This window comes from Carassius auratus, unplaced genomic scaffold, assembly GCF_003368295.1.
Source record: "Carassius auratus strain Wakin unplaced genomic scaffold, ASM336829v1 scaf_tig00025783, whole genome shotgun sequence".
Lineage (NCBI taxonomy): Eukaryota > Metazoa > Chordata > Actinopteri > Cypriniformes > Cyprinidae > Carassius > Carassius auratus.
This window is the reverse complement of record NW_020525457.1, coordinates 415,430-487,518: the sequence shown is the minus strand read 5'-3', so window position 1 is coordinate 487,518 and position 72,089 is coordinate 415,430. Positions and strand designations below refer to the sequence as shown.

The 72,089-nt window shown below is 38.3% G+C and overlaps 3 long non-coding RNA genes across 4 annotated transcripts; all 3 read right to left on the bottom strand.

Annotated features, from left to right (window-relative positions):
• Positions 1 to 16,477: 16,477 nt before the first annotated feature.
• Positions 16,478 to 22,076, bottom strand: LOC113078480 (uncharacterized). Its single transcript, XR_003281530.1, has 4 exons — positions 21,887 to 22,076; positions 17,807 to 18,220; positions 16,974 to 17,155; positions 16,478 to 16,817 (listed from the first exon to the last, which is right to left on the bottom strand). It is a non-coding gene; the product is annotated as an uncharacterized LOC113078480 (long non-coding RNA).
• Positions 22,077 to 39,109: 17,033 nt separating this feature from the next.
• Positions 39,110 to 42,705, bottom strand: LOC113078479 (uncharacterized). Its single transcript, XR_003281529.1, has 3 exons — positions 42,542 to 42,705; positions 40,789 to 40,954; positions 39,110 to 40,636 (listed from the first exon to the last, which is right to left on the bottom strand). It is a non-coding gene; the product is annotated as an uncharacterized LOC113078479 (long non-coding RNA).
• A 3,012-nt stretch (positions 42,706 to 45,717) lies between these two features.
• On the bottom strand, positions 45,718 to 47,999 carry LOC113078487 (uncharacterized). Of its 2 annotated transcripts, XR_003281537.1 has the most exons (4): positions 47,912 to 47,999; positions 47,548 to 47,635; positions 47,262 to 47,453; positions 45,718 to 47,054 (listed from the first exon to the last, which is right to left on the bottom strand). It is a non-coding gene; the product is annotated as an uncharacterized LOC113078487 (long non-coding RNA). The 2 variants fall into 2 exon arrangements; XR_003281536.1 differs by having other exon boundaries at positions 47,262 to 47,635.
• Positions 48,000 to 72,089: the final 24,090 nt, after the last annotated feature.

The following is a 72,089-nucleotide window of genomic DNA, read 5'->3' as shown; positions in this document are numbered from 1 at the left end:
AAAAGAGACTCCAGCAGAACTGTCAAAATAACAGATTTCTACATCAGTTCTACACAGTTTGAACTCTATTCACTACTGTATTTATTTCACCTGGTCTGTGAGGATCTCTGTTTGAATCATCAGAATGGATCTCAGCAGGTCTGTCTGAATCAGAAACTAGAACTTAAAACACAAACATCTTATATTATTTCATGCAGATCACATATAGTGGATAAATGTTAATGTTCAGGATCAGTTTTAGTGGTGCACCGATCAAGAGGCAGATACTGGTCACGATGTCTTAACAACACATTTTTACTTAGACATACCATTCAGTGGGTTTTTACATGTGTGTAGATAACATTAGAGCTGTAGATACTATGTTGTTACATTCTAAGTACTCTTCTAGTTACTATGTAAGTACACAGTTATTCGGGACACTTAATATAAAGTGTGACCCAGTGTTTTATTGTAAAGATCATAAACACAGTTTGGTCTGTCTTTATGAAAGCTGTTCAGTCTGGAATATGAGAATAGTGCTGGTCTGAAAGACTGAGAGCACACACGACAAAGTAATCACGGAATCGTTTGATCTCTTCCTTCTCTTCCAGTTCTGTTCAAGTTTAGACTTGATCACTGATCAGAGGATTTCGGTCGATGTAAATCGATGGCTGATCGACCGGTGTCCCCTGAATTTCAGATAGACTTAACCGAGCAAACAAAACTGAGCTGCTGATGAAACACACGTGCTGCTTTATGATATAGATCAGAAACACTCACAGTTGGGTCTTTCTTCGTTAAAGCTGCTCCGTCTGACTCGACTCTTGCTCTGCATCTCTCCCGGATCAGTAGATTGACTCTCGTCCTCTTTGCTGCTCATTTTGTGATTCCTGCAGTTTGTTATGCTCCACAGATGTTCTGCCATTAATTCTGCAGGCTACAGTTATATGACACAGCTCTTGTTATTTTATTACCAGAAAACCTAAGGACCCTGATGCTCATCTCAGTTATGTTGATGACCCAATAAAGTTCTCAAACCTGTCTTGGAGTACCCCCAGCCCTGCACATTGTATGCCCCCCTCATCTATCACACCTGATTCAACTCATCAGCTCATCAGTGGAGACTGCAAGACCTGAAGTGGTGCAGATACAGGGAGACATACAAAACGTTTAGTGCAGGGGTTTGAGATCCACTGGCACAGAAGGATCTGGATTATCACCTCGTCCGAGCCGAGGTAGCTGGTGACAGTTCTTCTGAGTTCCTGGATTAATATGATTCTCCCTCAACTAACACATCGTCTCCTAAGCTTCCATGTTAGAAGAGAAGAAAAGGCAAACACGCTCTAAAAACTGTTTCCTTGAAGGAGCCAGAGGATACTCCTTACACTGCACAACATCTCTGGTTTACAAAGAAATGTTCATTTATCTACAAAAATAAATAAATAAAATCCTGTTGCACTATCACACTTGACAACGTGTTTCTTGAATCACAAAAGCTTGAATGACATCATATTACTATCTTTTGCAATTTTAATGTTTTATTTTTTAAATTTTTGAATTTGATTAGTTTTTTTATAAATCAGTATTATAGTTCATAATTTCTGATATTTATAGTATGTGTATGAATTCTGGTATTTTTACCATTAAGTGACATATCAACCATTTGTTAGAGGTTGATATTAACAAAAAATGATGGGATGTGTTGAAAAAAAAAAATACATTGAGTGTGGTAACTAGCAACATAAGCAAACAAGAAATGCAAACATTTTTTTTAAATCCCTTTTTCTTGGTAGGGCAGTTAAAGGGTTAAAAACGCAGCGTTTTCACCCAGTCAGGCTAAACTCTCAAACATCTGAAGACAGAATAAAAACCACCAGAGGGCACCACTTTCCCATCTCCCGGACTCTTTCACCTTCACTCTACACACCTGGTTCACTCCGCACACACTCACACACACCTGGTGCACATTGTCACGGACTATATTATTTATATCCATTTGAACCCAGACCGTGTTTCTTCCACGGCGTTGTCTCTACTGTTGCATCTGAAACAGACATATATTTCATAATCATACTTTACATCATGTGCTGAAATACTGAATCACAGATATTATGGAAACACATATCTGAGCTCTGACTGTATAAACTAATAATGTATAGTGACATCTAATGAATGTGTAAATTCAAGTTTACGTTATTTTTAATACATATGCAACACATCACTTCCAGCCCCACCAAACCTTCAAACCCTCAAGACTTTCATCTGAGATTGCATCCGGGCGCTCATTCAACTGCCAAGGCAATGCAAGTACCGTACATTTAACTTAATGAAACAGAGGTTTATGTGTTCACTCAGGTGGTTAATTTACTCATTTTAATAGCTTCATTCCCTTTTTCATTTGTTCAGTCTCATTTGCTTTCCCCCATGTATGAGTGATTGTATGCATGTTTTTTTTTAGATTAGTTAGTTTTAGTGTTTAGGTGATAAAACGTTTGTGCACAAATAACACGAGTCTATGGTTCTGTCATTGCTTGTAAATCAATGTCCTTTTAATGATTTCTGATCTTGTCACATGCTCTAATTCATTAGTACTATAATGAAGTTATTTTCTGTGGCCATGAAAATAACTTTGCTTAGATTTGATATAAATGATATTGATAAAATTGCTATAAATAATTTTCATTCATTGTAATTATTTATATACATTTCCCTCTTGGATTAATTTGATACACTGCACAAGAGGCAGCATATAAACACTAAATTAAACCGGACCCAAGACCGACCCCTGAGGGACACCCTGACACAAAGGCAAAGTCTTAGATCTATTAGAACCCAGGTAAACAAATTGGGAGTGATCTGAATGGAAATAATTAAACCAGTTCAACACAGTTCCAGACAGACCAATCCATTTACTGTATGTAATCTTTCCAGTAACATGCTGTGACATATATCGAAAGCAGCACTAAGATCTAACAGAACCAAAGTGCCAAGCCCCAGAATCAGCTAAAACAAGGAGGTTAATCAAAATCCTAACTAGAGCAGTCTCTTTACTGTGTCCAGATCTAAACCCAGATCGAAATGTATCAAGTAGGCTGTTCATATTAAGAGAGTTAGGAGTTGGCCAACAACCACACCCTCAAAGACTGTTGCCAAGATTGGTAAATTGGTCTCAATTTCACAGTATTATAAGAAAGATTGAAAATATGTTTAATATGTTTGTCTTCAGCCAGGTGTGACCCTTGATCACCAAACCTTACCAACAAAAGGTATTTTATGTGTGTATAACTGATTTGAATATCAGTATATAAGGAAAGTGACAAAACACTACTTTGTGATTCTGTAGCCAGAAAGCCACATCAACACTCTCCATACTATGTGTTTTCCTGAAGTCTAGATTTATCTTTGATGTCTTGTATTGACTCTTTGAATATTTGGTTTATTCTGATCTCTTTTGAAATCAATGTTCAAGTATATTAATAATGTGTAGTGGTATTTCTGCAAATCTGTGTTCAGGACAGATCATACTGCAGCACCAGTGGATGAACTTTGGGAAACACCATTAAGGGCTTCAGATTTCTGACTGTTGCTGACTAACACAATGTAGCTCTCGTGGTTATAGAGACAATACACTTTTTGTTATGAGCATGCAGGGTGTGGCTCACTTAGAGGTATTATAACCACCCTGCAGTAAGTTCGGAACTGATGAGTTTGTGTCGTGTGTTCACTATCAGCCGAGTGTGATTCCTGTGCCATATCTGGTCCCTAATGAACGAATAATTGAATAATTTCAAGAATACTCAAATATCTAAATTAATAAACAATCGATATCTGTGAGCAGTTTTTAATTCGAAATATTGCCTAAATTTAATGATCTCGTGCAATTGGTGTCAGATTAAAATCAGAGCTAGACTAAAATTTTAACTAAATCCTGATATATTCACTGAATCCTCATTAAACCTTCGACCAGGCCGCTGGATTCGGGTTTTTTTGGCTGTCAGGTGGATTCTGTCAGGTGGAACTGTTAGGGCAGATTTTCCTGAGATGTGTGTGAATCTGAGTAATGGCTTATACAAGGAAAGGAGTGTGATGAACCACACCCAGGCCAAACAGTTATATATTCCCTGCAGGTCTGTTTGCAACCGGGTGTTTTTATGTTTGAAGCCTTAGATGACACACCCTGTGTGTGTGTGTGTGTGTGTGTGTGTGTGTGTGGGTGTGTGTGGGTCATTCCAGATAAAGGAGTGGCAGAAGCGCAACTAGATCTTCACTGCAAACTTCAAATTAGAGACAGTCTGATGATGATGATGGTATATCTTATATGAAGATGATTATGAAGCATAAAGTGACTCTGATCATGTGTTATATGAGTGTAAAATATCGATCAACTGATTTGATATGTATTTCATTAGTGGAGCTGTAATAATCAGAACAGAAAGCAGCTGAACGATGACGCTCATAATTCAGTTATTTATCTGACTCCATTGACTGTTATTATCCTTTAACTTTTTATTCTTTAAAGGTCAAATATTTCTAAGAAGTGATAGAGAAACGCAGGATTAAAGACGAGTATTTAGATTACGAAAGTTATATTCACTTTATCTTCCAACACTATCAATGCTAAAAGCAAAGATCATCAGAGCATTTAAAACAGGCAAACCTTTTTATTAAGATAGAAGTTTAAATATACAGACTCCAGGAGAGAATAAACCTTAATGCGATTTTTAGAAAAGAAAAAAGAAAGCATTTTCATCTTTAAGTTTCCACCAATAACACAAACTCTCCAACTGCAGGAATTAAGATCAGACAAGTTACACATCTGCTGTTGAAACCTTTCCGGATCCAGAAATCACATGAAGAATCAACTATTTTGTGAGTGGCCTTGGGCAGGGCTCATATGGGGTTTGGCTGTGGGGTGTATCTGTGAGTTGTTTGCAGGAGAAAACATTTCTATGCAGGCAGAGACGTGTCAAATCTTGTGTTGCACAGCCTCTGTCAGGGATCAACGGTTATGTTTCTTCCTGATAGTATGAACTTTGTTGAAAATAGAATGTCAATCAATCAATCAATCAATCAATCACCTTTATTTATATAGCGCTTTAAACTAAATATATTGCGTCAAAGCACTGAACAACATTCATTTGGAAAACAGTGTGTCAATGTAAGCATTAAAACAAACTGACATTAAACCAAAAGTCCCTAAAATCTTAAGACAAATGCATGAAGATAAAGAGAAGACAGAAGCACATCAACATTTTCATCTCAGTGCATGTTTCAGCAATATTTCATAGATTATACATTACTTTTAATGAAGTTCACACAATTCTAATCAGTTTCAGCTGTCAGATGAGACCAAAAAATATACTTAATATAAATTCTAAATACACTTTATGAAAATATACTTAAAGTGAAAGTTCAGTGTAATTTGTGGTGTATTAATTTGAATATGTACACACACACACACACACACACACGCACACAAACACACACACACACTAAATTACAAAATGTAAAAAATTTATTGTGAAAATAAGTAAAAGCATGATAATATTGTTTTAAATATATATTTAATGATAGTAAAATTCATTAAATTAATTGTAATACAGAGCATATATTATTACCACACAAAAAAAAAAAAAATTATAAAAATATATATATACATCTCCAGCGTAAATTGCTGGGTGTGTGCTCCCTGTGCATTGTGAAACATGAGATGCACACACTGAAACCAAAAGGCCCTGAATCTGAAGCCAAATGTATGGTGATCTAGAGGGAGAAGCACATTAATATCTGCTCCTCAAAGCATGTTTGAGCAATAGTTCCTATTCTACATTAGAATAATTAAGAAGTCTTTTTAAGCTATTCAGTACTCGTGGGCTCAACAGGCAGTTTTCCAGTCACGTCCAAAGCCCAAATCTTATTTTGAGCTTAGATTTGAATGACATGAGGGTGTGTAAATGATGACAGAATTATGAGTTTTGAGTGAACTATCACTTTAAGAGAGAAGAAAAGATGTGCTTTAAAGTAATGCTGCACTCTGATAACTTTACAAAAATACTTTAAAAATTTAGAAAATCATCTTTCTGATGATTAAGGTTTACTTTATCCAGCTCATAGGGAGCAGCTGGGGTTAGGTGTCTTGCTCAAGGACACTTCAACACTTGGAGCCGGGGATCGAACCACCAACCTTCCGGTTTGTGAACAACCTACATGAACCACTGAGCCACTGCCGTCCCGCCAGGTCTTTGCAGGGGATCTGTCTGTAGTGCCCCTCTATTGACTGTTGTGGTCATCTCTAGGTGCCGAACCACCATCTGGTCTGGATACAGACTGGAACTGGTTAGTTAACATTCAGTTTAAAAAATGGTGCCCAATCTTAAAGGAAAAACAAGGAGGATAGTCACAGCCTGCTGTTTACACGCCGTGTTCCAAAAGCACCACTTATCAGAGAGTAAAACCAGTAAAACAACTACACATAAACCACAGCAAGGGTGTGTCTAGAGCATTCCATCTTTATAAGAGAACATTTGCAAAAAAACATTGCATAATCTAGTGTACACTATCAAGTAATGCAGACCTGCAAATTAACTAAATAAAATAAACTAAAAATGCTTATTTACAATAAGTACATATCTCAAATAAGTATTAAATCATAAAATAAATAACTAGAGAAGGCTGACTATAATCAGCTTGCTTCCATTTAGTGGGATAAGTCTACTCTTCCCCTAAATTAAAAAAAGCTCTTCTGGTTTTCAGTGCTGAAAGGACAAATCTTGAGCGTGCATATGCAATATCTGAGCGAGAGACCATTCAGAGAACACCGACTGTTTAAAAGTCCAGTTTTGTGAAGCAAATCCGCTTCTGAGTGAAGAGATTCGTGCACTCGCATTACATGCATCAACATTTTCATTGAGATTATGCTATAGAAACCGCCCACTGCCAGATGCATTGAGAAAAAAACATAAAAAAAGCCCCACCCACCGTTGCACAGAATAAAAAGTAAGAGCACACCTGTGTAAGAGCACACCTGTGTCAGCTTGCGGTGCAGATGGAGCTCTCTTCATCCGCTGAGGATCAGGACAGCAGGATTCACTCTGGATCTTTATTTCTTCAAGACCTTTTCTTAATCGAGATTCAGGGCGGTTTTAGAAACATTCTGGATCATTCTGCATTCCTCCTATTCTACACTGTAAAAAATCCAACTCACAAAAAGTAAAACGAATGATTATGTTTTAGTTAACTGGACAATTAAATTAAATTGGACCAACCTAGAATGGATTGTAAATTAAATTTGTAAATGCAAGCTAAACAAGCATACAAGTTGGGTTGGAGGTTGGAGCATGCAACACACTGTAACCACCAGGAAAGTGGTGCATGTTCACCCTAACTGTGGTGGATACGGTGAATAAGCTAAAGCCCCCAAAAGTCAGCGTATTCCTTTAACTTTAACTTATATTGCTCGTTTTGTAACATGTTTTGTGTTAACAATTTAAAATGTTTAACATAGAACATTTAAAGTATTTAGGACCAGTTTAAACAGATAACACTTTGAATGTTTTTTTTTTTTTTTGCCTACTCATTTAATTACTTATTTTAAGCACATTTTATTAGCTAATATCTTTGCTGTTAACCTTTGATGATCCAGTTCAACCATACTAACAAGCAATTAGTATGCTTATTAGTATTAGATTTTCTGAAGAGTGTTGAACCTTCTTCTCCTCTCTTTACAGATGTGAATTTACTTTTCCTTCAGACTGAGGTTTATTCATTACACGTCTCACACACTTTAACGCCCTTTGAAAGGAACAGTTGTTTCAAACTGAAATTAATGACGGAATATCGGTGATGTCCACTTCGAAGGGCACTTATGTTGGAATAGAACAAACGTGATGTGTAGAGCAGGGCATGAGGACTGGGATTGGGAAACCCTGACTTAGATGACTGTAATTAAACTGTAATTCAAATTGTGATTCAACAGATTGAAATGGAGTATAGAAAGGAAAAAACACATACAGAAAACTGCCATCAGAAACCACTGAGAAAAGAGAAAAGCAGACAGAGACTTGTTAGATGTGACAGTATGGAGAGAAAAAGACCATCGTGTAAGTGTTTGTTCACATTCAGAATTTCTGCAGACACAGATGAATGAAACGGATCTGTGATTGTTTAACTGACATGAATTATTGATCAAGAACATAAACTTATAAATTCAAAATAATGTAGGCTTATATGTGGATAATCTGATATATATTTGTGATCTCTAGTGTCAGATGATCCAGACGGGCCTGCAGACCTTCATTCTGACATAAAAACAGAGGAGGGATTCTCATATCAGAGTTCTTCTTGTTCTCAAGAACACACAACATCAGTGAGACACCAGCAGCTGAAGACCTGGTCTTCATCTTCATCATCATCTTCATCATCTCTGACTCCATCACTCCAGTCTCCAGACCAGGGGTGGATTTAGTGAATTGGGGGCCCCAGGCAAATATAGGAATGGGGCTCTATACATTTGCACACATTTATCTAGATCAACCTTCCAAACATTGCACCAAACGTTTAGTTCACGAATCGGACTGATCCAATTGCAGCTCAACAACACACTGATTTAAAATGATGACATCATGTCCACGGACCGTTGGCTGAACATCTGATGCATAAAGGACACAAAAGTGGTTTCGAAGTCATCATCGGATTGGTTGAATTCTACAGGATTTCCGCGAGATGTGTATTTCATGTTCTTTAACGTTCTGTCCAGAAACAAAGATGCCGTGATGCCAAAACCCTTCAAGAAAAAAGAAAGAAACCGGCACTTATCAGGATAAACAAAACACTGGAGTTTCGATAGTATGTGAAAAAAGGAGTTTTGCACACCGGTCTGTTATTGTGGCGACATTTTCACCCCCTAAAACTTAGCACTGAATGAAACGAACTATGATTGGTTGTTTGACGTGTCAGTCATAAGAGGACCTTGACCAATGAAAGCTGCCATAGACTCCAGACCTTCAGTCATCAGTCTGAAAGTCGGGCTACGTGGGATTACCCGTTAACTGAATTCATAAGGCTGACTGGATTTGCTGCATAAAACTGCACATGCACTTTTAAATAGACAGTGTTGAAAGAAGTAAAATGATATCCTTTTGAAGTAACCTCATAAAATTAACCGCCCATGAAGCCAAAACTCATGAATGTCCTGTTCAGAATCAGATGTTCTTCATTCACTGTCAAACAGAGATTGTACTGTCATTGTCTGTAGATTGTCGACTAACACACTGTATTAAACCTCAAGCACGTTTTCGCAAATGTTTGGACAGACAGTATTTTGTAAGGTAATTTAGGTAACAATTGTGTGAAAAGTGCCGCAGGTGTTGCTTTCATCACTTACTCTGCCACACCCCACCCTCAATATTTTTTTATGTAATTTTGTCTTGTGACTCATGAATCTAGGAGCCACTAGACCGGTTTCAACAGCAGATGTGAAACTTGTCTGATCTTAATTCCTGCAGTTGGAGAGTTTGTGTTATTGGTGGAAACTTTTTTTTGTTTTAGTGATGAAAATGTTCAATCAACCCTCATCATGATAATAACAGATAAGCAGATTTTGTATCAAGATTTTCTATTGATTTATTTTTCTAAAAATGTCAGGCTAATTTTCTCCTGGAGTACAATGTATTTATTGTAGTGATGTCTAGTACATTCCGTTCATCCTAATAATAGTTTGAGAACATCATGTACATAAAAATATAGTCTTAAACTACACTCTTAGAAATAAAGGTGCTTCAAAAAGTTCTTGAATTAATGCCATAAAAGAACCATTTTTGGTTCCACAAAGAACCATTCAGTCAAAGGTTCTTTAGAGAACCATCTCTTTCTTTCCTTTTTATAATCTGAAGAACATTTTTTCACCACAAAGAATCTTTTGTGAAATAGAATTAGTTAAAGGTTCTTTATGGAACCATTTAGACAAAAGTGTTCTTCTATGGCGTCATGAAGCACCTTTATTTTTAAGAGTGTGTTAACATACAATAACAAAGTAAAAGCAGTTTTTATATATCTGTGCTTACTGCAATACTGTGTCAACTTCATTTAGAAAAACATGTACTTTTACATTTATACATTTAGCAGACATTGTAAGGGACAACAAGCATCTCATCTCAAGAGCTTAATAATATGAAAAGGGCTGGCAATTACAAAGTTTAACACACACAGAGGTGAAAACATACTTTTCCTTTGGTCTTTGTTGACAGTGTGTACTTAGACTTTGTTTAAAGTGATGTACATTATATAACTGGTTGTAGTTTTTCAAATGCATCAATGTGATTTTCATTATATGAACATGAGTTTTTTATCCATGGGAATAAGTTTGACAATTATTATAAGTATTTTATAAGTACTTATATGGAGGGCCAAATTACTCAAAATTAAATAATTAAATGTTGAATATATAAATAAATTGTGGAATACATAATGTAATAATTAAATACATAAATGACTGCATAAATACATCGAATACATGTATCAATATTTACATATTCATTCATTTATTTATGTGTTTAATTTTGTATTTATGTTCATGTATTTATTAATTTCCTCCCTCCACATTTCATTTTCATTTAACTCTTGCAGATGAAGCTGTCAATCAAAACATTGACTATGACATAATTTTATTATTTTGCTCTTTTTTTTACATCATTAAAAATCTATTAGAATTTGACAAACACAGCTGTATGTCCTTTTGTTTGGACACTAGAATAAGAAAAAGACAGAGAGAGCAGGTTGAAGAAGTTTGTGCTACAACTAGTGACACACACACACACACACACACACACACACACACACACACACACACACACACACACACACACACACACACACACACACACACACACACTAAACTCAATCATCATAAATGTCTTCAGTATTCCTCAACAAATATTTCTAGGTGTTTCTAGTGATGAGCAGGATCTGATAACATTGAGCACAGCGCCACCTTCAGGCTGAATAACACAATGACACTAAATGAATTGTGCTAGAAATGAGAAATGTGGAGGGAAATCTCTACTGGATTGATTTAATAAAGTCACAAGAGTTTGTGAGGAATCACTGAACACAGACAGAATGTTTGAGACATGACTGAAGTGGATCTGCTGACTGGAATCCATCACTTCTGCTGATTTCATCTGAATCCAAGATCCGGATTCACAAAACATCTGAACGCTAAAATCAGCTCATAACTCACCAATTTAGGAGAAAGTCTTAAAATAATGCTCATGTCAATCCTAAATCGTCGTGTCTAACAACGTCCCTCAGCTGTTATAAATTCACTGTAAACCACGGCTTCTGGGGGATTATTGCTTTAAAGGGTTAGTTCACCCACTAATCAAAATTATGTAATTGACGAGTTCACGCTTACATATAATTAGCTGAGGTATGGTATAAGTATTTGGTGTGCTGTCCAGGGAAGGGCTCCGAACCTAGAGTACCCCCCCCACCTTCCCCGTCTAATTATAAGTGAACTCGAAGTGAGGAGATGGGGTGAAGGATAATCACCTGTGTTGATTAGGCTAAGCATCTGACTCGCTCCTCCCGAACCTTGTTAAAGAAAACATCATTAATAACTCACCCTCATGTCGTTCCAAACCAGTAAGACCTCCGTTCATCTTCTGAACACAGTTTAAGATATTTTAGATTTAGTCGGAGAGCTCTCAGTCCCTCCATTGAAGCTGTGTGTACGGTTAACTGTCCATGTCCAGAAAGGTAAGAAAAACATCATCAAAGTAGTCCATGTGACATCAGAGGGTCCGTTAGAATATTTTGAAGCATCGAAAATACATTTTGGTCCAATTCTCATAGAATGTTGTTGTCACTGAACACTAAATGTCATAGGGTAAACTAAATTATTGCGTTATATTTATTATATATGTCAGCTATATTCTGAGTCTAGGGCTGAGATGATTATAATCATGATTAATCGCATCTAAAATAAAAGTTTGTATTTACATAATAAATGTGTGTGTACTCTCACTGTGTATAATTATACACACACACACACACACACACACATGCTTGTATGTGAGTTCAAAGATTTTGCAAAAGCAAGTAACAAATACCCTGGGGGCTAAGCCCACCCTGTCTTACAATCCTAGTGACATCCCTGATACCATATATAACAAATTCATTGAAATAATGAAAGACAATCATAATTATGGACTTAGGGTGGGATGAATGTGGATGTATTTCTGAGGAGAATGGCATTTTCTTTTTCCATTTTACAGTCGTTAACTCAGTGCTAGTGTTAGCGCCACCTGCTGTCAGAGATTGAGTTTGCCTTTTAATCAGAATCAGAAAGAGCTTTATCGCCAAGTGTTTACACACAGAACCTACTGCATGCCTCGCTGGATAATAATGTGTATCTGTACTTAAGGATAGTTTTGCATGTAAAGTAAAACGTGTTCCAACCACAAGGTCGTTTTAGACACATTGAGAATCAGTTTGTTATTCCTTATCCAGTTCACCACTAACTGTAGTTCTCTTTGTAGTATTCAAATCACCAATATCAGTACAGTGGAATCATCAGGAAAGTTATTTCCATCCAGTTGCGCCATCTAGTGGACAGAGATGGAATATTCTGTGTATTACAATAAAAATAAAAATAAATTACAAAATATACAAGCTTTGTCGTGTGTTGACGCAGTAGATCTATAGTGTAAAGAGCAGGATCGAGTGAGTCTTGTGTTTCTGTTAAAGTCATTGATGAGCTGCTGATGTGAATCAGGTGTGTTTCATCACACACACATTTACACACTCTTCATTTCACCTTTAGACTGAGATCTGAAACTCTAGAAACAATATGACTGCGTCTGAAATCAGATATTCTCTCAGCAGCAGCTGTCCATGATTATACACCAGTTCTTAGATTATGGAGATTTGCTAGATATGAAACATCACCATCATCATCATCATCATCAGCTGACGGATGAATCCAGAAAGAGTCTCTGGTTTCTAAGCAGCTTCACAGAACATGAATATTTCTAGATTACAGTTAACACTGATCTTTCATCACAGGTCACTATCACTGTCCAGAGATGTATTTAATATTCTGCAGATCATGCAGTGTGCTTGCATTATTTGGTCTGAAGGTGGCGCTCTAATGTTGATTGACAGGTCTATTTCTCACCACACTTAAACTGATTTGTGTACACCAAATATACAGAAGTGTTTTATAACTTTTATAGCATTATTAAAACATGTGCAATGAATGCTTTACATAAACTTAAGAGGATTTATATATTTTATTTATTTATTTATATACTAAGTATATATTTGGTTTGTGTTTTAGTTTTAAGCACAATGATTATTATTATTATTATTATTTATTTTCTGAAATCTTCAGCAGGTTTATTCTCTTCGGGTACAGTATAGATTTATTACAGTAAAAAGAAAATCTAATTAATATTTGTTTACAATTAATTCTAGAAATAGTTTTATAACATCATGACTAGAGAAATACTGTCTTAAATGGCTGCACAGAATCATACAGTAACAAAAAAGCAGTGATAATATCAGATTTATTCAGGATAATGTGAACGCATGTCAACTGTACAGATGAAATATAATGAACCATCATCATCACAGTTTACAATAGAGTGAAAGGATTAATAAATGCTTTTAAAATAAACTACAATATTAAAGAAAGAAATCTAGAATCTGGGAAATAAATCAGAATATACATTAATATGCATTATATACTGTATAGAGGCAGAGCGATATGAAACAAACACAGGTCTCTGTGTGATGCAGAGGTGGATTATAATGTGAAAATCAGCAGCGCAGTAAAACACATCAGAGAAAGAAACGTTCAGTTGCTGAACACAGAAAACTACACCGAAACAGATCATACATGTGACGGTTTCAGATCGAGTCTGAGGAAACCTCCAGGGCCCGGTTTTTCGAAAGTAATCCAGTAGGATTTTGGATAATAGATTGGATCAAATCTTGAAAATGTGTTTTTCAAAAGAAAAAACGGATTACATAATCGGATTAGATCACGTAATACAATCTTGGTTTTGATCCGGATCAAACCTTTTGAAAAACCGTGCCCAGGAGCTCAAGCGACTTGAGAATGATGATGTTGTTCTGGTCCTGGTCTGCTCTGGTGTGTTATGTGCTCTTTACAGGCTCCTCTGGATCATCTGACACTAGAAATCATGAACATGTGTAGATTATTATCATTGTTTAGTATTATCAAAGTAATACATCAATGAAACACATCATGTACATATTTCACTCATCTGTGACTGCAGGAAGTCTTGAATCTGTTTGATCGTTTCACTTTATGACAGGACTGAGAAGAATATCCAGTAAGATCTTCTTTTCTTCTCATTAACAAGCCTCTTTCTGAGAGCACACGTGCAGTGCTTAATGTTGGTGGAATAAGTGCTAAGAGGTGAACCATGACGAGCCTTTTTAAATCACTGTGTGATCACTGGGTCGTGCAGGGTGAAAGTCATTTAGGCATGAAACTGTGGTTTTTTGGAGGTGGATTTGAAGCACATTGAGACTATATTACATGGCCCTTGTGTTCAGAGCTTGTTTGAATGCTTTGCTGGTGCTGATACTGGGTTGTTCTCCGAGGACAGATTGCAGACTGCTAACCCGAGAGAGAACAGTCCTTCATTAATATAATATACAATATAATATACGAGTCCAGAAGAGACTTTAACATGTTTTTTTACTTTGTGTTATTATCGGGTAATACGATCTCTTAATTACAAACTTGTCAGTCTTGCTCATTAGACAGATGCAATTGACTGATACTTTTAGACAATGCACGATGCTTGCTTATTTCTAAAAGTATTCAGTCCCCATAGATCTGTAAACACTTAATTACAGTTAACAAGGCAAGTTTATTTATATAGGCCTAGCACATATCGTACACAATGGTAATTCAAATTGCTTTACATAAAAGAAAGTTAAATAATAATGAACAAGAATAAAACAAGCAATTTAAAAACTTTTAAAATGATTAAAAAATTGACTTATTTAAAATGAATTAAAAACCGTTAGAAAATGATTTCACATAAAATAAAATAAAACAGTGAAAATATGGTGCAATCAGTTCGGACATAGCACAGTGCTCATTCAATAAAGTAACTAAACAGTGAACATATCTGCAATATATCTGCAATCTTTTTGGGAAGGCCGGTGAGGAGCCCATTACAATAGTCCACCCTGCTGGTGATAAAGGCATGAACAAGTTTCTCCAAGTCTTGGCTGGAAACAAAACATTTAATTCTTGCAATGTTTTTTAAATGATAGTATGCTGATTTAGTTACTGCTTTGACATGACTACTGAAACTAAGGTCTGTCTCCAGAATCACACCAAGATTCCTGACTTGATTTTTAGTTGTTTGACCCCTAGAGTCAAGGTATGCATTCACCTTGAGAACTTCATCTTTGTTTCCAAATGCAATGACTTCAGTTTTTTCCTTATTTAACTGAAGAAAGTTCTGGCATGTCCAACTATTAATTTCATCAATGCATTTGCAGAGGGAGTCAATGGGGCTGTAGTCATTTGGAGATAAGGCTAGGTAAATCTGGGTATCATCAGCATAGCTGTGATAGGCAATTTGGTTATTTCTCATTATTTGACTCAGTGGAAGCATATACAGGCTAAACAAGAGCGGTGCTAGGATCGAGGCTTGTGGGACTCCGCATGTCATGGACGTCCACTTAGACTTATGCTCTCCTAGACTCACATAATAGCTTCTCCCTTCTAAGTATGATCTGAACCATTTGAGTACCATCCCAGAAAGCCCGACCCAGTTTTCCAGTGTCTCTAGTAGTATGTTATGATCGACAGTGTCAAACGCAGCACTGAGATCTAGCAATACCAGCACCCATATTTTGCCAGAGTCACAATTTAAGCGAATATAATTTATTATCTTAATGAGTGCTGTCTCTGTGCTGTGATGCGGTCGAAAACCAGATTGAAAATTGACCAGGTATCCATTTGAGTTTAAGTATTTGTCCATCTGATTAAAAACTATATCTATCCAGAGGTCATGACCATTACCACAGAACCAAGCTGATCAGTTTAACTTCCTCAAATCATAACTTTACATAATCATGTCCTGGTTTCCCCCGAATAACTTTACAAGAATCAGAGGTTGAGGCTCACCTTATTCAGATTGATCTAACAACACTCTGTTGTTCTGAACGGAAAACCCATTATTAGCCTCTACAGTCTAAGTACACATGACTAATGCTAATGTGTTAGTCAGAGCTCTAAAACTTCAGTCAATGTGCCCCGTGCAACCATATAACCATATAATCAGGGATGGGCAATATTTCAGATAATATAATGTGAGGATGTCATTGTCACTGTAATTGTTCATTAAAGTTAAAATAGTGCCTAATTTAGATTTGCCTTCAGTTAACATTAAAGAAGAAAAGAACGCAGAAGAGAGCGGAATCATTACTGAAACATTTCTGAAATAGTGTATTTTACTGCACTTTTCTTTCTTTATTTATCTGGAGATGTCATAATATCTGTGATCCAGTATTTCAGCATATGTGATGTACAGTGTTTTATACAGAAATATACCAAAATATACAGTAATACAAATATATACATTATACATGGAAGGCAGTGCAATACGAAACAAACTATTTTGTTTTAAAACACAAAACTCTGTGTGATCCAGAAGTGAATCAGCATCAGAGCAGTAAAACACAGTTATCAGTCAACAAGAGAGAACCGTTCACTAATCTGTTTCAGATTGTTCTGCTCTTGAGAACATCAGAATCAATCTTTACAGGCTCCTCTGGATCATCTGACACTAGAAATCATGAATATATATATAGATTATTATCAGTTTTTCATTATCAAAGTAATACATCAATGAAACAATCACACATCTGTAAATATTTCACTCATCTGTGACTGCAGGAAGTCTTGAATCTGTTTGATCGTTTCAACAATGAACAACACTCACAGTTTGGTCTTCTTCCCTCCATACTGTCACATCTAACAAGCTTCTGTCGGTTTTTCTCTCCACTGGTTTGGGTTTCATTTCTGTCCTCTGTTTCTCTCTTTGCTCTTGTTCTTTGCTCCTCTGTGGTTTCTGCTCCAGCATCTTTCTGCGTGTGTTTTTCCATGTCCTCATCTCATTTACTCCTATTTAATCATGCAGACAACATGAACGGTGAAGTTACAGCTGGTGCATTAATGAATCAAACATCAGTGCATCAAATTCAGATGAAATATAATACAGTTTAAGAACCTTTGATGTTTGTGCTATTTTAAAAACAGAGTGATGTAGTAATAAAATCTAAATCAAACAAGAATTTTGAACCTGCCTTTATCCAGTGATCAAACTTATGTGCTGGAAATGTATGCAAATTAGTACATATGTAAATAGACAATGCCACATTTGCATATTTCAACATAACATTTAAAAAACTTGTGTACCGTTTTAAATATAATCAATCAACTGGGGAAGTATGGTAATGTTTAATAGTGAATTTTTATTACTCAGTTGTCTCAAATTTAAGATGAGTGTTTACTCGACACGACTACAAAAGTAGTCCTTGTATTTATGAATTGAGAAAAAATATTCATAGATTGCATAAATCATCATTCCTAGACTTAAAAATCACATTGAAATTTAACAAAATTAATATTATTTCATTACTAGTCTCTGTGTGGTAATGTAACAAGTGTTTACAGATTTACATTTCAGTTTCACTGAAAACAGACCTTGATGTTCAGATTGAAATAAAACAATTAAATACAACAAACAGCGAAATATAAAATGGTTTTAATTACCTTGTGATGAGCTGAAAGGAAGTATCCGCTGCTTTTCTAAAACCACCGCTGCTGGGTTACTTTCAGAGGTTTTAACTGACGCACCGAGCTTTGACTAAAAGGGTGAAATTAACTTGTTTTAGGTTCTTCTGTCAGTGCTGCTGTCAGGATGCATTATAATAATAATACACATAGTTTCATTTCTAGTCAGGGCCGTTCACAGGCCTAATTTAAATAATTATGTCCAACACAGGAGGACCAGGGATGTCCCTCTTTTGAAGGTTTCTTATTCACCACACTTTTCACTACAGGGTTTGTGTGCACAACTGTGGCATCATCTGCGGTGTTTAGACTCGAGAGTTGAAGAGCTTGTTTGAATGTTTTGCTGGTGCTGATACTGGGTTGTTCTCCGAGGACAGATTGCAGACTGCTAACCTGAGAGAGAATATAATATACAAGTATGAGTCCAGAAGAGACTTTAACATGTTTTTTTTACTTTGTGTTATTATCGGGTAATACGATCTCTTAATCACAAACTTGTTAGTCTTGCTCATTAGACAAATGCAATTGACTGATATATGTATTATGACAATTTCATAGCCAATTCAAAGATATCAAATCAACACAAGACATCACATTCTCAAAGATGACTCTAAGATTGAAAGATGCATACCTGTCTTCTAGTGAAATACATAGTATGAAATATGAAACACACTTGCTGCTATGGGCTCATTCTAGCTACAGAAGGCCCTGATGCTTTAAAAGCTTCAGAGAAAAACAAATATCCTCTGCAATGCTGTGGTTAATCAGAAAAATTCTGAATCGCAAGTCATACCAAAAAAAGGTTTCCAACCCCTGTTCTATTGCATCACTTCTTTTCTGAACACAAAAAGGAAGAAAAGGTTTCACTTTGACGTGGCGCTCCACTACTCATATACTTTTATTGCTCATCACAACAGCAAACACACTCTAAAATCGCGCTGACTGGAAATACAGCTTCTGTCTGCTACAGAGGTGGGTAGAGTACCCAAAAACTGTACTCAAGTAAAAGTAAAAGTACTAGTCTTGAACAGTTACTTGAGTGAGAGTAAAAGAGTATCGGATAAAAAATCTACTCAAGTAGTTAGTTAGTTACTTTGGGTCATATATACTGAGCCTATTTTTATTTAGATATATAGATAAAATGTATGTAATGTATGTATGTGTGTGTATAAATGTATATATTTAATCAGCCTTTACTCCAATGTATGAAATTTATTATAAAACCCTGTCTGTTTACTTAAGTAACAGATATAGGTGTCATGCCATAACGTATTTTTAATACGACTGACTTTATATTAAATGTGAATTTAACATTGAAAGTTAATGTGATATAAATATTGCTACTAATATGTCATTGTTCAGAAAGAGAGCAAATAACATTTACATTATTAAAGATCATTTTCACTGACAGTCTAGAGTTCAATCACTTTCAGAAACTCCCATTAAAATCACCGAAACTGTTATCACTGTGAAATCAATATCTTAATTATAGATTCGTACACACATCTGCACTTTGTTGTTTCAGAATTCGCCAGAAAGAGGTATTCAGTCAGCGAGCGAGTGAAGGAAGCGTCAGCGATGACTCATCGGAACACCTCTGATTGGCCATTGCATTCAAAAGCTCAACAGAACCGTGTGTGATTGGTTAATGCGCAGCGCTGTAAAAACACGTCTATCTCTGGCTCAGCGCCAGCAAGCGATCACAGATCTGAATTTAGCAGCTGATGATATGACTTGCTGAACGTACTCGCACCGGTGTGATTGTATTAAAATTAATTATCATTAATAATCTTATCTAATCTTAATCTTAATTTTTTGTCTTTTGGAAGCTGCATTCAACTTGACTCTCCTCTGTTATAAGTCACACACGCACAACAAACTAATGTCACAGTGGTATCGTGTTCTGTAATCGAAAGTAGCCCAAGTTATTAACGTTACCTGTTAAACAGTAGACAGCACACGCGGTGTTCATCTAATAAGGATCTCCATCGCAAGCAAATAATAGCCTTTGCAGATTTGCTTTTGTTACCGGTCTCAACAAAGAAGGATGAGATATGGTAACTGTATAAAATGATGAGAAAACACACATTAGTGTCTGCAGCGTTTTGGCGCTTTCTTTTAATGACTTTTCCCTTTTTATACAGGTAAGTATAACTCATTCATAACAGGTAGAGCTGCACGATTAATCGTTAAAAGATCGCGATCTCGATTCAGACACCCTCTCGATCTCATTTCTAAAAGACAACGATTCCCCGAGTCTGTTAAACCTTTGACAAAGTCTTAACGGATCATTCACTGCTGCTGACACAGAGAGAGCTCTTACCATGTTTGGTTAAGAAACATCTTCACAAACAGTCTTTTCAACTACACAGTATTATATCTGTCTTACAGTCATTTATATTATCACAGAAATACTGGGATAAAGTTTATAGTTTAAATATAAACATTGATGTCTCTATGGCAGCGATCAAAATATAACAAATCCCCTTTTGAAAGTACTGCGCTTTAAATAACGTTTGTGTCGATTGCATTGTTTCACCAATAGGTGGCGACAAGTGTCTTAATTTATTTGTCAATGAATTAATTTTTCATTCAAGAGAATCGTTCAAAAACGCTGATTCATCCAGAAATGAAACAAGTGTAGTAGGTTTATGAGTGAGTCGTTGAATCAGTGATCTAAACAACTTTTTCATCATTCTAATATTAAAAAAACTGGGGTTTTAAATATATTATATATACACTACCAGTCAAAAGTTTTTGAACCATAAGATGTGTAATGTTTTTTTAAAGTCTCTTCTGCTCACCAAACTATATTTATCTGATCCAAAGTACAGCAAAAACAGTAAAGTTTTGAAATATTTACCATTTAAAATAACTGCTTTCACTTGAATGTATTTTAAAATGTAATGTATTTCTGTGATGCTCCGCTGTATTTTCAGCATCATTCCTCCAGTCTTCAGTGTCACATGATCTCCAGAAATCAGAATAATATGCTGTTTTGCCGTTCAAAAAAAACATTATTATTATTATTATTATTATTTTTATTATTATTATGTTGAAAACAGAGGAGTAGATTTTTTTCAGGTTTCTTTGATAGAAAGTTCAGAAGAACAATAATTGTGTGTAATAGAAATTTTTGTTATAAATGTCTTTGTCACACTTGATCAATTTAAAGAATCCTTGCAAAATAAAATAATTAATTTATATACTTGTGATAATGATAATGTTAATAGTAATAATAATAATAAAGAATCGTAGGAGAATCGTGATCTCTATATGAGATCAAAAAATCGTGATTCTCAATTTATCCAGAATCGTGCAGCCCTAATAACAGGTCATGCATACAGTTTAACTCACAGCATTTAAATGTATGTCCATTAAGTCAGCTAGTGTAATACATTTGACCATTTCTCTTCTATTTTACACTTTTGAGCAACTTTAATAAACATCTGGATACAACTTTACATGTGTCTTGTCTTGTAACATCACACCGTTTTCACTCAACACTTTAACGTTTCACTTTATCCATTTTATATATATATATATATATATATATATATATATATATATATTAAAGTTCTAAACAAAGAGAAATCAGAATACTTTCTATGAAACAGACAGAATAACTCCGATGGAATAACCAATCAATAATGATTAACAGTCTCCACTAATGTAGATATGTTTTTAAACACTTACTAGTGTATATTTTTAGAGAAAAACATAATTTTGAAATCACTTTTGCACATAACAAAATGGTGTGAGTAAACACAATACTACCCATTATACAGCTCAACCTGGAAAATCTATCAAGATTACACCTGAAATATAGTTGTTGTTGTATAATTGTTTCAAACCTCTTACTTACACATACCATCATCTATAAGCTTCATGAATTTAGACTGTTTACTCATCTGGAGATTGCATCGACGGAATTACAAATAAAATAATAATTTGAACACTCACAATCAGTTAAACTGAACAAACAGAGTCTTAAAGCATTTATGAATGTCTCAAGTATCACAATTGATCGATATTGATCCATACAAACATTTTACATACCTGTATAAAATGAGAAAACACACATTAGTGTCTGCAGCGTTTTGGCGCTTTCTTTTAATGACTTTGCCCTTTTGACCCTAACGTCATTCCTCATCACTCTAGTGCAATGCGCCACCTACAGGCCTCAATCAGAATACACTTAATTCTGTGTAGCATTAGAATAACTTTTTAGACTCTTTTAAATACTTGAACTGAAGAAAGAGAGAAAAATTAATAGTTTTGGGTTACCTATTATTACTCAGTACTTTTATCTTCCACTGTAATATTTTCTGTCCGTCACACTTTCAATTCAGTGCAGTTCCATAGCCCCGTTTTCAACGCTGCTGATATTAAACGTTGCAACTCTGAGTGAACCGCTTCAGACGCTCAGCGCGTGCGGCAGGGAACTGAACGAATCATTCAAACTGATTCATGAACCAATTCACTCGTTTCCAATTGGTTTGATCAAGCCTTTGAACAGAATTGACTCAAAAGAATGAATCATTCGCGAATGGGCATCGCTCATTGCCCACAGAAAAGTAGACGGCGCGTTTGGAATAAACTGAAGCATTTATAACATTTATTGCATTAAGATAAAGTAAGGAGAGGAGCGTCGCCCACAGTAACGAAGTAAAAGTACAGATTTTCCCCCCAAAAAATTACTCAAGTAAGAGTATAAAGTACCCATCTTTAAATATACTCCGAAAAGTATTAGTTACCCCAACAAATTACTCAAGTAAATGTAACGAAGTAAATGTAACTCGTTACTACCCACCTCTGCTGCTGTAAGAACACTGCTCTCTCATTCACTGATCTGCTAAACGCTATGTGATGATCACGTGTTCTGATAAGGACTAAACATTATTAGGATAGAATTAATCTCCCTACTGTTAGACCTACATGAAAAACTAAAAAAGTCAGTTTTTTTTTTGAGCTGTCATTAGTAACTTGTTTATTTGTTCTTATTTTATTACCGACTGCTTACTTGTCATTTTTTTATTAAATTCAAAGTTTGAAAACCAACTGCAACAAAATAACCCCACTTTAAAATCAGAAATACACTGAGTCAGCAAAATTTTGTCAGATAGCTAGTTATAATAGTAATTAAACAATGATTATATATAATTAAAAGCCTACATAATATCTGCCATACAGATTGGTCTCTTCATTAGAAATAAGCCTACTCATTGCCATCAGTGATGGACAATTATATATATAATATTACAAATATATTACAGTGTGAAATATATTGTGTGACGGTGTGCAGTCGTGGGTCAGCAGAGTGAAGAGGAGGGGGCTCAGCACACATCCTTGGGGGACCCCAGTGTTCAGTGTGATGGTGCTGGATGTGTTGCTGCCGACCTGTACTGCCTGAGGTCTTCCAGTCAGAAAGTCCAACAGCCAGTTTCACAGTGAAGTGTTGAGACCCAGCTGAATCAGTTTGTAAATGAGCTGTTGAGGTATGATCGTGTTGAATGCTGAACTGAAGTCAATGAACAGCATTCTGACATATGAGTCCTTTTTGTCCAGATGGGTGAGTGCTGAGTGGACGGCAGTGGCTATGACATCATCGGTCGACCGGTTGGACCGATATGCAAACTGGAAGTGGTCCAGTGGAGGGAGGGGTGTGGGGGGGGGACTTGATGTGGTGAATACTAGCCGTTCAAAGTACAGCTAGTACAGAGTACAGAGTACAGAATGTTTATTATTTTACATTAATATTAAGTAAATATTGTGTTTGACTGTAATTGTTAAAAATGTCTTAAAGGTCCCATGACATGCTACTTCTTGTAGGTTTTAACATAGGCCCTAGTGGTCCCTAGTACTGTATCTGAAACCTTTTTCAAAAAATTCAGCCTCGGTGCAGAATTATAGTCACTACAATCCAGTCCCAGAATGAGCTTCCTTCAGATGGGCTGTTTCGGTGTCTTTAGCTTTAAATGTTAATGAGGAGGAGAAAGGCGGTACAAGATGAAGGGTGGGTGTGGCCTTGACCATATTGTGGCAGTGGTACCATGTATGTTTTGGGTATATTGCAATGGCACGAAGAAACACAGTTGTTTAAGCTTTTCAGTCTCTGATAAGAACAGAAATCCTTCTCTTCATTTGCTGTAAATCTGGAGAAGCAGAGAGATCTCCTGTGAAATCAGAGATGATGAAGCTGAGAATAAAAGTGATTATTCTGTCAGAAACACAAAAGCTGTTTTAGCAACAGCAGCTGTGGTTTAGACTGGATGTACATACAAAAAGAGGAAATGAGCTCAGTGTAGAACCTTTGATCATTTCATATTTTCTGCATGGTTAAAAGTGCTACACTTTCTCAAGTAGATGAGAGCGCAGGAAGTGACTGTTAAACTGAAGTTAACAATGACAAAAAAGCACTCACCAGACACAACATGAAAAGATTCCAGCAACAAGCAGTTTATCTGTCCACACGAGAAGAGACACGGTTATGAGACACAACCACAAACCACAGACAAGTTCTTGAGTAAAAGTACAGATGTTTATTATAAAATATTACTCTATTACTGAGTTGATGATTTGCTTAAGTGAGTTAAGCTTATGGGTAAGGGTGAACGATAGCCATTATGTTTTCTTCTGGTTTAGTTATGGAGAGAGGGAAGTTCTATGTATTTTCTTTTCTTTAATGTATAGGTAATTTAGTATTTTCCCCTCTTTAGTTAAAGGTGTGTTGTTGTTGTTTTGGGACCTCCTCCTGGGGCCTGTACCATGATGGTAGCTGAACAAATTCAGAGTTACAGGATTAGTTTTGAGTTGACAAAACCAAACCTCTCCAGTCTGGCTTTGTTGGTACCATGATGCTGTTCATCAACTTTCTTTGTCAACTCAGGCTTTGATCCTGAGTTTGTGGAGCGCGTGCACATGAATGTGTGACATCACCGGCGAACAGCCAATCACGAGCCTTGCAACACAATGCAAGTTTGATTTACTTCTCGCGAGAGACCCAGCGAGATTCAAAACTAAAGATTTTGCTAAGGGTTAAGAGATTGAAGAATATGACAAATTTAAATCTCATATGAAAAATGGAGGACTAATAAAAGGACTAATATGATTTTTATGACTAATAAAATAAGTGATCTTGCTCCATCAGTGTAGTCACAAGTGAAACTTGTTAACTTCGTTTATACATTTGAAAATCTGTAGTGATAGAGACTTGAACATGTAAGTTCAGATTTGTAATTTTTAAAATAGTTCAATCTTTTGATACTACAGCTTATTTATATTACATGATCTGTATACATTAATATTTATAAAAATTTTATAATAACTGTTAAACTAAAATTGCTTGTGTGTAAGAGATAAATAATAATATGAATCACAATTATATAGATCATAAAATGACTCCGTTATTATCATTAAAGCCAGACTTCTATTTTTTTTTTAAGCATAAGTGACCTTTAATTTGGAGCAAGATAAACTGGAGTGACTTTGTGTCAGACATGTGTCACTTCTCTCACATCTGATTGGTCCAGCTTCAGTTTGAGATCTTTCATAGTACCTAAAACCCAGGGTTGGCGGAAACTAAGCTGAAACATAGCTGGCTAGCCACCTAATCCAGCTTCATGGTACAGGCCCCTGAGGTAATGTTTCTTTGTTTTGTATTTATTTTTGTATTGATGTTATCTTTTCTTTTGAACCACATTAATGAGTAAATTAAAAGCCCTCCAAGCCATTTTCAAACTTAAAATCAGTGGTTGGTTGTGATAATTGGCACCTGGAGAACTGGAAATCCTCAAAGTCTCTCTGTTATTATTTTTCATTGTTTCAATTTACCCCTAAAGGGTTGGACATAACACTACTTGTATAACAATTTACACACAAAAAAAGAAAAATCAATTTCACTAGATGTTAAGGAAAGTTTAGATTTTTCTGTGGGTGATTCATGTGTGTAGCAAACGCCTTGCCCCACATTCATTTTTGCTATGAATAGAAACTTGTGTGGTTTCTATTCATGCTGTCTTTGCACGTTTTTTTTTCTCTTTTCTTCCTTGATGTGTGCAGAGCTAGAAAAATGTCTTTTTACTGCCACAGCAGTGTAAGTAAATATAAACTTTAATAAGAGTACATATAAAAGTGATCATAATGTTCTAAAAATGGAAGTAAAGTGCTTTATAATTGTAATAAATATAATAATTTACAATCTGTTATTATTGCATCTTGTTAATGTATAACAATACTGAGGTGCACATGTATCTGCCAGTATAAAGTTTAACTAGCATCTAATTATTATTCACACTTAGCCTGTGTCAAAGAACTGCTACTTTTACATGGTAATAAGAATATATCACGATTTTCACTGGATATTTTTCTGTAAATGGCATCTAAAGTCATCAAAAAGTCTAACTTGTCCTTAATACATTGTAGATTATATACATTCAAGTGGGAGGGATCCATACAGTAGAGGTGGAGACCATTTTAACAAAGCATGCAAATGCAATCGGGAAAGTACCAGACACTGGCATCTTCCCAGCCTTGATCTTATCAGCATAACAGTGTCATTTAAATACAGAGGTGCCTGACAGTATCACGGATACCTTCACATTATCATAGAGACAAAAGTCACAGCTGTGCCTTGAGCTTCAAGGAAGAACACAAAGACAAAATGTTAATGTCTCAGACACTTGATTTTCCTGATTTGAGCTTCTTGGATGTCGGCTTTATTACCCCCAAAAGTCTACTATTATATTGGAACCTAGATTTAACATTTTATAAATTTGGATCTATCAATAAGAAAGTATGTTAATTCCACTTGTTTTCGTAATTCCATATTTTTCTTACTCTATTGGCAGATCATTTGTAAAATAAGAAAAATGCACTTAAAATATTAACATTATTTTTTATATATATATATATATATATATATATATATATATATATATATATATATATAATGTTTTTTTTTTTGCCCATGAGATACCATAAAATGATTAGCTATTAGTTCATTAAGCTAATGTTCTGCAATGTTTTCACCTGTGATATTATAATGTATTAAGTCTGAAGTATGCAGATGGATTTTTGGCGGGAGCTGTTGCCATGGTGAATCGTAATATCGGCGCTCGATTGATAATGGCTTTTTAGAGTTGTGTTGCACGCGCTTAACTCCGAGTCAATCAATTTAGAGTTGATTAAACCAACTCATTTCAGCTGTTCTGTAACCGAAAACTCAGAGTTTCCCATCTGTTCAAGTTTAAACTCCGAGTTGGTTGAACCTCCTAATTGTTACCAGTCCCCCGGCAGAGATGTATAAAGTACTAGAGAACCATACTTCAGTAAAAGTACAAGTGCTCTATCAAAAAAGTGACTTGAATAGAAGTAGAAGTGCTCTTTAAGCACCACACTTAAGTAGAAGTACTAAAGTATTCAACATTTTTTGTACTTAAGTATTGCAAGTAGTCTATTTTAAAATTTACTACTCAAGTACTGAAAGTAAAAGTAGAAGTATTGTGTTATGCAGCTATTAAAGAAAGTAGTCAAAAGTTTGAACATTGTTTTTACTATTTCAAATGATTAACCTAAAGGACAATAACAATTCCTTTGACTGTAACTTCTTGTAAACAAAAAATGGTTACTAGGGTTAGTTAGCCCAATTTGCAAAATTATGTCATTAATAACTTACTCTCATGTTGTTTCAAACCCGTAAGACATCAGAGGGTCATTTAGAATTTTTTGAAGCATCGAAAATACATTTTGGTCCAAAATAGCAAAAACTACGACTTTATTCAGCATTGTCTTCTCTTCCGTGTCTGTTGTAAGACAGTTAAAAACAAAGCAGTTTGTGATATCTGGTTCCCTTTCGATACTTCACTCATACTGCGTATGGGGAAAAGCTCCTTTTTTCCTCGATACTGAAGCCTTTTTTCAATAACGCAGTGCAACTGCACTGCCATTGGTTTAATCTGTAAACTTTTTTAAACCAATGACAGCGCTGCGTAGCTGCGCGAGCCTGTGGCGATGCAGCGCGCCAAAGCCCGCCAGAATGGGCGGGGCGAATGGCTATATAAGCAGGCAATCGCCAGAGGAAATCAGATCTTACTCCTTCAGCGACGACTTCACTTCGTTGGATCTCTGCTGAACGCCTTCGCCTGGAACGAGCTCTCGCCGTCGAAGAGGCACCGCAGCGGACCAGCTGAGACCGCCGACCGCCTGCAGCGCCGGCGTACTCGCAGACAGCCGCTCTCAGCGCCGATCTCGGGCCGCCCGCTTCCCGCTTCCGGCCGCTTCTCAGCGATCTCCTGCCGCCATCCGGCGATCCTAAAAGAGCTTTTTCCAGCGGTTTTCACCGCTCTAAAAGAGCGTTTCTAACGCCGTTTTAACGGCGACGGCCATGCCGCGCCACAGCTGTGGCACATGCAGAGCCCCTCTGCATGAGGACGACGGCCATGGTGAGTGTGTTTTCTGCCTGGGTAAACCCCATGCTGAGGCTGCACTCACTGAGACTTCATGCTGCTTTTGTGAAAGCATGAGTCTCGCCTCTCTGCGCTCGCGGATTGCTTTCTTTAATGAAAGTAATCCCGCCCCTCGCGCCCTCCCGTCTTTTTCCTCCCGCGAGCCGGCCAGGAAAAGACAGCGGGGAAGAGGGGCCCAGCGCCCGGATTTGGGTGAGCTCACGCCGGCTCAGCGCCCGCGTGCCTCACCCTCTCCAATGAGAGAGCCGTCCCCTGTCCTCTTCTCACGCCCAGAGCAGCGTCCCTCGGCTGAAGCGAGCGACCTCGTCTCTTTTGGCGGATCGGAGGACGAGCCGCTTGACGACTCCATGTCACTCGCGGCTTCTGAAACGGAGGACTGGGCCGGCGATTCTGACCCCGCCCACCTGCCGTCACTGGAGCCCATCGACGCCAGAGCTGGGATGGATGCCGAGCTTCTCCGCATCCTCTCCAAGGCCGTTGAGGAACTCCATTTGGAGTGGGCCCCCCCTGAAGAGCCGACACGCAGCAGGCTGGACGAGTGGTACCTGCCAGGACGCCGCCAGGCCCCCCGCCAGCGACCTGCCCCATTCTTCCCTGAGGTTCATGACGAGCTGACAAAGTCGTGGCGCGCCCCCTACTCGGCCCGCCTACGCACTTCCTCTGCAGCTCTCAGCTCAGTAGATGGCTCTCAGGAGAAGGGCTATGAGCAATTGCCGCCCCTGGATGAGGCCGTGGCTGCTCACCTCTGTCCCCCCGCGGCTGTGGGGTGGAAAAATAAGAGAGCCCTTCCTTCCAAGCCATGCAGGACGACCTCTGCCATGGCTGGCAGGGCCTACACTTCTGCGGGCCAAGCCGCTTCATCTCTGCACACCATGGCCATATTGCAGGTGTTCCAGGCAAAGCTTCTCCGTTCCCTGGATGAGTCTAGCTGTAGTGAACCTGCTTTCCGTGACCTCCGCAGCGCCACTGATTTGGCTCTGCGCGCCACGAAAGCCACGGCCCAGGCCATCGGACGATCCATGGCCAACCTGGTTGTGCTGGAGCGCCACCTCTGGCTCAACCTAACAGAGATTAAGGAGAGCGACAAAGTGGCCTTTCTCGATGCCCCAGTCTCTCCATGCGGCCTCTTCGGACCAGCGGTAGAAGGGTTTACAGAACGCTTCACTGCAGCACAGAAGTCGTCCCAAGCCATGCGACACTTCCTGCCCAAGCGCTCCACCTCTGCCCCGAGTCGCCCCAGGACTGCGCCGACTCAGCACCAGAGCAAACCTGCCCCTTCTACCCCCCAGGCGGCACCCCCTAAGGAGCAGCACCCAGCTCGCCCCACTAGGCGCGCTAAACCGCCTAGACGTCAGGGCCCCCGGCAAAGGATTGTGCTGGACCCGACGCCCTCTAAATCCTCCTGATCGTTGGGGAAGAAAGAGGAAGGGGCAAAGTCCCGCTGCGGCCGGACCACCCCAGAAGCTCTCTCGCCTGTCTGCTGTGCGACCTGGGCCCACTGTTGTTGCGTCCACGCAAAGCGCCGTTGTTATGGCGAACACAATAAATATTTCACATTTTCAAAAAGAGAGCACTTTTCCTCTTCCACACTCGTCGGTGTTCAGGCCCCTGATCAGCGGTCTGCCATCCGACACTATCCAGCCCCTTGTCACGCGGGCCGAGGCCTGGCAGGCCATCCCCGGAGTGTCCAAGTGGGTGTTGGGGATAATAAAACACGGATACTCACTGCAGTTCGCCCGAAGACCCCCGCGTTTTCGCGGAGTGATTCCCACCTCGGTAGAGCCGGACGATGCTCAGGTCCTCCGCACCGAAGTGATGACGCTGTTAAGGAAGGGAGCCATAGAGATAGTTCCTCCCTCAGACAGCGGGTCGGGGTTCTACAGCCGTTATTTCCTTGTCCCCAAGAAAGATGGCGGTCTCAGACCCATCTTAGACCTCAGACATCTGAACCTTTCTCTCATGAAACGGAAGTTCAAGATGTTGACACTGAAGCAGATCCTCACGCAGATTTGCCCCGAGGACTGGTTCTTCTCGCTGGACCTGAAAGATGCTTACTTTCACATCCAGATAGCCCCCCATCACAGACGATTCTTGAGGTTCGCGTTCGAGGGTGTGGCTTACCAATATACAGTCCTTCCCTTTGGGCTGTCTCTAGCTCCCCGCACTTTCACGAAGTGCATGAACGAGGCGCTCTCCCCTCTGAGACAGATGGGAATTCGCATTCTGAACTATCTCGACGACTGGCTCATTCTAGCCCAGTCACGAACCGAGCTAGACCACAACAGATCCATGCTCCTGAGCCACTTACAGTGCCTAGGACTCAGGGTCAATTTCGCCAAGAGCTCACTGCTCCCCAGCCAACGTATTACGTTCCTGGGAGCAGTTTTCGACTCCGTCAATATGAGGGCGGTCATATCACCAGAGCGCGCTCTTGTACTTCAGCAGCTCGCGGCCTCTGTCAAGAACAAAGCCTGTTTCCCTCTGAAGTTCTTTCAGAGGATGCTAGGGCTGATGGCTTCCGCCTCCCCAGTTTTACAGCTCGGCCTCCTACGAATGCGGCCCTTGCAGTACTGGCTGAAACTCCGGGTCCCACCTCATGCTTGGCGGCACGGCCGCTTTCGCATCAGGGTCAACCAGGCCTGTCTAGCAGCCCTGGAGCCTTGGATGAACCCTGTTTGGTTCAGTCGTGGAGTACCCCTACAGGCGGTTTCCAGAAGGACGGTACTCTCAACAGATGCGTCCAACCTGGGTTGGGGTGCTCTGTGCGAGGGCAGACCAGCCTTCGGCTCGTGGTCGCACGAAGAAAGCCATCTTCATATCAACTGCCTCGAGATGCTGGCAGTGGAACGAGCCCTTCAATCCTTTCAGGCAATCTTGGAAGGGCGCCACATCCTAGTCCAGTCGGACAGCATGACAGTGGTGTCCTACATAAATCACCAAGGCGGCCTTTCGTCCAGCCGCCTCTGCGCACTGGTAAAGCGCCTCTTGGAATGGGCATTACCCAGGTTGCGATCGCTCAAGGCGACACACATACCTGGCAAGACGAATCTGGGAGCAGACATGCTTTCACGGAGCAATGTCCCCTCGGACGAGTGGATGCTCCATCCCCAGACAGTTCTCAAAATCTGGGAGATTTTCGGGAAGGCAGAGGTCGACCTCTTCGCCTCAGAAAGCAACTCTCATTGCCCAACTTATTTTTCAAAGGAAACAGATGCACTGGCCCACAACTGGCCCAGCCTCCTTCTTTATGCTTTCCCCCCGATTGCTCTGATCCCTCAGGTCATCAGACGAGTCAGGGAAGACAGACACAGAGTCCTCCTAGTGGCCCCACTCTGGAGGACCCAAGTTTGGTCCTCGGAGCTTTTCAGGCTTTCCATGAAAGCCCCATGGCCGATCCCCCTGAGGCGGGACCTCCTCTCTCAGGCGAACAGGACAATCTGGCATCCACAGCCAGAACTCTGGGCTCTGCATGTATGGTCCCTCGATGGGAGCCTCTGAGCCTCCCCGGGGACGTACTACACACCATTGCTCAGGCAAGAGCCCCGTCTACAAGACGCCTCTATGCCCAAAAATGGTCAGTCTTTGTTGACTGGTGCTTAGCACAAAACAAAGACCCTGTTGAGTGTGATGTATCTCCGATACTGTCATTTCTCCAGGAGCGTCTAGAAAAGGGTCTCACCCCTTCCACACTCAAAGTGTACGTAGCAGCCATTGCAGCATTTCATGCTCCTATTGCTGGCCAATCAGTGGGTCGACACAGCCTCATTGTGCATTTCCTGAGAGGTGCTAGGCGGTTGAAGCCCCCACGCCCTCTTACCGTTCCCACTTGGGACCTTCACACGGTCCTTGGAGCACTCAAAGGACCTCCCTTTGAACCGCTGCGGTCAGCTGACCTTCGGCCCCTAACGCTCAAAACCGCTCTGCTACTTGCTCTAGCATCGGTCAAGCGTGTTGGCGATTTGCAGGCCCTCTCGGTGAGCCCTGCATGCCTTGAGTTTGGGCCCAATGACTCTAAGGTCATTTTAAAACCCAGGCATGGCTACGTACCTAAAGTGCTCTCGACGCCATTCAGAGCACAGGTAATTTCCCTCTCAGCTCTGCCTCCGTTGTCAGGTGAGCGGGAGCTGGATTTACTCTGCCCAGTGAGGGCTTTGAGAATTTACATTGAGCGGTCTCAGCCGTTCAGGCAATCTGACCAGCTTTTTGTCTGCTTTGGTGACCGCACCAAAGGGTCTTCGGTCTCAAAGCAACGCCTCTCGCGTTGGATAGTTGAAGCTATCGCTCTATGTTACTCCTCTATGGGCCTTGAGTGCCCCATAGGAGTTAGAGCCCACTCTACTAGAGGGATGGCCTCTTCATGGGCCTGGTCTAGTGGTGTCTCTATCAAGGACATCTGTGAGGCGGCCGGCTGGTCCTCGCCGTCCACTTTTGTCAGGTTCTATAACTTGGATATCCCGACCTTGCATGCTCGGGTTCTTTCGGTTTGATACGACAGCCTCTAGCAGACTCTGTCATCATACCACCTCCAGGGAGCTAGCTCCCTCTCAGCAGTGTAGCGTCAAGGGTTCGATGGCTCCGGCCCTCTCACTTATCCTCTGGACCCCAGGGTGTTCAAGTTAAGTCTTGTCGTTCCCTACCGTGGCACGGCGCGGTTGAATTCGTTCCCCATACGCAGTATGAGTGAAGTATCGAAAGGGAACGTACTCGGTTACGAACGTAACCTCGGTTCCCTGAGATACGGAACGAGTACTGCGTTATATGCCGTGCCACGAGGCTGCGGGTTCAGTGTCGTCGCTTCAGTCGTATGACCTGATTTCCTCTGGCGATTGCCTGCTTATATAGCCATTCGCCCCGCCCATTCTGGCGGGCTTTGGCGCGCTGCATCGCCACAGGCTCGCGCAGCTACGCAGCGCTGTCATTGGTTTAAAAAAGTTTACAGATTAAACCAATGGCAGTGCAGTTGCACTGCGTTATTGAAAAAAGGCTTCAGTATCGAGGAAAAAAGGAGCTTTTCCCCATACGCAGTACTCGTTCCGTATCTCAGGGAACCGAGGTTACGTTCGTAACCGAGTACGTTCGCGAACGAATCATTCGATGTAACCGGATCTTTTTGAAACAGTTCACCAAATCGAACTGAATCGTTTTAAACAGTTCGCGTCTCCAACACGCATTAATCCACAGATGAATTAAGCTGTTAACTTGTTTAATGTGTCTGACACTCCCTCTGAGTTAAAACAAACCAATATCCCGGAGTAATTCATTGACTCAAACAGTACACTGACTGAACTGCTGTGAAGAGAGAACTGAAGATGAACACCGAGCCGAGTCAGATAAGGAGCTGATGATACTGCGCATGTGTGATTTAGCGTGAAGCAAACCGACACACAGAGCGTCTGGAACCGAAATGATTCTTTTGGTGATTGATTCTGAACTGATTCTGTGTTAATGTTATGAGCCCAGGTGCAGTCAACGCCAATGACGCCATTGCATCGAGCGCAAAAGAATCGGTGAACTGTTTTCTTCAACTGGTTTATTGAATCGAACTGTCAGAAAGAACTAACGTTACTGGTCATCCGAAAAATGATGCAACCGGTTCTTGACTCGTGAACGAGTCATTATCTGGCTCGGCTCGGTGTTCATCTCTCTCTTCACAGCAGTTCAGTCAGCACACGCAGTCTTCTTAATCGCTTGATTCACTCAATGATGTGCCAGCTTCATCAAACCTGCCATCTACAGTTCTGGCAGTGGTTTGTAATGGAATGATTCGTAACATTATTATAATTGTAACGAGTAACGATGCAGCACATAAAAAAATATCGGAGTAAAAGTATTAAACTCAGCGAAAATATGTACCGAAGTAAAAGTGGAAGTAGGAGAAAAAAATAATACTCTAGTAAAGTACAGATACCGCCTTTTAGTACTTAAGTACAGTAGTGAAGTAGTTCTACTTCGTTACTATACATCTCTGTCCCCCGGTGAGTGTGTGTGTGTGTGTGTGTGTGTGTTTATAGGGCCTAGGGCAGGTTATTTCATGTGCCTTTTTTTGTAAAGTGCTTTTTGTACCTTTTGGTGTTTGTTGTGTAATGATATTTTGTATAATTGGTGGCACATTAACTAATTTTAATCAAATTACTCTGAAAAGATCATTTTAAGTCATTGTTGTGCAAAGCATCAAACAGGGATTACAAAAAGTAGGTCCAGCAAGAAATATTTTGTTTGATCAAATTGATTACATATACACTTTTGGACCGTGTGAGCAAATTATGACCGTTTAGTCATTTTGGGTGAACTATAACTTTAATATTTTATTTTCTTGAAAGTGAAAATATTAAATTAAGTTGTAGCCAGTAAGTTGTTGCTCTGTCTCATATTAGTCCTCAATGGCAGATGATACACATAGGTTTCGGTGCAGGTAACATTTATCCCCTCTATATGAACTGGAGGAAAATAATCATTTATTTGTGTTTAATCTCCAGTTTCTCATGATTCAGACAGACCTGCAGAGATTCATTCAGATGTTTCAAACAGAGACATTCACAGATCAGGTGAGATATTAATAATCATTTTATAGTACAACTGTAAAAATACAATACCAATACTAATATCTCTTTTCATGTTCAGATGATAACCATCTTCCCGTTCATTGTCTCAAGCTGTTTCTTACTTTTGTCTGTTTAAGGTTGTGACTTTGTTTCAGTGCTGTATAAAGAACCTAAAAGTCATACTCGAGTAAAAGTACAGATATCTTACTAGAATATTACTTGAGTATTAGTCTTAAAGTATGTGAAATTTATTGTACCTAAGTACGAAAAGTATTCTTTAAAGTCTTATTGATCTAGTATTTGATGTTTATATGTTATATACCCTGTAATTCCTCAAATAAAAACCGGTAATCAAATAAACGCCGGGCCTCTTGTAGTAGCCAGGGGTGTGTCCTGTGTCTATGTGACCGAAGTGAACTAACCTTGCGTTCCAAGTAATGACTACTATCTGCACCAGATCGGCGAGATTAAGAGTTTGTACGTGAAGTTTCGAGGATATAATCCAGACCACACGTCGACACCTGCAGCTGCGTCACAGACAAACTACAGAAAAAACAGACTATACCAGATGATTCAACAGAAAAGGGCACCTTTTTCATTGTCTGGCTAAAGGTTAAGATTTTTCGCTAGTATTCTATCACATTGTGAGTTTATATTAGCACCTTTTGTTGTTTTCTCGTGGTAACTAATAGAGTGTTTGGACCAGTGGGCAAGGATGTCGACCGGAAGTTGAAGTCGGCTGGGTGCCGCCATCTTGTAGCAGAACTTCACTTGCGTTAGCAATCCCATTTACTCCCATTCATTTTGGCGTCTCTTTGACAGCTAATAACTTTACATCTGAGGCGTTTAAAGACTCTGTTTGTCCTTTTTTTTTTTTGCTAAAGATACACGACAATGTATAAAGGGCTCCATTACCTTCTATGTTACATTATGGCCCCGTATAAACAGTTTTTGTAAAAAATAGGCTAACGATTGCGTCATAACCACTCGGCTCTCTGTCGCATTACCGTACAGACAGGAAGAGAAGCTCGCAGGTAATTAACTTAATATGGCGTAGTGGCGTTACATTTTAAAATACTATACAAAATAATTAATCAGAATACTTACTCCTGCTCACTCACGCCAAAGAACTCCCCGCTCAAGATCGCCGTCTCTGCAAGATTAACGATGGCAGTTTGCACGCACAGCTACTAGAAGATTTACATCTGTCAGACAGGTTGCTGACGTCATCAAGCTTCGTTTGAGTCTGTGCGTCAGAAACGGAAGTGCTAAAAAACGCTAAAACTGGGCTTCATTCGTCTCAATTGAGTTCCAATGGGATCGCTGTGTCCATTTCTTTTACTGTCTATGGTTTGGACACGGAAGCGCTGCTATGTGACGTCAGACTTAACAAGTGAATTGAGCGCCATCTGGTGGCTGGAGAAGGTAATGTTTTCTCTTGGTTAATTTCTCTCGGTTCGTGTCAAATTAATTTTGAAAAGTCACACCTGACTAAAAGTCGCAGGACCAGCCAAACTATGAAAAAAAAGTGCGACTTATAGTCCGGAAAATACGGTACTCATTCAAGTTTTACTGCAAATCTAATCACACTGAGGTTATCTGAACTTACTGTACCTTGACTTTAATTCAACTCTGTATGATTTAACAGATACATATTCAGTGTAGAAATGAAATAATGCACAGAGAAAACAGCTGGAGCGTCAGAAACTACGGACGAGAAAAAACCAACAGGACAGAGAGAGACATGAAGAACAGAAATAAAACACAAACCACTGGATCTCAAGAGAAAAGCAGACGGAGACTTGTTAGATGGGACAGTATGAAGATGTTAAAACCCAAATGTAAGTGTTGTTAATTAAGAAACGTAAATTCCTCATCACAATTCTATCTATCTATCTATCTATCTATCTATATATATATATATATATATACAAACACTCCTGTCATAAAGTGTCATATTCAGTCAGATTTATCCCTGATGTTCTGCATTCATCTGATGAATGATTGATGTATTATTGAATGAGATCATAAACCCCTGATCAATCCTAATGAGGATTAAAACAAATAAATAAATGATATTTGTGATTTCTAGTCTCAGATGATCCAGACGAGCCTGTAAAGATTCTTTCTGATGATCTCAAGAACACAACACACCAGCAGCTGAAGACTGAGCATCATCATCATCATCATCTTCATCATCACTCAGTTCAGCTCCTGGACTCTTTCAGTGTTTACAGACTCATCTGATCACACACAGACTAATGATCTGGATCTGGACTCTCATTCCCTTCCATCAGTGACTCTGTGTCTTCAGTTCACCTCTACAGGTCATCATCAGAATCACAGCAGAGTTAAAGATCTACAAATATATGTGGCCAGAGGTATAAAGACAGCATATTAAAACACATAAAACTCAGTATATGGCCCCATTAAGAGATCGCCGATCTCTGCTCGTGAGATTTCTGTTTGCATGTGCGTGAACAGAACAGTCATTTCGTGATAATCTGATGTAGCAGCCGAGTGACATGTCGTAGTGTGATCCACATGAACCTCGTGTCGGGGGATAGTGGAAATTTCCAGTGTAATGTTCAGTATTTTCTATTCTTGTGTTAGCATCTGGAATTGTGCAAAGGCTATCAGTGTTGTTAAAACTCGTGTTTTAATGTTTAACAATGTGTGTTCATGTGAACAAGGTGGTTATTGTGATAGCAAAGATGATATGACTTTGTTAATGTGTTTCCTTTATCTCTAAGGATTCAGGATTTTGGTGAAGCTAAAAAGATTTATTTAAGTGTTTTTTGGACTTGTAGGAGATGTTTTTGGTCGTGTTCAATCCAGAGTAAATCATTTGGGAGTGTGTGTCTCGTACTGGTTTTCAAGCAGTGTTCATCTGTTGGTAAACTAAGTTTTTGTTACATTGGAACTGGTGAAACATCACATTATTATAATTATTTCTTTCTGTAAGTCTTCAGTGTCATTACACTGTCTAACTCTTGGAGTAATAATTCCAATTTAGTAATTTTTCTTCCTATTTTCTTGCATTTTATTTACTTTTTATTTATTTTTGCTCCGCTGTGTTTCCACTGACCACAGTGACTTCATTTAAGAAAAAAACCCGCTAACCAATCAGATAAACCCCCAGTACAAACAAATTAATCTGTTGCCATGTGTGTTTATTTTTCCTGACCACCCAGTTATTTATATATATATATATATATATATATATAATCAAAGTATTTTCCAGCAGCAGCAATGAAAACACACACAGTTCCCTTTGAAGGACACTTCAAACTGTGTCCTCTAGGGGTCGCTATGGTGAACACGTCATCATGACCCGTGTATTAAGCATACGTTGAAAAACTTCAACAGCACACACACACACACACACACACACACACACATATATATATATATATATATATATATATATATATATATATATATATATATATATAAACAGCACATGACGTCACTACCGGTGTCAGTACAGTATAAATAGGTGCCAGGAGAACACGTCATCCACTTATTTGTCTTCACTGACTGTTTAGTTTGAAGCGTGCATTTTGCACTGGGATTTATTCAGAAGTTGAGTCAGTGTGTTTTACTCTGATCTAAACTGATTTTACACACACTGTAATAGAATTGACCAAAACACTAGTGCACTCTATGGCCCTAAATACACTCAAACACAAACACTAATATGACTGGATATGTGACTGGCGCCATCTAGAGACAAAAATAAAAAAGACAAACACAAGAGTTTAAAATGTGTTCATACAAACTCACTTTCAGACATTCAAGAGTCATTTTAGTAACATCATCCAGTGTTCAGATCTCTGTTTCTGTTTTTATTTTTCATTATTTAATTTAAAAGTCAAATGCTATTGGTTAATAAAGGTCACGATTGTCTTATTTTTCAAGGATTAGAAATAAAACACTGCATATATAAATCAGTGTGTGTGCTATAATACAGTATGGAGCACAAGAGAGAGTGTGTGAAGAACAGTGCTCCAGACTCATAGCAGCAGATTCAAGCCGTTGTAGAGATGCACTCTCAGTTTTACCTTCAACATCATCATAAACAGCTTGCTCATTATGTTAATAATATTATCTTATTTTTTATTGTCAGACTTTATATCACAGCTTTAGAGCAATATGATGGTTTATATGATTTATGTCCTCTCTATATTATGCAGTTACATCAGAAAGGACATTTTTTAGATCTGTTTGCATCAAGAGAGACTGTAAAGAAAGATTTTCTTAGTTGATTCGGTTTCTCAAAGCATCTTTAATATTTGTAAAGCAGTAAGTGTGTTGCACTAAACAGTCTGTACAAACAGCATCGCTACAAAAGTCTGGAAAAGCCTGTAACTTCATCATCTTTCATCAGTTCATTTTTCATAAGTATTAATGTCATATCAGTGTGATCAGAATGAATACTTGTGTGACTGATCTCAGTCCAGATATGAACATGTTTAGTGTGTTGTCCGTCTGTCAGTGTTTCCTGATGTAAACTCTGGCAGTGGTTTTGATGACAGTAATTGAAATGGAGTTCATCTTCATGCTAAATCAGTTTCATCAGTGCAAAGAACAGTAGATCAGATACTGACAGCAAGAGACTGGACAGGATTCACAGTTACACTGTTACTGTTAGTCTGTCAGCAGATTACAGTACAGTGAGATTACAGTACAGGAAACACTATTACAGCAACACAAACACTGGTACAGTAAACACTTACAACTGTACACGCAACACTATACAGCACCTTCACACACAAGCAACACGCAAATATGATGTTTAATAGTGTTATTTCAGCATTCTTTTAGAACAGACTGAAAAGATGAGTAATGAATGTTCAATAAACAGTATGGAATGGTACAAAAAAAATAGAAAGAGAAAAATCCACCTTATTTTGCAACATTTAAGCAATTTTCTGTGAATGTGTAATTCTTTATTTCCATTAGCTGTAATATGCAAATAACTCGGATTAGAGTGCTGTAAACGGTAAATCTATTCACACTACAGACCGGTGTATTTATACAGTAATTATGACAATACATTAAAATAACATGACAAGCAATAAGGCAGTTGTTTCAGGGTTTTTCTCCAGCCCTCATCGAACACACCTGAACCGGTTGATCAAGGTCTTCAGGATCGCTAGAAAGAGTGAGTTTGATCAGGATTGGAGATAGACTCGGCAGGAAAGTGGATCCTGAGCCAGACTTGAGAATCTCTACAATACTGGACTGGTTTTTCAATGTCAGGAAACATAACGTGCTAAAAATAACTGGAACTGTACAACAGCGGAAGCCAGATACTGTACATTTAATAACAAATAGTCACGCCTGCGTTTCTGTTAGCATTAAATAAGGTGGATAGAATCTCTTAAATGATTCACAATATACAGAAATACAGAAATGAAAATGCATGGAATATATATGATGCAGTGAACACTCGAACTGATATTTTGTCAAAGAAAAACGAGTCTCTGTGTGATGCAGATGTGAAAATAATCTCATAAAGTGCTGCTCCAGATCAATAAAACGGTTCTCAGACACAGATCTGAGAAAGAAACGGTTCATTAGTCTGTTAGTTTGTGATCAGATGAGTCTGAAAACAGTTCTGGAGCTGAAGAGACTGGAGTCTGGAGACTGGAGAGATGGAGTCTGAGATGATGAAGATGATGATGATGTTGATGTTGATGAAGATGTTCAGGTCTTCAGCTGCTGGTGTCTCACTGATGCTGAACAGCTTTTAACATCAGAATGAAACTTTCCCTCCACTCCTGGATCATCTGACACTAGAAATATATATAAATCAGATTATCCTTATATACATTGTTTGAATGTATAAGTTTATGTTCTTGATCATTAATACATGTCAGTTAAACAATCACAGATCTGTTTCATTCATCTGTGACTGCAGAAAGTCTGAATGTGAACAAACACTTACACCATGGTCTTTTTCTGTCAATACTGTGCCATCTATCAAATTTCTGTCTGCTTTTCTCTTGAGATCCAGTGGTTTGTGTTTCATTTCTGTCCTCCATTTTTCTCATCTGTGGTTTCTGATGGCAGTTTCTGTATGTGTTTTTTCCTTTCTATACTCAATTTCGACTCTGTTAAATCATAATTTTAATTACAAGGCAAGGCAAGGCAAGTTTATTTATATAGCACATTTCGTACACAATGGAAATTCAAAGTGCTTTACATCAAAGAAAGTAAAATAATCATGAAGAAAAATAACAAAAATAAAACAAGCAATTTTAAACTTAAAATCAATTTAAAAACAGTTAGAAAATGATTTTATATAAAAAAAAAAAACAGTGAAAATATAGTGCTATCAGTTCGGACATAGCACAGTGCTCATTCAATAAATGCACAGCTAAACAGATGAGTTTTGAGTCTAGATTAAATATGACTAGTGTTTTAGCACATCTGATGTCTTCTGGAAGCTGATTCCAGCTGCGGGCAGCATAGAAACTAAAGGAGGACTCCCCTTGTTTTGGTTCTTTCTCATTATTTGACTCAGTGGGAGCATATACAGGCTAAACAAGAGCGGTGCTAGGATCGAGCCTTGTGGGACTCCGCATGTCATGGACGTCCACTTAGACTTATGCTCTCCTAGACTCACATAATAGCTTCTCCCTTCTAAGTATGATCTGAACCATTTGAGTACCATCCCAGAAAGCCCGACCCAGTTTTCCAGTCTCTCTAGTAGTATGTTATGATCGACAGTTTTAAACGCAGCACTGAGATCTAGCAATACCAGCACCGATATTTTACCAGTCACAATTTAATCGAATATCATTTATTATCTTAATGAGTGCTGTCTCTGTGCTGTGATGCAGTCGAAAACCAGATTGAAAATTGTCCAGGTATCCATTTGAGTTTAAGTATTTGTCCATCTGATTAAAAACTACCTTTTCTATAATTTTGCCTATAAAAGGAATATTAGATATTGGTCTGAAATTGCTTAAAATTGTGTTTTCAAGATTGGTCTTTTTCAGGAGGGGCTTAACAACTGCAGGTTTTAGGGAGTTTGGAAATGTCCCAGAAAGAAGTGAGGCATTCACCACTTCTAAGAGATCTGCTTCTAAGCAGTTAAGCACACTTTTGAAAAGTTTAATTACAGTCATCTAAGTCAGCGTTTCCCAATTCCAGTCCTTGTCCGCCCCGCTCTACACATTTCATAAGTATCTGTTATAACGTCGTCTCATGTTATTCAAAGAGCGTTAAAGAGTGCGAGACATGGATTTAAAAGACACTGCAGGCAGAATCCATTAACTAATGTTCAGAAGAAAACTTAAACAGACTTCCCCTGCTCAGGGAGCGTAGGGAGCAGTGAACACTGTGTAGGGATCATATCAATCAGAAAACAGTTCATGCTCGTCGCTCTGGGATTGTAGGACTGGGATTGGGAACCGCTCAGATTATATCAAGCACAACATCAGATCAGTTCCTGATGAGCAGCTGTGTGATCCCTGATTTCTATCTAATTTGAACAATAAAACAAGGATTATAATGACAATATATAACAATCTAACATTATATTATATTATTACAAACATTCAATAATTTGTCAGCTATTAAACATTTCTGATAAAATTGCAAATAATTCACTCACCATATGAAAATAAAGCTGCTCAGTAAAGCAGGCTATAATAATAATAATAATAATAATAATAATAATAAAAGTCCTGTACCTGTGAGAAGAGGAGGAATGCAGAATGATCCAGAATGTTTCTAAAACCGTGCAGAATCTAGATGAAGTCTTGAAGAGATAAAGGTCCAGAGTGAATCCTGCTCTGAGCTCCGTCTGCAAACTCACACGAGTCTCTGTACACTGTGTAGGGTGTGCTGCTGCTAGAAGAAGAGCACGAGTAGAGACATCAGACCGGTTCTGTCAGCTGTCTCTAAAACACACGCAAACACACACACGCAAGCACGCAAGCACACACACGCAAGCACGCAAACACACCATTTATGCTGCAGCACCTGGGGAGCAGTTCAGTATCTTGCTCAAGGGCTCCTCACTCATTGTGTTGTCAGCCCAAGACTTGAACCCACAACCTTAGGGTCAGGAGTCAAACTCTATAACCATTAGGCCAGGACTTCCCCAATTACTGCTGTATACTGCTTATTCATATCATTATAAGGCCTCAGTTTATTTTTTTTTTTTGGGGGGTTCATAGGTTTGACGTTTAACCAAAAGTGAATGTAAGGCTACGGCAAAATGCAGATCTTGATTTTCTAGAATTTCTCTAGATTTTTAAAAACAGAAATCATGGGATTAATCATACTGCCACAGACGTCTATCTTCAGGTTCATACATCTACCAGTAGGATAACTAATAATAACAACTTAAGAAAGTTTTCACAGGCTATAGGAGACGGATGCGGAAATAAATTAGGATTTAGCACAGTACTAAATACATACTTTATTAATACTTTGACGTAGCACAGGGCTTGTACTGATGGGGTCGTGGGGTGCGTAAAAAAGTAATTTAAAATAAAAATGTAAACTTTTATAAAAATAGAGATATTATCATTCATTCTAAATATGACGGCTACTGTGGATAATTAACGCAAACAGACTCGGCTGAATAAGCAGGCTATTTTCATAAGCGTTAAAAATAAATAAATAAAATAGAATTAAGTGTATTTATGTGTGAATAATTTTGAGTCCTGATAAATTAAAACAATATGATCAATGTATCACTTATTCTACAGTTAAAAGATCGATGCTTTTGAATTTAAATATATAACAAAGCATGCAAACAAACGGCGGCTTTTATCATGTTCCAGTGACTTATTTCTTAGTTTTCTGATAACTTCTCTTTGATGATGAAATGATGAGGTTGCATGAGGTTGTTCTGAGAAGCGTGTAAAGGGCGTGTTTTAGTGACGTGCAGCGGTGCTTCAAGCTCCACTGTGGAAACCCTGCGCTATTCTGGCCTCGTGCTACTGGCCCGGGGCTATGAGCTCCACCCGGCCGCTTTAAGCCCTGGCTCGCACTGACCCCACAGTGGAAATGCGGTATTGTTGTTGTAGGAGCTGGAGATGTGTGTTAGCCTATATGAAGAAACTGCAAAACAGAAAATAAAGAAACACTGAATTACAATTATATTACAAAAAGGTATTAAAGCCATGGCTAATTATGCGTTACTTTACTAAAGAGTTCACAATAAACACAGTTACTGTGGTAAAAAGCATCACACCGTGTTTATCCTGCAAATACCAAAGTAAAACTAAAGTTATGATGGGAGATATATGAAAACTAACTTTATAATGCTGGCGGAGTCCGACTGAATCATCTGAATGTCAAACAGGTTGAACAGGACAAACAGCGTCCTGTATCGATTTTGGAAAAAAAAACAACTCATAATATTATTCATAAACAATCGACTATGTGGAAAGCCTTAGTAACAGTTAATCTATAAGCTGTACTAGCATCTTTTTTCAAGTTACTTATTTTTTAGAAATTAGTCTCTTTTCCATTAACTACTAGTACTAATGCTATCTCACGACCAATTCGTACGTATTTTACGTATTTAACAGTTAGGTTTAGGGGAGGGGTTAGATGTAGGTCATTCATACAAATTCATACTAATTGTGCAACTCGTAAAATACGTACGATTTGGCAAAAATCTTATGAAATTGTACGAATAAGACACCTTGTAAAATATGTACGAATTGCTGTGAGATCGGGTTGCTAGTACTTATTTTTTTTTGTTGCTTATTCTTTAGGTGCTAGTGTCTTTTGTAAAGCTACTAGTACTTATTCATTAGATACTAGTGCCTATTTATTAGATAGTAGTGCTTAATTATTAGATACTAGTTTTTATTCATTACATGGCAACTCAATTTGAAGCAGAAAGAACGAGGGCATGCATGGCACAACAAGTCTTTGGTAGCATTGAATGCACAGTTGCATGCTGTTCTTTACATTTATTTTCTAGAGGTACTTAGTAGATCTGTCAACAGAGCAACCACATAGTTTTTTTCAGCATGTCATGTGTGGGACACCCTATTACAGCCAGGCACACATAGGCCTACTCCTAAAAAATTATGATGTACTGTATACATAAAATGAAGCATATACTCCACCACACGTAAAAAAAAAATCCCCAAAATAACCACTAGATGTCATTGCTATAGCAACTATGCCATATTGCATTATTTTTTTAAAAATACTTTATACCCAATGACAAGGCAAAAGAGATTTGTGATAAGTTTGCAGATTTGTGTTAACTTTAAAAACATAAAACTGATTAAAAACAAAAAGAGAAATCTAGAGAAATTTCTGACATTCAGTTGTCTTTGATACAAGACTTGATTGCACATAGTATGGCCTTCACAACATGGATATTGAATTGTGTTTGTTAACATAAAGTGTTAATTATCTTTCGAGTTATAAAATAGTAATAGTAAAATACATATATTTAGCACATTTCATGAGTTCGCCTGCCCATCCAGTCTTGATAGATAATGGTAAAATAGAAATGGTTTGTTTTTCTTGTAGGGGTCTCAAACCTGAAGCTAAGCTGGAGATTTGGACAGTGAAATGACTGCTGCTTTATACGCTGTTGTGATTGACAGGACTGAATGATTAGGCTCCTCCCATACGCGACCCAGTTCTCAAAAGTTGACAAATTATTCTAATGTCAAAACAAATTTGTGTATGCACATATTGTAGGAATGAAACAAGTTATTCTTGTGCTCTCAACCACCAGCTACCAGGGTTACTACAGCCAATACATACACACACACACTATTTTTTTGACTAGTCAAAAAAGAAGAACTACAAAAACACATTTCAAAGCACTGAATGCAAATCAAAAAAAAAAAGGAAACAAAGATCTAATAAATTATCACATTTTACTAAAAAGCTGTCATACGCAGTAACATAAACACACAATAGGACAGGAAATTACAGTTCTTTACAATCACTTTGTTACTATTTTCAGAACCTTGTTGTCATTTTTCAAAACTCTAACCCTTTTCTCAATTGCTTGGATACAATCCACATAAAACTTAGATCATTTGTTCATTCAACAAAAATCACCTGTTCAATATGACACAACTTAACATCAAAGTGCTAATCTTTCAAAAGGCAATTCACACATTACATTCCAAATGAGTGTCTATTCATTTCCTTGCAATGATCTAACTATCAATTGATACAACTGCTCAAAATGATAAGAAACTGTTGCATTACTCTTAATGCATAGTTGTATGGAAACAGACAAACAATCTTCCATGTTTACTGTAAATCATGAACGTTTCAAGATAATGAGATTCATTGTCACCAATTAGCGTGGAGAATGAACCAATTAGACTACAATATCCATGGATGTAGCCTAATATTTGATCATAATGCTTCATCAGACACTGTGTCTATGGCCCCAAATACTGTACCAACTTTTCAGACTATTTACAGGATTCTGCACTGTGTAGATGCAGGCCCTTGTGATTGCTTGTCCAATTCTGCAAACTCATTACTGATGATTGAGTGCACATTGTGGAATGAGTTTATAGTGAAGAGTTGATTGGGATCCAGTTGTTACGTGACAGCATTAATGAAAGTTTCTTAAGGGTCAAGATCATGTTCTCTGCATCTCCTGCTCCATCAAGCCCCGCCCACAATATCATCATTACTCAAATTAATTCACAACTCTACATTATCTGTGTGCAAGACTATTAGGAAGCAATTATTTTATGATGAATAAATATTTCAGTGAGTAAAACTGGCTGTGTCCATATTAGGCTATTATGGACTACACAACATTAAACTATCTTTAAATATATTTTCAAATTATTATTATTTTAAACTATTGTCTAGATCAGTAGGATCTTGTAATAAAGTAGCGATGGCAGCGGACATATTCTACGGATCAGTTCTGGTTTAAAGATGCGATCTAATCCTGTTCACATGACACAAGATGCTCTCGAGCAAGTTTGAGCTTGAGCTGATCATCTACACATGACGTCCTTTCATTTCCTTTTTTCCCTTTGCTTTCATTCAACAGAGCTGTTTACTGAAGGGAACAATCATTAGTCTGTGTGTGATCAGATGAGTCTGTAAACACTGAAAGAGTCCAGGAGCTAAGATGATGATGATGATGATGATGATGATGCTCAGTCTTCAGCTGCTGGTGTGTTGTGTTCTTGAGATCATCTGAAATAATCTTTTCAGGCCCGTCTGGATCATCTGAGACTAGAAATCACAAATATTTGTTAGATTATCCTCATTGTTTTGGATTGATCAGTGCTTCGTGTTCTCAGTCAATAATACATCAGTCATTCATAAGAAAGTCTGATTAATCTGACTGAATATGTCACTCTATGACAGGAGTGTTTTTATAGACATTATATATAGACTAGAAATGTGATTTAAGTAAGTTTCATAATGAACAACACTTACATTTTGGTTTTAGTCTCTTCATACTGTCCCATCTATCAAGTCTCCGTCTGCTTTTCTCTTGAGATCCAGTGGTTTGTGTTTTATTTCTGTCCTTCATTTCTCTCTCTGTCCTGTTGTTTTTACTCGTCTGTAGTTTCTGACGCTCCAGCTGTTTTCTCTGTGCATTATTTCATTTCTACACTGAATATGTATCTGTTAAATCATACAGAGCTGAATTAAAGTCAAGGTACAGTAAGTTCAGATAACCTCAGTGTGATTAGATTTGCAGTAAAACTTGAACAAATACTTCTCCTGATTCTAACTGAAAGTGAAGTATGATGTTTTCTCTGATTGATCAGAACGACTCTTCACTGCTCCGTCTGGATCACCAGAGACTGTAAATGAAGAAAACAGATCATCATCATAATGTAGAAACAGCAGCTGGACTGATGCTACAGATTCAGATCATGAGCACAATCAGACACCATTACACCTCAAACCATGCACAAACAGATCAGATTAATAAATACATCCCATGTGATTGATTCATTGCTGTTTTTATGTGATTTCTGTCAGCTAGTCTTTCATGCAGACACTATTAAACAAACACAGTTTTCACAAAATACATCTAAAGTAAAAGTATGTTAAAGTATGATGTTAAAGTGTCTGACCTGTGATGAATGGAGATGTAGAAATATCCAGAATCTGAATAGAAATAAAGATCCACAGTGAAGATCTCGGTGAGTTTAAGACACTGATTCATCAGTCGATGGGGGTTATTTATTATATAAAGACTCCGCCTTCTTTGTGGGTGTAGCATTGGAGAGACAGAAATAGCACGTGTTGAGCGTAACACTCAGCAGCATCAGTAGCACATTTCCCCTTTTCTTTTAGTGTTTTAGACCACAGAAAATGAGAAATCAGCATAGAAATCTGCACTCTACAAAAAAACAAAACAAAACACAACTGTTGGTTTTTGCTGGTCTGTTGTTTCTGACGCTCCAGCTGTTTTCATATGCATTATTATATTCCTATAGCTTGTCTCTATCTGTTAAAGCACACAGATGACATATACAGTTTAAAGTTAGTGGTTTTAGTTCAAGAGCAAGTTTATTTGATTTCATCATCTGACTAAACCAGTAACAGATCAACAGTAACCTGAAATAAAGTCAAGACACATTTAATCATTCAGTTTGATTACTGCAGTATCCACTTTAAGATGCTCAGATAAACAGAAGTGAATATGAGAAACAGGAAGCTGGTATTTTGTGGTTCAAAACAGTTTTGAAAGTAATAAATGAGAAATAGATGAAGTATTGTTTGCTGTTTGCAAACTCAAGTATTGCTGGAGTTTGTAAAGAAAGTACATGTTTCACTCTGCAGGATCAGGAAGATATTGTCAATCTGAATGAACACAAAAGAACAACTAAGAGATACACAGTTTCCTCACAAGACACAACATGAAAAGATTCCAGCAAACAATCACTTTATCTGAACAGAATCAAACCATGGACTATAAGAAGAACATGTGAGCAGGCTTTCTCTGGAAACATGCTGCTTATAACAAAATGGATAAATAAATGACCTCATTTATAAATATTAAATCTTTTTAACATTATTAAAATCAGTGGTGGATAAAGTACAAAAATTAAGTTCTTGAGTAAAATTACAGAAATGTATAATACAATATTACTCCAGTAAGTGTATGAAGTACTCCTTTTTTTATTTTTACTTGAGTAAGTACAAAAGTATTTGATTTAAAATGTACATGAAATATTGTCATCATATGTCATCATATGAAATGTTATCATATGAAATAATATATGAATGGTTATTTTGTAACTGTATGCAGGCTGCTTGTATAATGTAATAGTATATGATATATTGAGCTCAGTATAGCTGGTTTCTCTCAGAATAATTGTTGATATGGACTACACTGAGGAGAGAGATGTAGAAGTATTCACTGTGAAGGCCTGATGTTAGTAGAAGTAGAAGTGTAACTGCAAATCATATCCAGTCCCTTGCTATTAATATCTCAGATGTGTAACTTTGTGTTCTCGAAACAGGCTCCATTCAGGAAATCTCAGCCTTGTGTGTTTCAGTCGTCAGCGAAATGTGGACACAGTGTAACACTGACACTTTTTGACCGAGATGTTTGTTAACAATCACACAAGGACTTTTGATATTATTGATATGATGAAATAAATGAACTAAGGATTTTGTGTAAATCACAGGCTTTTCAAGGTAATCCACTGTGTGCTGCTGTTGGTTGATTTATTTACTTTATTATATTTCAAGAAATCCAAACTGGTTTCCAAATATTAAAGATGATTTGAAAAAATGTACCCCCCCCCCCCCAAAAAAAAGAAAGAGAAAGAGAAGAGAGAGTTGGACTTGTAACCTGAAGGTTTTTTGGGGAGTGAATGATCAACACTTTCTTCCTCCCTCATTACCACGAGAGGAGAGAAATGACTGCTCTGTGTTTGTGCGTGTGTGTGTGTGTGTCTGTCTGTCTGTGTGTGTGTGTGTGTGCGTGTCTGTGTGTGCGTGTGTGTGTGTGTGCGTGTTTGTGCCTGCGTGTGTGTGTGTGTGTGTGTGTGTGTGTGTCTGTGCGTGTGTGTGTGTGTGTGCGTGTGTGTGTGTGTGTGTCTGTGTGTGAGTGTGTGTGTGTGTGTGTGTGTGTGCGTGTGTGTGTGTGTGTCTGTGTGTGAGTGTGTGTGTGTGTGTGTGTGTGTGCGTGTCTGTGTGTGTGTGTGTGTGTGTGTGTGTGTGTGTGTGCGTGTGTGTGTGTGTGTCTGTGTGTGTGTGTCTGTGTGTGTGTGTGTGTGTGTGTGTGCTTGGATGTGTTAAAGAGGTCATATGATGCGATTTCAATGTTTCCTTTCTTTTTGAAGTGTAACAAGCTCTTGGTGCAGGAAGAAGATCTGCAGAGTAGCAAACGACAAATGTTTGCACAAAGAAAGACAGCGTGACTTTTATTCTCTCTGTTCCCGCCACTGCAATGACGTGAAGTCACTGTGTGTTTCATTGTGAAAGTGAAGCTACTTTGTTTGGACTTACAAAAGAAATCAGTGGTTAAGTTGTGTTTCAACGCTGTTGTGGATCAGAGAAGCACAAATATTCAGATGTTCAGCTCATTTTCTGGAGGATGAGGACTGTTTTCTGTGATGTGTCTGTGGCTCAACAGCTGTTTCTATAAAGATAGGTTTAGAGGAGAAACAGTAATGTACAGTGTGTTTTCTGAACCTTAAACCACATAAACACATTTCATTACACCAGATACACAAAATAATGTTCTTTTTAGCAGCATCATATGACCTCTTTAAATGAGTCACATGTCTCTTCACTTTTCACAAATATAGTCAGATATAGCTTATATGTATGTCATCAATTAAACTTTGACTGAGTTTTTATAAGATATTGAGAAATAAAACATAAACCTTTTCCCAGCCAGAATTTCTATTTTGTTATTTCATTTCTGTTTATTCCAGTGTGTCAGTCTGACTGTGTGTGTATTCTTGTTTTGTCTGTAGTTTTTCTTCTATGAATTTCATCTAAAACCGCTCATAAGCTCATTACTGATCTGAACATAACTTATGCACATTAAAAGAACATTTTGCAGATTTTACAGAGACTAAAAGATTTTTGCATTTTTACCTCAACACAAGTCTTGTTCCTAGTTTTTTAAAGAGTCAACAACTAGAACTGAGTGAGGGAAGATTCACTTCTCTTTTTATGATCCACTACATCATCAGTTCTTGTTTAAAAAAACACTTCTGGACAGATCACAAAAAACTGTTATTATTTTAATAACTGCTACTGATGTGTGTTAGCTCTCTTTATCTCTTTACTAGTGATATAGAAATCAGTATAAATGAAGCATCTTCAGTGTTTTGTTCCAAAGATTCAAACTGTTAATAAAATACATTAGTCAGCGTCAGATGAATCAGTCAACATTTCCTCTCAGATCATGTGTCACGCTTTCTGTGTGATTTAAAGACAGAAGAGATGGATCTCCAGGATCTCCATCGCTCAATAAATCAGGAAAGAGAGAGAGATTTGACGCACACACGCACATGTTTGTTTCTGTGTAAAGTGTGTTCATCCCATAGGTGTAATGGTTTTTATTCTGTAGAAACTGTATATTCTATGTCCCTTCACCAACCCTACACCTAACCCTAACCCTCACAGGAAACTTTGTGCATTTTTACTTTCTCAAAAAAACTCATTCTGTATGATTTATAAGTGTTTTGAAAAATGGGGACATGGGTTATGTCCTCATAAGTCACCCTCTCCTTGTAATAGCTGTGTTATACTCATGTCATTATACACACACACACACACCTGCACACACACACACTGTAACCTGAAACACGAGCGTCAGTGCAGGTCTGGTCCTGTATAAAGCCACTGAAACTCAGAATAAAAGAAAGAGGAATAATCAGTATTTCAATTATAGACATATATAACAAACAAAAGAAACCTTCAAAAGCTCATAAAAAGTGATTTCATCAGTTGACAGAGAGTTAAAATGCTGTTAATATGAAAAATAATATGTGCAATATATTTCACATAATCTATGAGAAAACACTGTTGTGAAGTCGTGGCCTAGTGGTTAGAGAGTTTGACTCTTAACTCTAAGGTTGTGGGTTTGAGTCTCAGGCCGGTAAAATATCACGACTGAGACGCCCTTGAGAATGACACCAAACCAAACCACCAACTGCTCCATAAATGATGCCGACTGCTCCAGGTGTGTGTGTGTTCATGGTGTGTGTGTGTGTGCACTTTGTATGGGTTAAATGCAGAGCATGAATTCTGAGTATGGGTAACATTCAGTGCACTGTTCCTCTAAAAATGAAATAAACACAACACTAGCTTACATTTAAGACACACAGAATCAAACATGACATTAAAAACATTACACACAGAAAAACAACCTACTACTGTAGAACATGAAGCTCAGTTACAGTAACTTGAGACATTACAGAGATCTGTGTGTGTGTGTGTCACTAGTTTCCTGAAGCAGTACAAAGTCTTCTTCTTAAACAAACAGTAAAACATACAGCTGTGTTTGTCAATCTCTAAATGAGTTTATTTTGAATGATGTAAAAAAGAGCAAAAATAATAATAATTGAATTTTACTGAAAAATAAATTAAAATAAAAATTGGTTAGAATGTACCATGACTTTCTGCCAGCTGATGGTCAAAAAATGAGTAAATAGATTAGACTATAACTATAATAGATTAACATTATAACTAATAACAGTGGCATGAGAAGTTTAATACCACAGAAAAAATAACACATTTATCAAAGCTGCTGTATAGCTGAAGATAGCTGAAGCTTATATAGATGTTCATTACTTTTACTCATTTTAATTAGTTTTTTAATTAACCCCCCCTCCCCCAGTAACCCCAACACAATCCTGAAGACCAGAGACATTCAATCTCAGACAAACTCCACTGTGTGTTTTATTTTACACTGTGTTTCACGTATAATGTACATATTTGTATTATTTTCAGATATTTCCCAGGTTTTATATTTTTCTGTATATTTTTGTAGTTTGCTTTGTAAGCATTTATTAATCAGAGTTTTCACCTAGTTTTCAGTTTTCGAGACTAAACTCTTAAAGATCTGAAGACAGAATAAAAACTGTGGCATCTGAGACAGACACATATTTGATAATCATACTGTACATCATGTGCTGAAATAGTGCATCACAGATATTCTGGAAACACATATCTGAGCTCTGACTGTATAAACTCATCTGAGAGAAGGTTGAGTGAGTCACACAGCGTCCTCTACTGGAGAAGAAAAATTTCTCATACCGGTGTCACGTGGATGGGAAATAACCATGGAAATGATATGCAGATGAGGTTATGCATAGTAAAACTAGGCGTCGTAAGCTCCATATATGGTGATTTCTGGGAGGAGTCTGGGTGCAGATGCACTTACACACAATCTTCCCCTGACTGGGATTTATAAAGGGATTTTTACACAGATTCTGGAGTAACACATGAACCAGACTCTAAAGTTTCAGATCTTTGTTTGCAGATATGGAGAGAGAGAGAGAACTTTTGAGATTAACACTAAAACTTTAAATGATTTGAGTTGTTTTGTTCAGAAGTTGAGTCAGTGTGTTGTACTCTGATCTAAACTGATTTTACACACACTGTAATAGAATTGACCAAAACACTAGTGCACTCTATGACCCTAAATACACTCAAACACAAACACTAATATGACTGGATATGTGACTGGCGCCATCTAGAGCACGAAAAAATAAAAGAAAAAAATAAATAATGTTTGAGGTTTCATACAGTGTGTGTGTCAGTCCACAAACTACAGACAGTGACAGTACAATCTGTGTTTGTTGGTGCAAGAAGAACATGTTTCTTAAAAGAACATTCATGTGTGAAGTAAATTAATCATTAAATGACTAAACCAGCGTCATATCAGCAAACGTTCTCTGGTATTAATGAAAAACAGACAAAACACACTGAGTATATGTACAAAAGCACAAAAACTGCTAGCTTAAAAAAAAAAAAAAAAAAAAAAAAGAATAATAATTTCCAGGCTGACTTTCAAACTCACTCCCTGTGACTCTTACAGTTGCTTTGATGTAAATCTAACATCATAACTCATAACTCATCATAACCGTAAACCCACATGCAAATATAAGCAAATTACAGTTCAGTAGACGGCGCTTCAGGGTGTTGCTGTAAAGCTATAAAGATGTCAATCTCAAACAAAACAGCAGATCTCAGACTCTTTCCATCTCATCTCACAGTCATTCAAGCATCTTTATCTTTAATTGTTTTAACAAACTGTTACACATTTTTAAATTAATGTTTGTATGATTGAAACTAATGTCAATGTGTATCGCACAGAAGTCACTGATAAATGTCAAATTCCACTTTAACTCTAAACTGTAGATTTGAGAAATGAATGTCAGAACATCTGTGGAAAAGACAGGAATCAAGAAACTGAGCAGCAAAGAGGACGAGAGACAATCTACTGAAGTAGGAGAGAAACAGAGCAAGAGTCCAGCTTTAATGAAGACACCACAAACTGTGAGCGTTTATGATAATCTTTATGATAAAACACTGATACATGTCTTGCATCCTCAACTCTGTTTCATCTTCTGCTATCTGAAACATCAAATGTGGGATTTCTATTCTCTCTGGATTCAGACAGAGCTGCAGAGATTGCGATTAATCGCAATTAAAAGACTGAAACTTTTTGGATATGTAAATGTAAAATGTAAATAATTAATGTAAACTCAAGACAAAGAAACTATTTAAATTCAAAATATGATTGTTTATTGGAATTTTTGTTTAACTTGTAACACAGATTTTCTCATGTTAACAACATACCTGCAATAAACCATCAATATCCTCCAAATTAACTGTTGGCTTGAAAGCCATATTTATTACAGAAATAAAAACACAGGCATGTAAGTACCATTTGAATTTCAAAACAATCAATGCCAATAAAAAACAAAAATGATTTCCATGTTGAATTCTAAGTGGACTGCAAAAAAATTCCAAAGTATAGTCATTGCCAGTGCTTTAAGTGGGCCGGTACGCACAGGTACTCAGTACCGCCACTTCCAAATATAGCTCTTGAGCGTACCGCCACCTCTCCGTGCGCCCAGAACGTGCTTGTAGCGTACCGGTACGCTCATTTGGACATTTGGAGGTTTTAATCTTTTGCCTGCACTGCCGATTTTCAGAGCGCACTTCACAATGCAAGCTTCCTAATTCATCCCACCCAGAGCAGAAACTACATTACCCATTCACCCTTAAGTTACACAAGTGAATAGCGCATGTGTCGCTTTTCCCACTGTTAAGTGTCAACAACTCAACGTGGCCGGAGAAGGTGTGTGAAACTCGTTGTGAGTTATACTAAAGCAAAATCTTGAGTATTTATTGTCTGATAAACATTAAAAACTGTCTGCGGAGGTTGAGTCGTCCTGCAGCCCCCGCCGGCTGCTCATTGGCTGCAGCATCTTTTTTCTAAGTTCTAAACAAATACCGTAGACGGCAAGGCACAAATTTAGATATTCATTTATCTAATTAATCTATAGCCTATGCACAAAGACAATATGATCTTTTTGTCCCCTTTTTGTTTTAAAGCTTGATGAAGAGAGAGAGCGCAAGTTGCTGCAGCTGAGGAGGACAGTGATGCACGCGTACAGGAGTGATTGACAGTTCGCGGCACTGTGTACAAAAAATACTCCGCTACACAATTATTTCGTTATTTTCGTTTAAGCTTATTAACGTTAGCGTTACAGAAAGGTCTGATTTACGCACTGTTACAGTCATTGTTTTTTTATTTATTTAAACAATGACATTAGTTGAGTTGAGCATGAGTTTTATGCAGAAACTTTCCGTCTAAAAGTCCTTCCTTGGTCTTATCCATATTTCTTTGCAAGTTGAACACACATAGGCCACAACTGGAAATAAAAAAACTGCAACCGCGTTAATTGCGTTATTTTTTTTTAACGCATTAAATATTTCAAATTAATTGAATGCGTTAACACGCTAATTTTGACAGCACTAAAAATAATACAACAGCTGTTCATCTTCACTTTTCAGCTGTGAAGTTTTCATAACCAAACTCCAAACATTTACTATCACAGTTAAGTACCACAAAGTACCATTTTTTTCCGAGAGAAAATCACATGAACACCTCAAATCACATCTGAATTTAAATTGTCAAGCGCAACTAGATCTTCACTGCAAACTCAAAACCCTTTAGTTCAGATTAGAGACAGTCTGATGATAATGATAGATCTGATATGAAGATGAATATGAAGCATAAATCAGACGTCAGAAGACTACAGAGAACTGCTGAAAGGATTATTGGTGCCCCCCTGCCCACGCCGTTGCCTAGCATCCATCTCGCAAATCTCCGCTCTCTACCCAACAAAACAGACGAACTGCTTCTGCTCTCTCGGACAAATAAGGATTTCTCTCACTCTGCTGCTCTGTGTTTCACGGAAACCTGGCTGAATGACGCCATACCAGACATAGCGCGCTTTTACATGCTTTTACATCAATGAACGGTGGTGTACAGTGGTGTACAGTGGTGTACAGATGTAACTGTGTTAAAGAAGATGTGCTGTCCTGATTTAGAAATGCAGTTTGTCAACTGCAAGCCGTTCTATTCGCCGCGGGAGTTTCACTCCTTCATTCTGGTCAGTGTTTACATCCATCCGCAAGCGCACGTGAGCTCAGCTTTACAGAAACTCGCTGAGCAGATCACAGAGACAGAACAACAACACCCGGACTCTGTTTTAATCATTCTCGGGGACTTTAACAAAGCCAATCTCTCCCGTGAACTGCCAAAATACAGACAGCATGTTACATGTCCCACCAGAGACAGTAATATATTGGATCACTGTTACACCACAATAAAGGATGCATTTCACTCTGTTCCACGAGCAGCTTTGGGACGTTCCGATCACTGTCTGGTTCATCTTATACCGTCCTACAAGCAAAAACTTAAATCTGCTAAACCTGTAGTAAGGACTGTGAAGAGATGGACCAGAGAAACAGAGCAGGATTTACAATCTTGTTTTGACCTCACTGATTGGAGTGTTTTTGAAGCTGCTACTACCGATCTGGACGAACTCACAGAGACCGTAACATCCTATATTAGTTTCTGTGAGGATGTACGCATTCCTACCAGGACTTATTTAACATTCAACAATGATAAGCCATGGTTTACAGTAAAACTCAGACATCTTCGTCAGGCCAAAGAGGATGCCTACAGAAATGGGGACAGGGTCTTGTACAATCAGGCCAGGAACACACTGAACAAAGAGATTAGAGCAGCTAAAAAGACCTTCGCTAAAAAGTTGGAAGACCAGTTTACTTCCAACGACTCAAGTTCAGTGTGGAGAGGTCTAAGAGCCATCACGAACTACAAGACACCATCCCCTTGCACTGAGGCTAATCAATGACTTGCTAACGACCTGAATGAATTTTATTATAGATTTGAAACCCCCAACACCCATTCTGACCATCTCCCTACACAACCATTAACACATCCTGCAATCCCACCCTCCACACCTCCTGCTCTTCAAATCTGTGAAGATGATGTGCGCCAGGTCTTCAAGAAGAACAAAAGAAGAAAAGCACCAGGCCCAGATGGCGTTACACAGATCTTTTCACAGATCTTCAACAGATCCCTGGAGTTGTGTGAAGTACCTTCCTGCTTCAAACGCTCCACCATCATCCCCATCCCAAAGAAACCCAAGATAGCAGAACTTTACGACTACAGACCTGTGGCTCTAACGTCTGTCGCCATGAAGTCGTTTGAAAAACTGGTTCTGGCTTATCTGAAGGACATCACTGGACCCTTACTGGACCCCCTCCAGTTTGCTTACCGAGCAAACAGGTCAATGGATGATGCAACCAACATGGGATTGCACTTCACCCTGCAACATCTGGACAAAACAGGGACTTATGTGAGGATCCTATTTGTGGACTTTAGTTCGGCTTTCAACACCATCATCCCAACAGCCCTTCAGACCAAACTGACCCAGCTCTCTGTTCCTAGCTCTATCTGTCAGTGGATCACCAGCTCTCTGACAGATAGGCAACAGTTAGTGAGACTGGGGAAATTCATGTCAAACAGCTGCTCCACCAACACTGGTGCCCCTCAGGGCTGCGTTCTCTCCCCACTGCTCTTCTCCCTGTACACCAACGACTGCACCTATAAAGACCCCTCTGTCAAGCTCCTAAAGTTTGCAGACGACACTACAGTCATCGGCCTCATCCAGGACGGTGATGAGTCTGCTTACAGACAAGAGGTTGAGCAGCTGGCTGTCTGGTGCAGTCTTAACAACCTGGAGCTGAACACCCTCAAAACAGTGGAGATGATCGTGGACTTTAGGAGAAACGCCCCTGCACTCCCCCCACTCACCATCATGAACAGCACTGTGACTGCAGTGGAGTCATTCAGGTTCCTGGGAACCACCATCTCTCAGGACCTGAAGTGGGACATTCACATTGACTCCATTGTTAAAAAGGCCCAACAAAGGTTGTATTTCCTTCGCCAGCTGAGGAAGTTTAACCTGTCACAGGAGCTGCTGAAACAGTTCTACTCAGCCGTCATTGAGTCTGTACTGTGTACTTCTATAACTGTCTGGTTCAGAAGACTACAGAGAACTGTTCGGACTGCTGAAAGGATCATTGGTGCTCCCCTGCCCACCCTTCAAGAACTGTATACATCCAGAGTGAGGAAAAGGGCTCAGAAAATCACTCTGGATCCCACACATCCAAGTCACCCCATCTTTGAACTTTTGCCATCTGGCCGGCGCCTCAGAGCCGCAAACACCAGAACAGCAAGGCACAAGAACAGTTTCTTCCCCCAGGCAATCTACCTCATGAACAGTTAAATGTTCCCCACTTATGCTTATGCAAAAAAGTGCAATATCCTTATATTTATTTGTTACCCCTCCATCCTAGTACATCCCTGCATCTTATTCAATCCTATTCCATTACCATTTATAGCACAATTGTTTATACACTTATTTTTTTGCCTACATTTTTTTGTTGGTGTCTCTGTGTACTGGAAGCTTATGTCACTAAAACAAATTCCTTGTATGCGCAAGCATAATTGGCAATAAAGCTCTTTCTGATTCTGATTCTGAATTTATATAAAGTCATTACGCAGAAGTTACGAATTTAGACATATTTGTATGGATGTGATCGATCACTTTTCCTTTGGTATGTTATGGAAAAGAAAGAGATCAACTCTATTCTAAAATATTTGTCTGATAACTATTTAAACAGTTTTGTTTTTATAGATATTTTAAAATAAACATATCAAGGATACTGGATGATATTTAGCAATAAAAACAGAGCATGGCACAAATGCCATTTACAGTCCATATCTCATATTCCCTAAATGTCTTGTACTGGTGTCACATGATGGGAAATAACCATGGAAATGATATGCAGATAATAAAGTGAAAAAGTGAAGTGACATTCAGCCAAGTATGGTGACCCATACTCAGAATTTGTGCTCTGCATTTAACCCATCCGAAATGCACACACACAGAGCAGTGAACACACACACACACACACACACTGTGAACACACACCCGGAGCAGTGTTCATCATTTATGCTGCGGCGCCCGGGGAGCAGTTGGGGGTTCGATGCCTTGCTCAAGGACACCTAAGTCGTGGTATTGAAGGTGGAGAGAGAACTGTACAGGCACTCCCCCCACCCACAATTCCGTCCGGCCCGAGACTAGAACCCACAACCCTTCGATTGGGAGTCCAACCCTCTAACCATTAGGCCACGACTTCCCAAATGAGGTTATGCATAGTAAAACTAGGCATTGAAAGCTCCATATATGGTGATTTCTGGGAGGAGTCTGGGTGGAGATGGACTTACACACAATCTTCCCCTGACTGGGATTTATAAAGGGATTTTTACACAGGTTCTGGAGTACACATGAACCAGACTCTAAAGTTTCAGATCTTTGTTTTGAACTTTTGAGATTAAAACGAATACTTTAAATGATTTGAGTTGTTTTTTTTTTCATAAAACACAACATTCAGAAGTTGAGTCAGTGTCTTGTACTCTGATCTAAACTGATTTTACACACACTGTAATAGAATTGACCAAAACCCTAGTGCACTCTATGGCCCTAAATACACTCAAACACAAACACTAATATGACTGGATATGTGACTGGTGCCAGCCAGCACGAAAAAATAAAATAAAAAAATAAATAATGTTTGAGGTTTCATACAATGTGTTTCTGTTGACAATCTACAGACAGTCATAACTAATCATAACCGTAAAAATATAAGCAAATTACAGTTCAGTAGACGGCGCTTCAGGGTGTTGCTGTAAAGCTATAAAGATGTCAATCTCAAACAAAACAGCAGATCTCAGACTCTTTCCAGCTCATCTCACAGTCATTCAAGCATCTTTATCTTTAATTGTTTAACAAACTGTTACACATTTTTTAATTAATGTCTGTATAGTTGAAACTAATGGCAATGTGTATCGCACAGAAGTCACTGATAAATGTCAATTTCCACTTTAACTCTAAACTGTAGATTTGACAAATGAATGTCAGAACATCTTTGGAAAAGACAGGAATCAAGAAACTGAGCAGCAAAGAGGACGAGAGACAATCTACTGAAGTAGGAGAGAAACAGAGCAAGAGTCCAGCTTTAAAGCTGCGGTAGGGAACTTTCGACGCTCTAGCGGTTAATGAACAGAACTGCTTGCGTCTTGCGGAAGAACATCGTAGCCGGAACTACTTCTCTCTGTTTATGTCTATGAAGAATCACAAAGGTACTGCGTTACTCCGCCGCGGTACCCCCGAAGCAATCTAAAATAGTCCGAATATAAACACTTATTATAGGTGCACCCTAGTGATTCAGGACAAGCTAAAAACATGGTTTGGAAAATGGATTCATGGTGTACTCGCTTATTATATACATTTTTCTACATTTTGAACACAAACAAAGTTACGGACCGCAGCTCTGATTGGTTATTTTTTACGGGGAGCGATGGAGTTTCTGCAAATGGCAATAGGACACTGGGAGGAGCCAGAGGAGCTCGATTTTTACACAGATTATCTGTCTCACATTCTACTGTCAGGACATAATGACAGGTTTAATAAATATGTAAAAATATTTTTTTTTACAAAAGTTCCCTACTGCACCTTTAATGAAGACACAACAAACTGTGAGCGTTTATGATAATCTTTATGATAAAACACTGATACATGTCTTGCATCCTCAACTCTGTTTCTTCTTCTGCTATCTGAAACATCAAATGTGGGATTTCTATTCTCTCTGGATTCAGACAGAGCTGCAGAGATTGACTTCACAGATGAAGAGAGATATTAATAACACAGAGAATAATCAGAGCTCAAACTCAATCTGATGTTATATTGAAAGAATGTATATTGAAAGAATGAATGAATGGTAATCTTTGATGTGAAAAAAAAACAACTTGACCCCAAAGAACTAGTTAATTATAGACCCATCTCAAATCTCCCTTTTCTGTCCAAGATACTAGAAAAGGTGGTATCCTCACAATTATATTACTTCTTAGAGAAAAATGGTATATGGATTTCCAGTCAGGATTTAGACCGTATCATAGTACTGAGACTGCTCTCCTTAGAGTTACAAATGATCTGCTCTTATCATCTGATCGTGGGTGTATCTCTCTATTAGTTTTATTGGATCTTAGTGCTGCGTTTGACACAATTGACCACAACATTCTTTTGCATAGACTTGAACACTTTGTTGGCATCAGTGGAAGTGCATTAGCATGGTTTAAATCGTACTTATATGACCGCCATCAGTTCGTAGCAGTGGATGAAGATGCATCATATCGATCACAAGTGCAGTATGGAGTAGCTCAAGGCTCAGTACTAGGGCCGCTACTCTTCATGCTTTATATGTTACCCTTGGGAGATATCATCAGGAAACATGGTGTTAGCTTTCACTGTTATGCTGATGATACTCAGCTCTATATTTCCTCGCAGCCCGGTGAAACACACCAATTTGAAAAACTAATGGAATGCATAGTTGATATAAAAAACTGGATGACGAGTAATTTCTTACTGCTAAATTCTGGAAAAACAGAGGTGTTAATTGTAGGACCTAAAAACTCAGCTTGTAATAACCTAGAACACTGTCTAAGACTTGATGGTTGCTCTGTCAATTCTTTGTCATCAGTTAGGAACCTAGGTGTGCTATTTGATAGCAATCTTTTCTTTAGAAAGCCACTTTAATACAGTACAAACTTCATAATTACGGGAAGGAGGAGGCGGGTTGAAGACTGCACTGATGTTTTTCGTTTCATAATCAAATAAAGACAAAACAGCACCACAACCCCTCGCGGACGACTGCCATGCACAAACGTAAGCAAAACACAAAATAAAACCCAAATAAAATAAAACCCAAAATCTCCTCCGTGGGACTCGAGACCGGTTGGTCGAACAGGTGTTGCTCATTTCCAATTACTCCACCGGCCTCGCTCCATTCTCACAGCCACGTTTCTAGCATTTGTAAAACTGCCTTTTTCCATCTCAAAAAGCTCTCAATGTCAAATGCAGAAATATTAATCCATGCAATTATGACTTCAAGGTTAGACTATTGTAATGCTTTATTGGGTGGTTGTTCTGCACGCTTAGTAAACAAACTACAGCTAGTCCAAAATGCAGCAGCAAGAGTTCTTACTAGAACCAGGAAGTATGACCATATTAGCCCGGTCCTGTCCACACTGCACTGGCTCCCTATCAAACATCATATAGATTTTAAAATATTGCGGGCAGCAGATTATTTTTCTTATTTGGCTCCTAAACTCTGGAATAACCTACCTAACATTGTTCGGGAGGCAGACACACTCTTGCAGTTTAAATCTAGATTAAAGACCCATCTCTTTAACCTGGCTTACACATAACATACTAATATGCTTTTAATATCCAAATCCGTTAAAGGATTTTTAGGCTGCATTAATTAGGTAAACTGGAACCGGAACACTTCACATAACACCGTACTTTCTACATCATTAGAAGAATGGCATCTACGCTAATATTAGTCTGTTTCTCTCTTGTTCCGAGGTCACCGTAGCCACCAGATCCAGTCTGTGTCCAGATCAGAGGGTCACTGCAGTCACCCGGATCCAGTACGTATCCAGACCAGATGGTGGATCAGCACCTAGAAAGGACCTCTACTGCCCTGAAAGACAGCGGAGACCAGGACAACTAGAGCCCAGATACAGATCCCCTGTAAAGACCTTGTCTCAGAGGAGCACCAGGACAAGACCACAGGAAACAGATAATTCTTCTGCACAATCTGACTTTGCTGCAGCCTGGAATTGAACTACTGGTTTCGTCTGGTCAGAGGAGAACTGACCCCAACTGAGCCTGGTTTCTCCCAAGGTTTTTTTCTCCATTCTGTCACCGATGGAGTTTCGGTTCCTTGCAGCTGTCGCCTCTGGCTTGCTTAGTTGGGGTCACTTTATCTACAGCGATATCATTGACTTGATTGCAAATTAAAACAGACACTATTTAACAGAGATGACATCACTGAATTCAATGATGGACTGCCTTATCATGAAACACTGTTTTTCTAGATCTTCACTGCAAGCTCAAAACCCTTTAGTTCAGATTAGAGACGGTGATGGTGATGATGATGGTATATCTGATAAGATGAATATGAAGCATAAAGTGTCTGATCATGTGTTATATTAGTGTAAAATATCGACTGATTTGATATGTATTTCATTAGTGGAGCTGTAATAATCAGAACAGAAAGCAGCTGAACGATGACGCTCATAATTCAGTTATTTATCTGACTCCATTGACTGTTATTATCATTTAACTTTAAAGGTCAAATATTTATTAGAAGTGATGGAGAAACACAGGATTTTAGATTTAAGAGCATTTAGATTAAGAAAGATATAATCACTTTATCTTATCTATAAAGCTAGATGTTTAAATATACAGACTGCAGGAGAAAATAAACCTGATTACAAAATAAATGAATAGACAATCTTGATACAATATCTGCTTATCTGTGTGTTTATTTTATTATCATGATGAGGGTTGATTGAACATTTTCATCACCAAAGCTTTAAGTTTCCACCAGTAACACAAACTCTTCAACTGCAGGAATTAAGATCAGACAAGTTACACATCTGCTGTTGAAATCTTTCCGGATCCAGAAATCACATGAAGAATAAACTATTTTGTGAGCGGCCTTGAGGTGTGTGCAGCAGGAAACATTTCCAGACAGACAGAGACGTGTCAAATCTTGTGTGTAAAGCTGTGTGCCGGTATGTTGCACAACCTTTTAAACATCTGTCTGGGATCAACATTAATGTTTTTTCTTATAGCACGAGCTTTGTTAAACATGGAATGTAACTACTGAAAATAACTAAAATTAAACCAAAAGTTCCTAAAATCTTAAGACAAATGCTTGGAGATCAAGAGGAGATAGAAGCACATCAGTATTTCTTCTCAATGCAATTTCCTCTCAAATTAAGTTTACCACAATTCTAATCAGATTCAGCTGTCAGATGAGACCAAAATATACTTCATATAAATTCTAAATATAACATTTTATTTCTAAAAATATACTTAAAGTGAAATTCCCATGTAATTTGTAAATTGCATTTATTTGAAATTATTTGTGTGTGTGTGTGTGTGTGTGTGTGTATAGTTACAATTGTTTAAACATGAAAATATAGTTTTATATATTTAATAATGGTACAATTAATTGCTAATATATTTGCAATGTACTATAAAAAAGAAATATGTTTGCTGTAGAAATTGAATGATGCATACAGTAAACAGCTGAAGCACAGACGAACAAAAACCAACAGGACAGAGAGAAAAATGAAGTCATGGAAATTAATGTCACTTCCTGTTGCCAGCAGGTGGCACTATGACTATAATCGAATACAGGCATGCTAATGTGCTCAGGACAGGACTCTTATCAAAATTTTCAATTTGGGGCAGATTGGACAATGACCAGTGTATTTAGCTCTTCCTGACACTTTTTAAAATGTTGCTGGGAATCCATAACAGCGTTAAACATGACACTTCCTATTACCAGCAGGTGGCGCTATGACTATAACTGAATTTGGTCATTGGTGTTTGTTCAGGACAGAACACCAATCACACGTGTGAAGTTGTTTGGGGAAGATCGGACATTGCTTGCCTGAGTTACAGCAACTTCCTGTTTCACAGCGAAACTTCAAAATTTGTCAGGCTGCCAGGGACACACCCCTTGACGAAAACTCAAAACCTTCGCAAAACCTTGGTGTGCAAAGTTTCGTGAGTTTTGGAGCATGATTAGGGCCTCAAAAATGTGATTCAATTGCGTCTCTGAAACGCCGGCCAGATGGAAAAAGTTCAAAGATGGGGTGACTTGGATGAGAGAGATCCAGAGGGATTTTCTAAACCATTTTCCTCATTCTGGATGTATACAGTTCTTGAAGGGTGGGCAGGGGAGCACCAATAATCCTTTCAGCAGTCCGAACAGTTCTCTGTAGTCTTCTGATGTCCGATTTTATAGCTGAACCAAACCAGACAGTTATTGAAGTACACAGTACAGACTCAATGACTGCTGAGTAGAACTGTTTCAGCAGCTCCTGTGGCAGGTTAAACTTCCTCAGCTGGCGAAGGAAGTAAAACCTCTGCTGGGCCTTTTTCACAATAGAGTCAACTAGAGTCCACAAACAGGATCCTGACATAAGTTCATGTTTTGTCCAGATGTTGCAGGATGAAGCGCAATCCCATGTTGGTTGCATCATCCATTGACCTGTTTGCTCGGTAAGCAAACTGCAGGGGGTCCAGTAAGGGTCCAGTGATGTCCTTCAGATAAGCCAGAACCAATTTTTCAAATGACTTCATGACGACAGATGTTAGAGCCACAGGTCTTTAGTCGTTAACCCTGTGGAGTTGATCCCCGCGAATACGCGTGTTGAGGCATCTTCTCCTGATAACCACGAAAATAACTTAAAATACACTTTCAGTTTTGATCGTACAGATAAGAGCAATTCATTATTCGAATCCGTAAAGTGTCTACTTTTTGTTGTATACAGACATAATAACAACAATGTCTTTGTCTTCTCAGGTGTAAATCACAATGATATCCGTGATAGTTGATGCCTACTCGCATATGCCCTTTACAAACAAAAAGTGTTTTAGAAAATTTAAATCAATAACACAAACTCTTCAACTGCAGGAATTCAGATCAGACAAGTTACACATCTGCTGTTGAGATCTTTCCGGATCCAGAAATCACATGAAGAATAAACTATTTTGTGAGCGGCCTTGAGGTGTGTGCAGCAGGAAACATTTCCAGACAGACAGAGACGTGTCAAATCTTGTGTGTAAAGCTGTGTGCTGGTATGTTGCACAACCTTTTAAAGAGCCAGTAAGATGAAAATTCTAAGCTTCCTATCACTGTTTATAAGTCCTGTACAATAGGTTTAAATCCATCCAAGGTTAAAAAACATTGTCATTTTGTCAAAATATCATTTTAAAATTACCTCAATTCTCAGAGATCCCCAAATGGTTCGCGTGAAGCAGTTCAAAAGATTCAGTTTCCTTAAACCCCACCTTTCGTTAGCATACTGTGTTCTGATTGGTCAACTAACATAGTCAGGTTTGATTGGTTGTTCCGCACACAACTTCAAGGTAAACAATGCGTTAGCATCTTTTTGGGTAGAATTATGTCTTATTCCTCTCACCGTGAAGCAAACAGTAAAATAAAAAACTTGAACAGTCTCGCTGCTTTTTCTTCTGTGTGGGTGTATTCAAGCCGCGCTTCAGTTTGAATCTGAATAGCGTGTTCAGCGCGGGGGCGTGGTCACATTAGATATAAGGAAGGGAGACGTGAAAAACGGACATCGCGTTGTTTTCATATGGATTACTTTTTCACAGAATATCTGTTAGCAGCACTTGTTTAGTTTTAAAGAAGACATGTCAAGCTTTCTATAGATATCTCTCTCATGTCTCTTCGTTGAGTATTCAGAGAGTTACACTTCATTTTAATGACGTGTTTGTAAATGAATATCATCAGCACAGACAAAGGCTGCAGACAGCACACATACTGATAAGACGCTCGGGAGAAAACAGACACAACTTCCTAATCATACTTCGCGTTGTGATTCGGAGATGCTCGTTGTTCTAAATAAAGTTGGTAATGAACCCTCTTTTATGGCCAAACGCTTTGAAAATCCTGCTGTAATCACCGAGATTAGAAAAGCAGTCATCAGTGAAATGTTGTGAACACAACAAAAGGGATTTGTTGTGCTGCTCTGGTATTGTGGTAAAACTGAATTTTAGCCATTGGTTCTTTCTGATCTTCATTCTTTGGCAGTGAAAATAAAACAAACCTGTCTTTACAATTAAAAACACACTGTCTCCTCGACATGATGCTATCACACCAACCAGAGCGTCTGTGTGGGGGGGGGGCAGGTCAGAGATCTGTTTCTCCGAAGACGGTAGGCGGAGATTATTATGCAAAGTGTCCCTAGTGACGTACATAGAGATGGGTAAAAGATTTGAAATCTATAACGACTCGTTTCAGCGATTTAAAATCGACTCCTTACTTTAGAAGCCAATAACTTTATAAATAGTGTACTTTTTGGTTTAATTACTTTGCACATTGTTTACACTGATGGACAGCTACATCATACACTGTAATACAGGTCATTTTTGATTTTCCATCTGTGTGGCTCTTTAAACATCTGTCTGGGATCAACAATAATGTTTCTTCTTATAGCATGAGCTTTGTTAAACATGGAATGTAATTACTGAAAACAACTAAAATTAAACAAAAAGTTCCTAAAATCTTAAGACAAATGCTTGGAGATCAAGAGGAGATCAATGCAATTTCCTCTAAAATTAAGTTGACCACAATTCTAATCAGATTCAGCTGTCAGATGAGACCAAAATATACTTCATATAAATTCTAAATATAACATTTTATTTATAAAAATATATTAAAGTGAAATGTCCATGTAATTTGTAAATTGCATTTATTTGAAATTGTGTGTGTGTGTGTATACACATACGCACACACACAAACTGAATTACAATTGTTTAAACATGAAAATATAGTTTTATATATTTAATAATGGTACAATTAATTGCTAATATATTTGCAATGTACTATAAAAAAGAAATATGTTTGCTGTAGAAATTAAATGATGCATACAGTAAACAGCTGAAGCACAGACGAACAAAAAACAACAGGACAGAGAGAAAAATGAAGGCAAGGAAATTAATGTCACTTCCTGTTGCCAGCAGGTTTAGGAATCATAGGAAAGGTTCAGATCAGACGTTTGTTGAATTTGCACGAGAAAAGAGTATGCTGTTTGATAGGTTGTGTGCTTCGAATAAGTGTCAGATTTTAATTTTTTACGTGAGCTGGTTTTGTTAGAGGAATTTAAAAGTTTTACTCCTGAGCGTATTGTTGTATGTCTTAATGAACAAAAGGTGACATCATTGTCCCAGGCGTCTGTTTGTGCTGATGAGTTTGTGTTGACTCTCAAGGTTGTTTTTACTCCTGCTCATACTGAGAAGGTTTTGTCTGTTCCCGCTGTTTCGAAAGATCAATGGCGTTCTAAAAATGATCCAAAAGCTAAGGAAGGAAGGGAATGTTTTTATTGTCATAAGCCGGGACACCTTATTGCCGACTGTCTTTTTGTTAAATGCAAGGACCAGGATGCCAGTACTAAAAGTGTTGCCTTTGTTAAGACTGTTGATCTCACGGACTGTGAGAGTTGTGATGACTTTGTGTCTGTTAGTGAACAACCTCTGGATCAAGTCAAGGTGACTATGTTGCGTGATACAGGGGCGATGCAGTCATTTATAGTGGCTGATACATTACCTTTCTCTGAGCGTACTTTTTGTGGAAGTCACGTGTTAGTACGGGGTCTCGAAATGAGCACTCTGAAGGTTCCTTTGCATCAACTTTATTTGAAGTCAGATTTGTTTTCAGGACTTGTGAAAGTTGGAGTGCGTGACAGTTTACCAGTGCATGGAGTGAACTTCATTCTTGGTAATGATATAGCAAGTGGTAAAATTCTTCCTCTGCTGGAAGTTTGTGATAAATCTGTTTTGTCGGATTACACTGATAAATTGTTAGAGAAATTCCCTGAGGTTTTTTCTGTTTGTGTAGTGACACGAGCACAAGCTCGTAAATACTCTGATGCAGATGATTTATCCTCTACTTTCATGGATTGTGAACGATGCTCTGTTGGTGGAGATAGGTAAGCCAAATGACAGAGTAATTGTTTTGAAGTCAGATGATTTAAACATACAAGACACCAGTCAGAAAGTTATCGCAGCTCAAACAGATGATTTTTTTAGAAATAGATGTGAAAAAAGTAATCCACGTCTTTCCTTCATTATTTTATGACATTCTTTCTCGTACTACTATTTTGCAACACAACGTTGACGTGGGTAATGCCGCTCATAATAAGCAACATGTTCATAGATCGAATGTTTTTAAACGAAATCTGAAGTTGAGTATTCGTGCGATAAATGGTCTAGCTAAGCAGAGTTTTAGCCCATGGAGTTCCCCGTGTTTACTTGTGACTAAAAGTGATGGATCCGCTAGATTTTGCATTATTTTTGGAGGAAATCACTTCACACAACTCTAGAGATCTGTTGAAGATCTGTGTTAAGATGGGGGCCAGCCGGCCAGCACAGGTTTTCAGACAGGATGGTGTAACGCCATCTGGGCCTGTTTTTTTTCTTCTTTTGTTCTTCCTGAAGACCTAAACTTATGAACCCAAAAAATAAAAACAAACTGAGGCCTTATAACGATACGACTAAACAGTATACTCTCATCCTTAATGTTTGGGACAAAATCTCAAATTTAGTTTATCTGTCTGAATCATTTAGAGACAACAGGCAGCAGAAAGACAGAACCGATCTGATTTTTGTACACGTCCTCATTTACCTGTATAACCATGCTCCGTTCTGTCTCCTGCACTGCTTCAAATGAGCTGAACTTAACAAACAGTACCATGCTATTTTCATTAGAAGTAACATTTTTAAACTTTGTTTTAAAACAATACATTGGGCCTAAATCTTTTGCTCATAACATATGTTTGGTATTTTGCCAAATCTATAGTTCCTTTTCAAGGAAACTTTGAACTGCATAGAGGATAGAAAGGATAGATATAGATAGAGGACGCAGTGTTTCATTCTCCACTCAGGGAACCATGATTGCATTCGTAACCTGAGATGTTTTCAGAGAGATAAAAACACACGTCTCGTCCTGCAAGCCTTGCCTTGTGCTAGTAAGAGAAAGACAAGAAAGGTTTGTCTAACGTCTCAAATGCAGGTAAACCTCACAAACCAGGAGTTCAGATCTTTGTCTTAAAAATAAACAATTTAAACTAGATATTAAGCACATTAATAATTAGATACAAAAATTAATAAAGAAAAAAACTGTATGAACTAGCTTTAATATACAAGTATTAGTTGATAAATATATATTTTTGTATCAACTCAAATTTTTACTTTAAACGAATTCAAAATTTAAATGCAAAAATATTAAGCTACTTTTAAGTGAAACCAACCCAAAACAAACCAATTTTACAGCATGATTGTGTCTTTAATAGGGATTTTGTCTTTCTGTGCATGATCCACATCCACAATAACACATTCTTCTTATAACATTTGTTATATACATATGTCTTCACGTTAGATTTTCAATGGAGAAAATAATTATAGAGTGATGAGGGGTGAATGCATTGAAACTTTACAGTGGATGGAAAACTTCTTGAATTGTATGGAATTACATTTGTTTCAATAAAAATGAACGAAACCTTATCAAACTGAACGTAACTTTTTCAGAAAATATCAAAAATATGCCATTACAAAAGAAGAAAAAAACAATGACTCAGTCGCACAAATTTAACAGGCTCTTCAAATATACTTCATTCTTTGTTAATGTATTTCAAAGATTCGTTTTCGATAATCATGGATTCTGAATTCATTGCCACAGATTTTGCTTACGTTTCGCAGTTTTTCGTTTGGTGTTTTGACACAAACCTCTCATGGGGGCGGGCTTAACAGTGATCTACTCTGATTGGATAGTGAGCTTTTGATGGACAGGTGCTCTCTGACGAGGAAGTACAGACGCCACCCAGTGGCGCGTATATTGGAAAGCTCTCGTGATTGTGATTTGTATTACTAAATATGTAAATAATATTTGACTTTCGATCGTCTCAGTCTGTAAAGATGAGCTCTTGTCCTTCAAGGCAGCTTGAAGTAAGCATGTATTACTGAATGACAATAATAACCCACAACAAACTGTAGCACACTGTAACATGAAAAACTTGTATCGATGTTACTGGTTACTTTAGTAACACAAACTTACTTCAAGCTACCTGAAGGACAAGCGAGGAGGAAGATGATGCCGCTCCGTGTCTCTGTCTCCAGAAAGCTCATCTTTACTGAGATGATCGAAGGTCAGATTTTATTAATATATTTAGTAACACAAGGTATGACGTATTGCATACAAATCACCACTAGAGCTTTTTTTTTCTTTTTCTATTTTTATTAATGCAGAGAACAAAAACATACAAAGGTATAAACATACATCACATTATATCCATCACAAAAAAACAACATAAAGAATAAAAAGAGGGCCAAAATCTAGCTTTCTAATTAGCTTTCTTATTAGACACTGAGATTACACTGTAATAGTTTTCCATTTCTTTTAGGAAAACAGAGAAGACAGGTTTACAGTTGGAGAATTTGCATTTGTGAATGTGAAATTTGTTTAGGAATTTTTAAAATTAATAACAAAACTGATATTTTCGTCTGTGGGGTCAGAGTCATAATACCCAAATATAATGTTTTTCATATGTACTGAGAAGCCTGGCAAAATCTTACACTTGACAAACACCAATATCATCCCAAAGTTTCTGAGTTTAGTGACATGACCAAAATAAGTGTACAGTTTCTTCAGAACTCGAACAAAAAGAGCGTGTAAGATCAATGTCAGATTTAAATCTTCGTATTCACTTCTTTACAGGGTAGAACCTGTGTATGAGCTTAAAATAAATGTCTTTCACTTTGACTGTGAAAAAGATTTTTTTTGCGGTGGAGACCAGATTTAATTATCGCGAGAACTTTCCAATATACGCACCACTGGGTGGCATCTGTACTTCCTGGTCAGAGAGCACCTGTCCATCAAAAGCTCACTATCCAATCAGAGTAGATCACTGTTAAGCCCGCCCCCATGAGAGGTTAGTGTCAAAACACCAAACGAAAAACTGTGAAGCGTAAGCGAAATCTGTGGCAATGAATACAGAATCTG